Genomic DNA, 72,089 nt, shown 5'->3' with positions numbered 1-72,089 from the left:
AACTGCTTTTAGCATATCTCATGCATCATGTTTATGCCATAGGTTGATTGCATTAGTATTCACGAATATGTTGCATTGCATCGTTATTTGGTGATGTGAGTGAATGCTGAATGATCCAATAGTCTCAGACAGGAAGTCCAGGAGCCTTTGACTACGCCCTGGCAGGTATAGCGAAGTCCAGGAGCCTTTGACTACGCCCTGGCAGGTATAGCAAAGTCCAGGAGCCTTTGACTACGCCCTGGCAATGGTAAGTACAGAGGTGTTATATACACATATACATATATGACAGGAAGACCAGGTGCTCGATTCTACGCCCTGGCACAGAGTTACTGGGACTATGTGGTGACAGGTTTACTCTTGATGTGGCTTGTCTGTGATATGGTGCATTCCATGAGATCATATTTTACTGAGATGTTTTATTGTTCTACTCACTGGGCTATAGAGCTCATCCCACTCCCTTAACCCCAGTTTTGCAGGTTCAGTGTACAGTGTACAGGGACAGTCCAGCAGAGTACAGGAAAAGTAAAGAGATCTGTAATAGCTTAGAGTGGACATGTAATATTAAAGAGATGTACTAGTTGTTGCTTGACCTAGTGATGTATGTTTCATACATGATCTGTATATGTATATATGTTTTCCTGTATGTGACAACCAGGCTTAACAGGTATGAGTTAACCCATCTAGAGCAAGCTCTAGTCAGGGATACAGAGTACAGAGTACATGAGTACAGAGTACAGAGATAGTGCATGCACAGGTTAAGCCTTGGTTCAGAAAAGAGTTTTATTTTCACAGAAAATGTATGATCATGTATGAGGTTTACAGGTACACAGAGAGTATAGCAGGCTTGCTACGGGTTCTGGCGGCCTTAAGCCGACCTGAATCCTAGCGCCGGTGACGGTCCATTTTGGGGTCGTTACAAAAACACCTTTTACAAGAAAAGGTGAAAGGTAAATAGAGTTATTAACTCTTATACATACCTGTATGTGGACCAATGGCTACCCAAGACATAGGTGGATATTCATATTTCATTATATTCACTAATAACTATACTAGATATAGTTATATATATTTAATAAAATATAAATTTGAATCTTTTAAAAAGTTCGAGGAATTCAGAATTGAAGTTGAGAAATAAAGTGAAAGAAGTATTAAAGCACTTAGATTTAATCGAGGTGGGGAATTCTTGAGTCAAGAATTTCGTGATTATCTAAGAAAGAATGGGATTTTCTCACAATGGACTCCACCTAGAACACCTCAACATAATGGAGTTTCAGAGAGGAGAAACCATACTTTATTAGATATGGTACAATTCATGATGAGTCTTACATACTTACCTTTATCCTTTTGGGGTTACGCCTTATAAACTGTGATATACCTTTTTAATAGTGTTCCATCTAAATCTGTAGATAAGACCCCATATAAGATGTGGACTAGCAAAAGACCAGTCTTATCACATATAGGTTAGACCTTCTTATGAAAACTCATAACGACGCTTTACTCATGCTTGATGAGCCTAATAGCTATGAAGAAGCAATGTCTGATATTGATTCTTCATATTGGCTTGAAGCAATGAAATTCAAAATGGATTCTATGTACATTAACTAAGTATAGGCTTTGGTTGATGCACCTAAAGGGATAAAACCCATTAGGTGCAAGTGGATTTTTAAGAGAAAAACTGACGTGAAACATAATGTACAAACGCACAAGGCTATGCTAGTTGCTAAAGGTTATAGACAAAGGCAAGGTGTTGCCTTTGACGAAACCCTTTCACTAGTAGCTATATTTAAATCCATAATGATTTTACTTGCAATAGCAACATATATATCATAATTATGAAATTTGGCAAATGGATGTTAAAACAGTATTCCTAAATGAGAATCTTTTTGAGGATGTGTATATAACACAACTTGAAGGTTTTGAATCCAAGAAATTTCCTAATAAAGTATGCAAATTGCAAAGATCTATTTATGGATTTAAGCAAGCTTCACAGAGTTGGAACATTCATTTCAATGAAACAATCAAATAGTTTAATTTTGTCAAAAATATAGATGAACCTTGTGTGTATATGAAGGTTAGTAGGAGTGAATTTGTATAAGATTTAGTTGTCCAAAAATTTCTCCATGAAAAGATATGGGAGAAGCAGCTTATATTTTGGGAACTAAAATCTATATAGATAGATCTAAAAGGTTGCTAGGATTATCATAATCCACATACATTGATAAAGTATTAAAACGGTTTAGTATGGAGGAATCCAAGAGAGGATTCTTACCCTTGTCACATAGAGTTTGTCTTTTCAAAGACATGTCTTAATTAAGACATAAGTTAAAAGAGTAAGAATGGAAATAGTTCCATATGCTTCTGCAATAGGATCCATGATATATGTGATACTATACGCTAGACCAAATGTATCTTATGCTTTAAGAATAACAAGTAGATACCAAGAAGACCCAGGTGAAGGTCATTGGATTATTGTAGAAAAATATCCTCAAGTACTTAAAAAGAGCTAAGAATAATTTTTTGGTTTATGGAAAGACTAATGAACTCAAAGTATTCATTTAAAATCTTTAATAATAAAATATAAAATATAAATATTTTGGTTTGAAGGAGAGTCCTCCTTGAACAACCTTAAAACTAATAATAAAAGTAAAATTCTAAAATATAAATATTTTTGAATTCTAGCGAAAGTCCTTATCGGATCCTCATAAAATAATCATAATAATAAATTAATTAATTATAATTTCACGAACTTTTTATAAGAAACATAATAAATGAAGGTGATAAGGTTTATATTTTTTTTTCATATGCAATATGTACAAAATCATAATATTTTAGTAGAGCTCGTTTTATTGAAATAAGGGAATGCCTTGTTTAAGAGGAATATACTATGTCATTTTATTAAAACTATGTCGTTTTACTGCTTGTTGTTATTGTTTTATACTGAACATCTAAACTATGTCGTATTGCTGTTATGAACTGAGTTTTATATGCACATGATGTGCATATGATGTTGTCTAGTATAAAAGGAAGCGATGCTTCCAGAACGATGTGTAACGTCATTTTATTACATTTTTGAAATAAAGCTCTCGATCTTTTCTCTCTCTTTCTTGCTTCTGCACATGGTATCAGAGCCTGAACCCTAACCACGGCAGCGCATCGCCGGTTGAATGCTAGAGATCCTCAGTCCTTTTGAAAGATCTGGTCATGGCGAGCAGTAGCAAGGAACAAAAGGCGACTGGAGCTTCAGAAAAGTTGCAGATCGTGAATACGGGGATGGGAGACCCCCTGAGCCTTCAAACATCTGATCATCCAGGTATGAGCCTAGTCTCTGCACCTCTTATAGGACCTAATTTCAGATCTTGGAGTAGGGCTGTTAAAATAGCCCTAGGAGCCAAGATGAAATTGAAATTTGTCGAAGGCACTACTTCGACACCTAGTAAAGACACTGAGGGATATGAACAGTGGAAAAGATGTGACTTCATGGTCACATCTTGGATTCTCAACTCCATCTCTAAGGAGTTAGTTGATGGATTTATATACACTGCCTCTGCCAGAGATCTGCGAGAGATTTGGAGAGTGCAATGGTCCTATGATCTACGAGTTGCAAAGGAAAATATCCCTTATCTCTCAAGAAAATTAGTCTGTGTCAGTCTACTTCACTAAGCTGAAGAGACTGTGGGATGATGTAATACCCGGCTAGATCCTGGCATCGGAATCCCGACTTTCCGGCGGAATCTCCGTCGGAATCTGGAATTCAAAGATGCCAGAGCCTTCTAGAAGGGTAAAATGTGTTTTCTAAAATGTTTTCACATGATTCTAGGGTTTTAATGCAAAAGAAATTGAGTTTTCAAAAGAAAAGACCAAGGAGAGCATTTCCAGGTTCGGCCGCCGAACCTCAAGTTCGACCACCGAACATGGGATAGTTTAGGGGACACGTTAGGCTACCGAAGGTGGTGGAGCTGTGGAGACAGCTTAAGCCGCCGAAGGTGGTTGACCGGCCACCTATAAAAGGCCCTCAAATCGAAAATAGGCGAGTTTTCTCCCCATTCTCGAGCTAGGGTGAGTTCATGTCCTCCTTTGGTTGATTTCATGTTCTTTCTTCAAATCTTTCAAGTTTTAACAAGTTTTAGCTTGGGTTTTGAAGTTTTGAGCTTAAGATCAAGTTTTGGAGCTTGGATACCCAAGAAGCTAGATTTCTCCCATCTCCAAGTTAGGGATCACACCAACCCTCGATCTTCAAGAGGTAAGTGTAGATCCACACCCTTTTCTTTGTTTTGAGTAAGTTTTAAGGAGTTTTGATGCTTGTGTGTGGGTAGATGTGCATGTTAAGGTTTATGTGGGTTTTATGCCTAATGTATGTTTATGTGATGTTTGTGTTAGGAGGTTTAAGTTAGTTTATGCCCTATATGCATGAGGGAGTGTGTATGCATGTTTGGGAGAGAGCATGAGAGGTTTTGAGTTGTGTTGGAAGGTTTGGAGGCTGTTTGTGCATGAGAAGGCTGAGTTCTACCATTCTGGAAGAACTCAGGTTCGGCAGCCGAAGGGACTTTCGGCTGCCGAACCTGCCTGTGGAGGTAAGCTTTTGGCTGCCGAACCCTGCCCCCGAAAGTTGGACTTTCGGCTCTGGAGGGGAGTTTCGGCCGCCGAAGGTGCCGCCGAACATGCATGAGTTTCGTCTCTGGAAGGGACTTTCGGCCGCCGAAGGTGCCGCCGAAAGTGGCTGAGTTTCGGCTCTGGAGGGACTTTCGGCCGCTGAATCTGCCGCCGAAAGTGCCCTGTCCAGCCTTCCTTTGCATGATTTCTATGATTGTTCTATGAGGTTTTAGGGGGTTTTTGGGGAGTTGTTTAGAGTCTTGTTAGAGTGTGTTTGGTCCCTCATTTGAGTCCACCTGTGTAGGATCGGACCCGAGGAACCGAGGAGGCCAGGAGTGTTAGCTGTTGCAGAGTCAGTCCAGCGTCTGCCAGAGGTGAGTAGAACTAACTAATCAAATGTTTTAAGCATGTTCACGTATCATGAATACCATGTATATGTATTAGGTTGTTGCATTAGATTTCACGAAGATGTTGCATTGCATAAATTGCTGTTGATGTGGATGGACCAAGGCGACCCCAATAGCCCTAGATATGATATGTTAATGAAGTCCTGAGGAGCCCCTTCGATGGCCGGGCACCATGATATGTTAATGAAGTCCTGAGGAGCCCCTTCAAGGGCCGGACACCATGATATGTTACAGAAGTCCTGAGGAGCTCCTTCGAGGGCCGGGCACAAACAGAGGGAGTTTTGGAGGTCATGTCCATCCGTGATGTGAAATGTTTGTGCTGTGACGCATTCCATGATAGCATATGATTTATTAAACTATTTTTCCCTGTTCTGCTCACTGGGCTTTTTAGCTCACCCCTCTCCCTAACCCCCAGGTTTGTAGGTCTGAGGTAGTGCGAGAAGTCGTCAAGGGTTAATGTTATGTTTATTTAATAGATTAGCATGTTAGCGTGGACATGTAATGTAAATTGATATAATGTATTGTAAGATAATGTAATGTAATGACTTGAGGATTAGTTGTGTGCTTAGCCCTAATGTCTGGTTAATCCTCTCTTATACATGATTAGTATGTTATGTTTTTATTGATGTCATATGAGGAACCAGGCTTGACATATGTAATGTTGACCACACTAGGGCATTTGATGAGCGCTTTGGTGTGGGTTATATGTTTATAGTTGTAATACCCGGCTAGTTCAGGCATCAGAATTCTTACCATCCGGTGGAATTCCGGAATGTCAGAGGTTCTAGAAGGGTAAGAGTGAAGGTTTTCTAAACGGTTTTTAAGTGGTTCAAAGGGTTGATTCAGAAAAGAGTTAAGTTTTGAGGAGAAGTGGCCTAAGGAGTTTCTGTCATGTTCGGCCCCCGAATGGTAAGTTCGGCCGCCGAAAGTGCCCAATGTTCGGCCCCCGAAGTTTATGTTCGGCCCCCGAAAGTTGCATGGTTTTGCATGCAGTTTCGACAGCCGAAGCTGAGGTGGTCGGTTAGTTGTGCACACTCCTCAGTCCGTGGTTTGGCCAGGTGTTCACCTCCAGATCATGACCAGAGGTTTGGCCACGTCTCCCTTGACTCATCTGCACGCTTTAATCAGCTTATGCAGAGGGTTGGTCTTTTGCAAAGGGGTTGAACGTTTTTGAGAGAAAAGAAGAGTTGTGAGGGTTTGAAGCTTTGGAGGAGGAGTTGCTGAGTTGGCTGTTCCTCTTCTGTTTTCACGAGGTAAGGGAAGTCTTTAAACTTGTTTTAATGATTTATAACAGCTTTTAAAGAGGTTAAGGGGAGAGTTATGTATATAGGGTTAGTTTTGATGTTTTATTGGATATGTGTTATAGTTGCTGTTTTGTTGGGGTTAGTAGGTAGTTTTGGACCCCTTGGTTCATATACCTGAGTATATGTGAGTGAAGGAGGAGGTATGCATGTATGGAGTGGGGTTGGTGCTTGGCAGGCTTGTTCATGCACGAAGCTGAGTTCTGGATAAACTCAGGTTCGGCCGCCGAAGGGAGGATTCGGCCGCCGAACCCCTTGTGGAGGCAGTTTCGGCTGCCTAAGGTTGCTTCCGAAAGAATGGACTTTCGGCTCTGTCATGCACATTCGGCCGCCGAAGGTGCCGCCGAAGGTGCTCTGTCCAGCCTTCTTTTGCATGTTTATGTGATTGTTTTCAGAGGTTCAGAGGGGATTATAGGGGATTGTTTAAGAGTTGATAAGAGTATGTTTGACACCTCATTCGAGTCCATTTGTGTAGGCTTGGACCCGACAGTTCAGGGAGGTCGTCAGGATTAGCAGTTGCAGCGTCAGTCAGGTTTCTGCTTGAGGAGCAGAGGTGAGTAGAACTAAACTTAATCTTTTGTAAGAAAATGGAATGTATGAAGCATAGTTCATGCATCATGAATGTTATGATTTATTAGGGTGAGTTGCATTAGAATCACGAAGTTGTTGCATTGCCCTATTCAGTGATAGTGGGAATTGGACCAAGGCAACATCAATAGCCCTTAGAGGGAGTTTTGAGGTCATGTCTAATTCCAGATGATTGGACCCAGGCGACATCAATAGCCCGTCGAGGGAGTTTTGAAGTCATGTCCAATCAATGATGTGGAATGTATGAGATGTGTTGCATTTTCATAAAAGATGTGTATGAATGAACTATTTTCAGTGTTTCTACTCACTGGGCTTTAGAAGCTCATCCCTTTCCCTTAATCCCAGTTTTGCAGGTTCAGTATAGCAGGGAAAGTCAGCAACAGCAGAGTGGTGACTAGAAGACTGCATGTGTAATAGCCTAGTATGGACATGATGTAAATCAAAGAAATATATGGAAAAGCATGTAATAGCTAGTAAGTCAGTATGATATGGTTTAGAATGTGCTTTGCCTAGTGTTTGTTTATCCCTTGTATATGCATGTATCCTGTTTTCAGTTTCGTGAGGAAAACTGTGTCAAACCAGACTTACTCAATGTTGTGTTTCGAAAACCCAGTGAAGGATAACTGTGAGGGAAGATAGGGTTTCAGTCCCTTGACCCAAGACCAGTGCAAAGGAAAGATCAGGTTTGATTCCTGTGATCCACAGAGTAGACCACTAGAGAAAACCAGGTTTGACTCCTGTGACTCTATGGTAGCCAAGTTAACTTATGATATGCTGACCCTTACAGAGTGGGTTCTATGCTGCAGAGCGCATAGGGTATGGAGGTTACTTGGTAAAGCATCACTGGTGTATTATAGATAGCCCGAGGGCTAGTTCAGATTAGTATATCTGAGCATTTTGGTTCATATGATTGGACCTACAGAGAGTGTTTTGACAAGTTAAGTCTGGTTGTTTAAAAGCAAAGTTTTAACAGTTAATAGTCCAGTCGGATCATGTATGGGATTTTCACAGGTACACAGAGTTCAGGATAGGCTTACTACGGGTCTAGGCGGCCTTAAGCCGATCTGGATCCTAGTGCCGAGCGGTTCGGACCGTTACAAAGAGGGTACCGGTTTCCGGGCTGTTACAGATGGTATCAGAGCATAGGGCCTCTAGAGTACGATGTGCTGAGTCAGTATACTCAGGGATCAGAGATATCTCACATCGGAAAGAGGTTGGTCTAGAGGGTATAGAAAGGCAAAGCACAATAAGTTAAATCATGTCCACTAAGATAGGACGTTTGTTTTGTTTTGCATGCTGATGTGAAATGCCATGCTGGATGCTATGCATGTATATGTTCTATGTTCATGTGTCTTTCATATGAACTATATGTGTGCTAATGTTTGCTGGTGTATTATAGATAGCCCGAGGGCTAGTTCAGATTAGTATATCTGAGCATTTTGGTTCATATGATTGGACCTACAGAGAGTGTTTTGACAAGTTAAGTCTGGTTGTTTAAAAGCAAAGTTTTAACAGTTAATAGTCCAGTCGGATCATGTATGGGATTTTCACAGGTACACAGAGTTCAGGATAGGCTTACTACGGGTCTAGGCGGCCTTAAGCCGATCTGGATCCTAGTGCCGAGCGGTTCGGACCGTTACAAAGAGGGTACCGGTTTCCAGGCTGTTACAATAGTATGTTGTATGTTCAGGTCAAGCTTAGTATAGTAAATGTTTTAAAGTTTTTTTTATGGAATGTTTGATCATGTATGGGATTATACCAGTTCTACAGGATGTATGTTAGGCTTGCTACGAGTCCCAGCAGCCTTAAGCCGATCTGGATCCTAGCGCCGGTAGCGGTTCGGTTTTCGGGTCGTTATAGAGTGGTATCAGAGCCCTAGGTTCACATGGTCGGACCTAGAGTGTGTTGGGCTCATAGAGGTAGTAGAAGGGCAAGCACAATAGGAAAAATCATGTCCACTAGGATAGGATGTAGAGTCTTGTCTAAATGATGATGTGAAGTGCCATGATTTATGCATGTGCATTAATGTTATGCTATGTATGTGATGCAGGTTCATGTGTTTCCACATGAACCGTATGATGCTAATGTTTGTATGCTTGTGTGTTATTCTTCAGAGGAGCTAGGATGCGAGGCACTCGTCGATCTGTGGAATCGACTGGAGTTCCGTTTGAGAGGGAAGGTATGGGCACCTTTCCCCCTGCTCTGCCAAGAGCGCAGTCATGTAGAGTCGGTAGATGGGGAACATCAAGGGATCCTGGAAGGTCTTTTGATATGAGCAGAGAAGGAATGGATCTAAGGAGAATGTCTGCAGATGCGAGAGAAGTAGAGATGGATGTTCAGAGGAGAGATGGAGGTCTGGATGTAAGCATGTTTGAAGAAGGCATGGGAGAGTCTCAAGAAGATGCTCAGACTCAGGATTCCATAATCTCGGGTTTAGGAGGAATTGATCCCTCCACTCTGAGTACAGCCTCCACGAGAAGTAAAAAGTGGGGAAACACCACTAGAAAGGGGGACAGAGGCCTCTGAAGATCGAAGAAGAACAAGTTTTGGAATCGGTTGAAGTCCAGTCTGGGTTTTGGTAGTGGCTCAAGCTCTGGCTCAGGCAGTTCAAGGTGCTTGAGATGTGGAAGGCCGCACAAGGGAGTCTGTCTAATTAGGACGACAGCATATTTTAGATGCGGTCAGGAGGGACACATGGCATGTGAGTGTCCTACTGCGCCCTGGTTGGCACAGTCCCAGCGGGCAACTTCAGGTAGAGCGGCTCAGCCAGCAGCTCCAGCCATGTTGCAAGGCAGTGGTTGAGGCAGAGGGAGAGGGTCAGCCTTTTCTTCTGAAGGTTCCCCCGGAGAAGGTCCATCAGCTCTAGCTCGGATCTTCGCCCAGGCTCAGCAGGAGGCAAACACATCGAACACGGTGGTGTCAGGTACGCTCACTTTTGAATGTTCTGATGTGTATGTTTTGTGAACCCTGGTGTTTCTTTTTCTTTAGTTGGTCTAGGAGCCGTCAAGAGGTTGAGTTGATAACTTCTGGGCTAGAGTGTCCTCTTTGGGTCAGTGGACCCAAGTGTGATCCATCTGTGGCAGAGTCAGTCTACCGGTCTAGTTCAATGTCAGTTGAGGGTAGATGCCTTCCACCTGACCTTGAGGTCCTAGACTTGACTGTCTGGACGTCATTCTAGGGATGGATTGGGTTTTTCTACTCGTGGTACTACATGGGTCAGCAGAGACAAGGTAGTCAGGTTTAAAGTTCAGGATGGGTCAGAGGTAGTCTGTTGAGGGGATAGTGTAGGGATGCCTAGAGGTTTGATGCCAACCTGTCAGGCTCATAGGGTGCGTAGGAGGGGTTGTCAGAGGGTTCGAGCTCTTGTTGAGAGTTTAGCAGTCAGGTCAGGGAACCAGCCTCCGTGTCTGTTGTTGAGAGAGAGTTCTTAGATGTTTTCCCAGGCGAGCTGTCAGGTTTACCACCTGCTAGGGAGATAGAGTTTGGACATAGAAGTGATGTCAGGAATCAGGTTCATCTCTACTCTTCTCTACAGGATGGCACCTGCAGAGTTGTAGAAGTTGAAGGAGCAGTTGCAGAGTTATACCACTCTGTAATGACCCGGAAACCGGACCGCTACCGGCGCTAGGATCCAGATTGGCTTAAGGCCACTGGGACTCGTAGCAAGTCTAACATACATCCTGTAGAACTGGTATAATCCTATACATGATCAAACATTCCATAAAAAAAAACTTTAAAACATTTACTATACCAAGCTTGACCTGAACATACAACATACTATAAACATATAACCCATACCAGAGCCCTCATCAAATGCCCTAGTGTGGTCAACATTACATATGTCAAGCCTGGTTCCTCATATGACATCAATAAAAACATAACATACTAATCATGTATAAGAGAGGATTAACTAGACATTAGGGCCAAGCACACAACTAATCCTCAAGTCATTACATTACATTATATTACAATACATTATATCAATTTACATTACATATCCATGCTAACATGCTAATCTATTACATAAACATAATATTAACCCTTGACGACTTCCCACACTACCTCAGACCTGCAAACCTGGGGATTAGGGAGAGGGGTGAGCTAAAAATCCCAGTGAGCAGAACAGGGAAAAACAGTTTAATAATTCATATGCTATCATGGAATGCGTCACAGCACAAACATTTCACATCACGGATGGACATGACCTCCAAAACTCCCTATGTCTGTGCCCGGCCCTCGAAGGAGCTCCTCAGGACTTCTGTACCATATCATGGTGCCCGGCCCTCAAAAGGGCTCCTCAGGACTTCATTAACATATCATGGTACCCGGCCCTTGAAGGGGCTCCTCAGGACTTCATTAACATATCATATCTAGGGCTATTGGGGTCGCCTTGGTCCATCCACATCAACAGCAATTTATGCAATGCAACATCTTCATGAAATCTAATGCAACAACCTAATACATATACATGGTATTCATGATTCGTGAACATGCTTAAAACATTTGATTAGTTAGTTCTACTCACCTATGGCAGACGCTGGACTGACTCTGCAACAACTAACACTGCTGGCCTCCTCGGTTCCTCGGGTCAGATCCTACACAGGTGGACTCAAATGAGGGACCAAACACACTCTAACAAGACTCTAAACAACTCCCCAAAAACCCCCTAAAACCTCATAGAACAATCATAGAAATCATGCAAAGGAAGGCTGGACAGGGCACTTTCAGCAGCAGGTTCGGCGGCCGAAAGTCCCTCCAGAGCCGAAACTCAGCCACTTTCGGCGGCACCTTCGGCGGCCGAAAGTCCCTTCAAGAGACGAAACTCATGCATGTTCGGCGGCACCTTCGGCTGCCGAAACTCTCCTCCAGAGCTGAAAGTCCAACTTTCGGGGGCAGGGTTCGGCAGCCAAAAGCTTGCCTCCACAGGCAGGTTCGGCAGCCGAAAGTCCCTTCGGCTGCCGAACCTGAGTTCTTCCAGAATGGTAGAACTCAGCCTCCTCATGCACAAACAGCCTCCAAACCTTCCAACACAACTCAAAACCTCACATGCTCTCTCCCAAACATGCATACACACTCCCTCATGCATATAGGGCATAAACTAACTTAAACCTCCCAACACAAACATCACATAAACATACATTAGGCATAAAACCCACATAAACCTTAACATGCACATCTACCCACACACAAGCATCAAAACTCCTTAAAACTTACTTAAAACAAAGAAAAGGGTGTGGATCTACACTTACCTCTTGAAGATCGAGGGTTGGTGCGATCCCTAACTTAGAGATGGGAGAAATCTAGCTCCTTGGGTCTCCAAGCTCCAAAACTTGATCTTAAGCTCAAAACTTCAAAACCCGAGCTAAAACTTGTTAAAACTTGAAAGATTTGAAGAAAGAACATGAAATCAACCAAAGGAGGACATGAACTCACCCTAGCTCGAGAATGGGGAGAAAACTCGCCCATTTTCGATCTGAGGGCCTTTTATAGGTGGCCGGTCAACCACCTTCGGCGACCTAAGCTGTCTCTACAGCTCCACCACCTTCGGCAGTCTAACGTGCCCCCTAAACTATCCCATGTTCGGCAGCCGAACCTGGAAATGCTCTCATTGGTCTTTTCTTTTCAAAACTCAATTTCTTTTGCATTAAAACCATAAAATCATGTGAAAACATTTTAGAAAATACATTTTACCCTTCTAGAAGGCTCCGGCATCTTTGAATTCCAGATTCCGACGGAGATTCCGCCAAAAAGTCGGGATTCCGATGCCAGGATCTAGCCGGGTATTACAGATGAGCTTGGGTCTATAGAACCTCTTCCAACATGTACCTATGGAGCCTCTAAGGCCATAGCTGAAATAACGAACAGGAATAGGCTCATGCAATTCCTGATGGGTCTAAATGAGGCCTTCGGATCAGTGAGAGATCAGGTATTGGGGATGGACCCTTTACTAACTGTAAACAAGGCTTACCCAATGGTTGTAAAATTTGAGTCTCAAAGGGAGATTCTGGGGGCAATGAATGACAACTCAAAATCTCTTGCCCTATTGAATAAGGCTCAAGCTCAGAGTTTGTCCAGACCAAGAAGGTCTGAGGTTAAGAAGGGTCATTGCACCTTCTGGAACATGGATGGCCACACTCAGGAAGGGTGTTTTAGATTGATTGGGTATCCTGATTGGTTCAAGACTAAGAACAAGGTAGGAACCCAATCTTTCAAAGGCAATAGAAGCACCAAAGTTATGGCTGCTATTGAAGGGAACAAATCAGAAGAGGATAACCCTCTGGAATATCTAGACCCATCAAGTAAAATACATGAATTGACATCCATGCTGAGCTCTTTAAAACAAGAAGTTTCTCAGCTTGTAAAGGGGAAAGGGACTCTTGCCCCAAGCACTTCTTATGGATCTGAGGCACATTTCATAGACTTTGCAGGTAAGCCTACTCTCTATAACACTTGCAATGCTGAAATGCAAATTGACTCTGATTGGATCCTAGACACTGGAGCCACAAATCACATGTGTTCAGACAGCAGTCTGTTCACCACTTTGCACTCACTACACAAGCACATTTGTGTGTGCTTTCCAGATGGGAAAACAACTCAGGTTACCCAATCTGGAAAGCTAAATCTCTTTGGCAAATTGATTCTAGATGATGTTCTTTATATTCCACATTTTCAATACAATTTGATTTCTATTGGTATACTGTATGGTAATGTGGAAGGATTATTGCCTTATACAGGACCCACTGAGTAAGAAGGTGGTGGCCATAGGCAAGAAACAAAGAGGCCTCTTCAGGCTGAACCAAATGAGCTTTTCTCATTCATGTAAGAAATTGTTTGTTTGAAATCATGAACTCTAATGCTGATCTTCACAGCTTTGTAAATAGCACTATCTTCCAAATGGAGTTGAATAAAGAACATTCCATGCAATTTGAACAGAGACATAAACATGTGGTGACCATGAATGATATGCATGATAGACTAGGGCATGCATCAGTAGGTAAACTCAAACATGTTAAAGGCATAAATATCAGTAATGAGACCATGAAATGCTGTCATGTCTGTCCCCTAGCTAAACAAGCCAGATTACCTTTTTCCAGAAGTCACACCTTAGCCTCAAAACCTTTTGAATTAATTCACATTGACATATGGGGGCCATATAAGACCAGCTCTATCACTGGAGCTAAGTTCTTCCTCACCATTGTTGATGATTATAGTAGAGCTGTGTGGACTTTTATGATGCACTTAAAAGGTCAGGCTTTTAGTTTGACTAAACACTTTATACACATGGTGGAAAATCAATTTAATACCACCATCAAAGTCATTAGAAGTGACAATGGAAAGGAGTTTCTAAGCCATAATTATAGTTCTCTGCTTATGAGTAAGGGGATTAAGCACCAAAGGTCCTGTCCGTACACTCCACAACAAAATGGAGTTGTGGAGAGGAAACACAGATACATACTTGACACTGCTAGAGCCTTGAAAATGCAATCACGAGTCCCTATCCAATTCTGGTCAAAATGTATATTAATTGCTACTTACCTAATCAATAGAATGCCTATGGAGCATTTTAATTGGTCCACGCCTTATGAAAGGCTCTATGGGACCTCACCTGACTATTCTCACCTGAGAAAGTTTGGTTGCTTGTGTTTTGCTACTTCTGTGGGAACTCAGAAGGACAAATTTCAAGAAAGAGCCATTAAAGCTGTGATGATAGGTTATGCCAGCACACACAAAGCCTATAAGCTTTATAACATCAGTGATAAAACCTTCTTTATTAGTAGGGATGTCGTTTTCCATGAAAGCATATTTCCCTTCCAAAACACTAATCTGATTGAGAACTCTGTGGTTCCTATTTCTATGATTGAGAATGATTGCCCAGATGTTGATTTCTATCCATCTGGTCACACCAGTGATAACATACAGAAATATCCTTCAGTTAGAAGGACCCAAAGGCATAGGCAAGCGCCTGTTTGGATGCAGGACTATGTAAACTCCCAACAAGCATCCTTCATGATCAATAATCCCTTACATCAGTCTTACATTTGCAATATCAATAAGGTCACTGAACCTTGTACCTACACTCAAGTATCTAAGGATGCACATTGGGTTGAAGCCATGAAGCAAGAGCTTCAAGCCCTGGAAAATAATAACACCTGGGTGCTCACTAATTTACCTAAAGGAAAAAAGGCAATAGGCTGTAAATGGGTCTATAAAGTAAAATTTAAGCCAAATGGGGATGTAGAGAGATATAAGGCTCGGTTAGTGGCCAAGGGCTACAACCAAATTGAGGGGTTGGATTACAAAGATAGATTTTCACCTGTGGCCAAGCTTACAACTGTAAGAATTTTCATTGCTCTTGCTACTTCTAGACAATGGCCAATTTTTTAATTGGATATAAATAATGCTTTTTTACATGGATATCTTGATGAAGAGGTGTACATGACAACTCCCCAAGGTTATCACAGAGCCCAGCCAGGGCAAGTTTGCTTGCTTAAAAGGTCATTATATGGGCTTAAACAAGCCTCTAGACAGTGGAACATTGAATTTACCAATTTCCTCAAAAATTTGGGCTTTGTGCAGTCCCCACATGATCACTGCCTCTTTACCCAGCATACTGGTACTGTAACTTTGATACTGCTTGTGTATGTTGATGATATTATTTTAACTGGAAACTCCATTAATGCCATTACTGAGTGCAAGCTTGCTTTACATTCAAAATTTACTATCAAGGATTTGGGACCTATGAAATACTTTTTGGGCCTAGAGGTTGCTAGATCCTCTCAAGCAACTTTACTTAGTCAAGCTAAGTATATTTCAGACATATTGAAAGATGCAGGCATGTTTTCACTGTAAACCTGTCTCTTGTCCTTTGCCTCAAGGCTTGCATTTGTCTCCTGAATCAGGAGAACTTTTTGATAAACCTGATTTATATAGGAGAATTCTTGGCAAGCTTCTTTATGTCAATCTCACAAGGCCTGATATATGCTATGCTGTGCAACACTTGAGCCAATTTATGAGCATGCCCCGAAGACCTCATTGGGAGGCTACTTTACACGTGCTTCGATATCTTAAGGGCTCCTTACATCAGGGGCTTTGTTTTCCTGTAGATGCTGATCTATCTTTAAATGCCTACTGTGACTCTGATTGGGCAGCTTGTACTTATTCCAGAAAGTCACTCTCTGGATATTGCATATACTTGGGTCCTTACCTTGTTTCTTGGAAAACAAAGAAACAGCCTACTGTTTCAAAATCCTCAGCTGAAGCTGAGTATCTTGCAATGGCTAACACTGTGTGTGAACTTCTCTGGATTAGCTATATTTTGCAGAATTTGCAGGTTCACATTCAACTGCCCATTCCACTGCATTGTGATAGCAAAGCTGCCATGCATATTGCTACCAATCCAGTCTTCCATAAGCGCACGAAGCATATTGAGATAGACTGCCACCTGGTCAGAGATCAATTTCAACGGGGATTTATATTACCTCACCATCTCACTACTGAAGATCAGTTGGCCGACATATTCACCACGGTTTTACCAGCCTCTCGCCATGGCACTCTAACCCGCAAGTTGAATCTTTTGCCCTTACCAGCTTCAACTTAAGGAGGGGGTGTTAAAACTATGTCGTTTTACTGCTTGTTGTTATTGTTTTATACTGAACATCTAAACTATGTCGTATTACTGTTATGAACTGAGTTTTATATGCACGTGATGTGCATATGATGTTGTCTGGTATAAAAGGAAGCGATGCTTCCAGAACGATGAGTAACGTCATTTTATTACATTTTTGAAATAAAGCTCTCGATCTTTTCTCTCTCTTTCTTGCTTCTGCACAATAAATAACAATTGTACACATTTTTAATAATTTTTTAAATAAAATAAAATGCAATAATATAAATAAATCAAAATTTACTCGAATTATTTACACTTGTATTTAAGACATTTAGGTATCGCAATAAGTGGTTTAATTTATTTTCTAGTTAAATATAAGAAACCAATACCATAATTTAAACTTTATTATATATTCTTATAACTTATTTATTAGAACACAACTTTTAATCTACCTACCAATTTAAGGACGATGTAGAGTGTTGATACCTTCCCTACATGTATATGTGTAATACCCGGCTAGACTCCGGTATCGGAATTCCTACCGTCCGATGGAATCTCGGGTGTCGGAGACCTCTAGAAGGGGTAAAACCATGCTTTTATAAAATGTTTTAATGTGTTTTACGTTTTTAATCAAGAAAGAAATGAGTTTTTGCATGAAAATAGCCTTGGAGGAAAACTCAGGTTCGGCCGCCGAACCTCAAGTTTGGCCGCCGAACCTTATGTTCGGCCGCCGAACATGGCATGCATGCGGAGGCACGTTCGGCTCCCGAATGTGGCCTGGCCAGCCACCTATAAAGGGGTCCCTTAGCCGAAAACGGGCAAGCTTTTCCCCCATTTTCGGCCAAGGTGAGCTCTCCGCCGCCCCTCACCGATCTTGAGTTTCTTTCTTCAAATGTTTCATGATTTTCACTAGTTTTCACCTTGTTTTGAAGATTTTTGAGCAAAAGGACAAGTTTTGAGGTTGGAGACCCAAGGAACTAAATCTCTCCCAACTCCAAGTTAGATCGCCTCTACTCTCGATCTTCAAGAGGTAAGAGTCGATCTCTAGCTTATGATGTATTTTAAACAAGTTTTATACAAGTTTATGGAGTAGAAATGCATGTTTAGGTGGTTTTGAGTTTATAGGTTTAATGTGTGTTCTTGAGCAATGTGGGTATGTTGGTGTGTTGTAGTTGGGGTTTAGGCTACTTTGAAACCCCTATGAACTTGTATGCTTGATTGTGTATAATTGGGAGTGTTGTAGAATAGGTTTTTGCATGTTTGAAAGGTTTGGGAGGCGTTTGTGCATGTTGGAGCTGAGTTTCTGCCACTTTGGAGAAACTCAAGTTCGGCCGTCGAACCCGCTTATGGAGGCAGCCTTCGGCTGCCGAAGCCTGCCCCCGAAAGAGGACTTTCGTCTCTGGAGGGCAGTTTCGGCCGCTGAAAGTGTCGCCGAACATGCATGAGTTTCGTCTCTGTCTGGGAGTTTCGGCCGCCGAAGGTGCCGCCGAACCTGCCTGACTTTCGGCTCTTGAGGGACTTTCGGCCGCCGAACCTACCGCCGAAAGTGCCCTGTCCAGCCCTCCTTTGAATGTTTTTTCATGATTGTTTCATGATGTTCTAGGGGGTTTTTGGGGAGTAGTTGTAATACCCGGCTAGACTCCGGTATCGGAATTCCTACCGTCCGGTGGAATCTCGGATGTCGGAAACCTCTAGAAGGGTAAAAGTATGTTTTTATGATATGTTTTCATGTTTTTAGTAATTTTAAGTGTGTTTTTAAATGAGTTTTTGCATAAAAAGTCTTTGGAGGAAAACCCAGGTTCGGCCGCCGAAAGTCAAGTTCGGCCGCCGAACATGCATGCGTTTTGGAGGCACGTTAGGCCCCCGAAGACATGAGAAAAGGGGAGTCCAGGTTCGGCCGCCGAAACTGAAGTTCGGCCGCCGAACATGGTATGCATGCGGAGGCACTTTCGGCCCCCGAACGTGGCCTGGCCAGCCACCTATAAAAGGGGCACCTAGCCGAAATGGGCAAGCTTTCTCCCATTTTCGGCCACAGCTAGCTTCCGATCTCCCTCTCCCCAAATCTTGTGTTCTTTCTTCAAATCTCCACCATTTTTCTTGAGTTTTAACCTCACATTGCAAGTTTTGAGCTTTTAAAACAAGTTTTGGAGCTTTGGAAACTCAGGAGCTCATTTGCTTGGATCTCCGGGTTTAGGTCGTCTCTCTCTCGATCTTCTAGAGGTAAGAGCCGATCTTAAGCTCATAGTATGTTTTAAGTAAGTTTTATGAAGTTTTATGGGGTAGAAATGCATGTTTAAGTTAGTTGAGCTATGTTAGGTTTTATGTGATTTGTGAGCAATGTGGCATGTTTGAGTATGTTTGAAGTGTTGTAGTTCGGGTATATGTTTGTTTGAGGCCCCTAGGAGCTTGTATACATGTTTTGGTTGAGTGGTATGCATGATTTGAGCTTGGGAGGCGAAATGTGCATAGGAGAGCTGAGTTTCTGCCATTCGGGAGAAGCTCAGGTTCGGCCGCCGAAGGAACTTTCGGCCGCCGAACCCCCTTTGTGGAGGCAGCATTCGGCTGCCGAAGCTTGCCCCCAAAAGAGGACTTTCGGATCTGTCTGGGACTTTCGGCCGCCGAAGGTGCCGCCGAAAGTGCCTGACTTTCGGCTCTGGAGGGACTTTCGGCCGCCGAACCTGCCGCCGAAAGTGCCCTGTTCAGCCATTTCATGCATGTATTTCTATGATTATTTCATGATGTTTTAGGGGGTTTTTGGGGAGTATATTAGAATTATGTTTATGTATGTTTGGTCCCTCATTGGAGTCCACCTGTGTAGGTTCGGACCCGAGGAACCGAGGACCCCCGCAGTGAGCCAGCTGCTATAGAGTTTGTCTGAGCTAGCCAGAGGTGAGTGGAATAAACCTTAAGTTTAAATCAATGAAATATGAATTTTGAGCATGACCCATGCATCATGAATGCCATGTGATATTTTAGGTTGTTTGCATTAGATTCCACGAATATGTTGCATTGCATACTTGATGATGTTGTGGATGGGCATTGAATGATCCTTTAGTCCTTGATATGTTATGATGAGGCATGTTATGGTATGGTTGCCGGTTGTACCCATTCTACGTCCCGGCCAGAGTAAGAGAAAGACCAGGTTGTACCCATTCTACGTCCCTGGCATATTGGAATGTTATGTTATGTTATAGTAAGAGGAAGTCCGGTTGTACCCATTCTACGTCCCGGCATTTTGGAATGTAGAGGACTAGAGGTGACAATACCATCCTTATGTGATATGATTGTGATGTGTTGCATTTCATGTAAGCATGAAATTTTTTAAAATATGTTTTCTCTATTCTGCTCACTGGGCTTTGTAGCTCACCCCTCTCCCCTAACCCCAGATGTGCAGGTACAAGGTAGACCAGGAGGTTAGCCAGAGTTTTGAAGGATGTTTATGTAATAGTTAGGTTGTGGACATGACAATTGTACTATGATGTAATGTAAAAGATTATAGCATGTTATGTAATGAGATATATTGAGGTTATAGTTGTGCTTGACCCTATGAGTAAAGTTATCCCTTTTGATACATGATCTATAGATATGTTTATGATGTTTATGATAGTCCAAGCTCGATGTATGATGAGATACCCCATTGGAGCATTTGATGAGGGCTCCAGTGGTGGTTTATGTTTATGATTATGTAATGTACAGGTTGAGCTTGGATGATGTATGAGAATGTTTACAGATTCTTTTGAGTTTGTTTGATCATGTATGGGATTTACAGGTTTACAGGTTTTATGTCAGGCTTGCTACGGGTCCCGGCGGCCTTACGCAGACCTGGATCCTAGCGCCGGTAGCGGTCCGGATTTTCAGGCTGTTACAGAATGGTATCAGAGCAGCCTAGGTTCATATGGTCGGACCTAGAGTGTTGGGCTCATAGAGGTTATAGGAGGTCAAGCACAATAGGAAGGATCATGTCCACTAGGATAGGATGTAGAGTCCTGTCTTGTATGATGACGTGAAATGCCATGATTATATACATGTGCATTGATGCTATGATATGTATGCTATGTTTATGATGCAGGTTCATGTGTTTTCACATGAACCATACGATGCTAATGTTTGTGCCATGTGTGCTGTCTTTCAGAAAACAGGATGAGAGGAACTCGTCGATCCGCAAGATTGACTGGAGTGCCACCTCAGGACGAGGGCACTGATGCCCGTCCTCCAGCATTGCCTAGGGCAATGTCTAGTAGGTCTAGCAGAGAAAGAGCAGTGAGAGACCCTAGAAGGTCTTTGGATCTGGGTAGAAGCAGATCAGTAAGAGGAACAGTACAGGGCGGTATGTCAGAAGAGTTGGGGGATCAGATGGATGTGGATCAGAGGAGGGACAACAGTCTTGGAGTGAGTATGTCGGAAGAGGGAGTGGGAGAGTCCCAAGGAGGCACTCAGGCCTCGGGATTTGTTCAGCCACCTTACTACCCACCCTTTTCTCATAGCCCCGGGTATTCGATGGGAGGTACATCGGATTACCCCAGTTTTAACCCTTATCACTCTCAGATGCCATACCCACCATACTACCCACCATACTACCCACCATACTCACAGTACCCTATGTACCCACATCCACCATATTACCCAGGTACAGCACACCCTACCCCGGGGGATGCTGCACCTTCTCCACCACCAGCAGCACCCACTGTCCCAGAAACCCAAATACCTCAACCTAGCTCATCTGGAGGGGGCAAGGTTAAGATGGCCGACTCTTGGGAGGAGTTTGCCAACGAGTTTGCGGGATGGGCTTTCCCTGAAAGCTCCAGAGAGCTGAAGATGATTGAATTTGAACAGTTGAGGCAAACAGATGAAATGAGTGTAGATGAATACACTGACAAGTTTATGGAGTTGCTGCCTTTTGCTGGGCAGAACTTGGACACAGACCAGAAGAAGTCGAGGAGGTATATCATGAAGCTCCATTCCAGGTATTCCTCCTTGATACAGTCAGCAGATAGAGAGAGTTTCCACGCCATAGTGGATATAGCCAGGAGAATGGAGGCTAGTGCTATCATCGAGGGAAAAGTCAAGCAGTCAGTGGCACAGCCTTCTGGGTTCAAGACCCCAAGTGGGGGAAAGATAGACCCCTCTTCTCTGAGTTCAAGCAGTAAGAAGTGGAGTAACACCACCAGAAAATCAAAGAAGAATAAGTTTTGGAGCAAGATTAAATCAGGTCTGGGATTAGGAAGTGGTTCGAGCTCTGGTGCAGATAACGCTGTTTGTACAAAATGTGGTAGGCAACACTGGGGGGTGTGCCGGTTTGGGACAACAGCCTGCTATAGATGTGGGCGAGAGGGACATATGTCACGGGAGTGTCCTAAGGCAGTTCATACAGCACAGCCTCAGCAGACAGCATCAGGTAGTGTGGCGCAGCCAGTAGCTCCAGCTGCTACACAGGCCAGTGGCAGAGGCATAGGGAGAGGATCAGCCTCTTCTTCAGCAGGGTTCAGAAGTGAGGGTCCGTCAGCTCCAGCAAGGATCTTCACCATGACACAGCAGGAGGCTAACACATCCAACACCGTGGTGTCAGGTAATCTCGTCATTGGGTGTTCTGATGTGTATGCATTAATGGACCCGGGTGCATCTCATTCTTTTATTGCTCCGAGAGCCGTTCAGAGGTTAGGGTTGATGGTCTCTGAGTTAGAGTGTCCCCTATGGGTCAGTGGACCCAAGTGTGACCCGTCAATTGCAGAGTCAGTCTGCCAGTGTAGTCCAGTTTTTGTAGAGGGAAGATGCTTGTCCGCCGACCTTGTGGTTCTAGATTTGACAGACTTTGACGTCATTCTAGGGATGGATTGGCTATCTACCCATGGTGCTACCTTGGACTGCAGGGACAAGGTAGTTAAGTTCAGATGTCAGGATGGGTCAGAGGTTGTCTTCAGAGGAGACAAAAGGGGTACACCTAGAGGTCTGATATCAGCTCTTCAGGCTCGTAGGTTGCTTAGGAGGGGATGTCAGGGTTTTCTAGCTCATGTCAGAGAGCTAGACAGTCAGGTTAGAGAGCCCGCCTCAGTGCCAGTGGTCAGAGAATTCTTAGATGTTTTTCCAGACGAACTGCCAGGTTTACCACCTGCCAGGGAGATAGAGTTCGAGATTGAATTGATGCCTGGAACTAGACCGATCTCTATCCCTCCCTACAGGATGGCCCCAGCTGAGTTAAAAGAGTTGAAAGAACAGTTGCAAGAGCTGGTAGACAAGGGCTTCATCCGACCGAGTACCTCACCTTGGGGTGCTCTAGTGCTATTTGTGAGAAAGAAGGATGGATCCCTTAGACTTTGTATCGACTACAGGCAGTTGAACAAAGTCACTACCAAGAACAAGTACCCTTTGCCAAGGATCGACGATCTATTCGACCAGCTAGCAGGAGCGGGTTGTTTCTCCAAAATAGATCTGAGATCTGGGTACCATCAGCTGAGGATCAGAGATGAGGATGTACCAAAGACAGCTTTCAGGACCAGATATGGGCACTATGAGTTCCTTGTGATGCCATTTGGGCTAACCAACGCCCCTGCAGCATTCATGGACCTCATGAACAGAGTGTTTAGACAATACCTGGATCACTTTGTTATTGTCTTCATAGATGATATCTTAGTGTATTCCAGGAATGCAGAGGAGCATGCCCATCATCTGAGGATAGTTCTACAGACCTTGAGGGAACATGGCTTGTATGCCAAGTTCTCCAAGTGTGAATTCTAGTTGAGGAGCATCTCGTTCTTGGGGCATGTAGTGTCAGAGAATGGAATTGAAGTAGACCCCAAGAAGATAGAGGCTGTGACTAACTGGCCTAGACCCACCTCAGTGACAGAGATCAGAAGTTTCTTGGGTTTGGCTGGTTATTACAGGAGGTTCGTTCAGGGCTTCTCCAAAATTGCAGCTCCTCTGACCAGATTGACCAGGAAGAATCAGAAGTTTTTGTGGACCGACCAGTGCGAAGAGAGTTTTGAAGAGCTTAAGAAGAGGTTGACTTCAGCACCAGTTTTAGCTCTGCCATCTAGTGATGAGGATTTTACAGTCTTTTGTGATGCGTCCCGTGTGGGACTGGGTTGTGTACTGATGCAGAATGAGAGGGTGATTGCTTATGCTTCTAGGCAACTGAAGAAGCATGAGTTGAATTACCCCACACATGACCTTGAGATGGCAGCAGTAATCTTTGCACTCAAGATGTGGAGGCACTACCTCTATGGGGTAAAATGTGAGATCTTTACAGATCATAAGAGCCTGCAGTACATCCTGAGTCAAAGAGATTTGAATTTGAGACAGAGGAGATGGGTAGAGCTGCTGAGTGACTATGATTGCAAGATTCAGTATCATCCGGGTAAGGCGAATGTCGTGGCAGACGCCCTAAGCCGGAAGTCACTAGGCAGTCTATCCCACATCACGGCAGAGAGGAGACCAGTGGTGAAGGAGTTTTACAAGCTCATTGATGAAGGTCTACAGTTGGAGTTGTCTGGTACAGGTGCGTTAGTGGCCCAGATGAAAGTGACACCCGTGTTTCTGGAGCAGGTGGCTCAGAAACAGCATGAGGACCCAGAGTTAGTGAAGATTGCCAGGACTGTTCAGTCAGGCAAAGACAGTGAGTTCAGATTTGACAGTAAGGGGATCCTCCGCTATGGGAGTCGATTGTGTGTACCAGATGACATAGGGCTAAAAGGAGACATTATGAGAGAGGCTCATAATGCAAGATACAGCATTCACCCCGGAGCCACCAAGATGTACCAAGATCTGAAGAAAGTTTATTGGTGGCCAGCAATGAAGAAAGAAGTGGCACAGTTCGTGTCAGCCTGCGAAGTGTGTCAGAGGGTGAAGCTGGAACATCAGAAGCCGGCTGGAATGCTTAACCCGCTACCTATTCCAGAGTGGAAATGGGAGAATATAGCTATGGACTTCGTAGTGGGGTTACCGGCGACGTCCAACAGATTGGACTCCATATGGGTGATTGTGGACAGACTCACCAAATCTGCTCACTTCATTCCTGTCAGGAGTGGCTACTCTGTGGACAAGTTGGCGCAGGTATATGTGGATGAGATTGTCAAACTGCATGGGGTTCCGGTTTCAATAGTGTTAGACAGAGGGCCCCAGTTCACCTCCAGGTTTTGGCGGAGTCTGCAGAATGCCATGGGTACTAGGTTGGATTTCAGCACTGCCTTCCACCCCCAGACTGACGGACAGTCAGAAAGGACCATCCAGACTATCGAGGATATGCTTAGAATGTGTGTGCTGGACTTTGGCGGTTCTTGGAGGCAGCATCTACCTTTGGTGGAGTTTGCCTACAATAACAGCCATCATGTTAGCATCGGGATGGCTCCATATGAAGCTTTATATGGGAGGAAGTGCAGATCACCTGTTTGCTGGGAGGAAGTTGGAGAAAAGGCCTTGGCAGGGCCTGAACTAGTAGAGATCACCAGCAGGGTGATACCCATAATCAGAGAGAGAATCAAGACTGCTGCAAGCAGACAGAAGAGTTATGCAGACATCCGCAGAAGACAGGTAGAGTTTCAGGAGGGGGATCTGGTATTGCTTAACGTGTCTCCAATTAAAGGAGTGGTTCGCTTTGGGAAGAAAGGTAAACTAGCCCCGCGATACATCGGACCCTTTGAAATCTTGCAAAAGATTGGGAATGTGTCGTACAAGCTAGATTTGCCTGCTTCAATGGAAAGAATCCATCCGGTTTTCCATGTTTCAATGTTGAGGAAGTTTGTGTCAGATCCGGGCAAGGTTCTTAGTGAGCCTGATGTGGAGATCCAAGAGGATCTCACCTATGTTGAGCAGCCAGTACGGATCATAGACACCCAGATCAGAAAGCTAAGAAACAAGGAAATCCCGATGGTGAAAGTCCTTTGGAACCACCACAATATAGAAGAATGCACTTGGGAGACACGGGAGTCCATGCTCCAGCAGTGCCCCCATCTCTTTTAGAGGTTAGTATCCTTATGTGCTATGTGTTATGTATGTATGTTATGTTGTTTTGCTATGCATGCCCTAGTTGAGGAACATTCGGGGACGAATGTTCTTAAGGGGGGGAGAATGTAATACCCGGCTAGACTCCGGTATCGGAATTCCTACCGTCCGGTGGAATCTCGGATGTCGGAAACCTCTAGACGGGTAAAAGTATGTTTTTATGATATGTTTTCATGTTTTTAGTAATTTTAAGTGTGTTTTTAAATGAGTTTTTGCATAAAAAGTCTTTGGAGGAAAACCCAGGTTCGGCCGCCGAAAGTCAAGTTCGGCCGCCGAACATGCAAGCGTTTTGGAGGCACGTTAGGCCCCCGAAGACATGAGAAAAGGGGAGTCCAGGTTCGGCCGCCGAAACTGAAGTTCGGCCGCCGAACATGGTATGCATGCGGAGGCACTTTCGGCCCCCGAACGTGGCCTGGCCAGCCACCTATAAAAGGGGCACTTAGCCGAAATGGGCGAGCTTTCTCCCATTTTCGGCCACTCCCATTTTCGGCCACAGCTAGCTTCCGATCTCCCTCTCCCCAAATCTTGTGTTCTTTCTTCAAATCTCCTCCATTTTTCTTGAGTTTTAACCTCACATTGCAAGTTTTGAGCTTTTAAAACAAGTTTTGGAGCTTTGGAAACTCAGGAGCTCATTTGCTTGGATCTCCGGGTTTAGGTCGTCTCTCTCTCGATCTTCAAGAGGTAAGAGCCGATCTTAAGCTCATAGTATGTTTTAAGTAAGTTTTATGAAGTTTTATGGGGTAGAAATGCATGTTTAAGTTAGTTTAGCTATGTTAGGTTTTATGTGATTTGTGAGCAATGTGGCATGTTTGAGTATGTTTGAAGTGTTGTAGTTCGGGTATATGTTTGTTTGAGGCCCCTAGGAGCTTGTATGCATGTTTTGGTTGAGTGGTATGCATGATTTGAGCTTGGGAGGCGAAATGTGCATAGGAGAGCTGAGTTTCTGCCATTCGGGAGAAGCTCAGGTTCGGCCGCCGAAGGGACTTTCGGCCGCCGAACCCCCTTTGTGGAGGCAGCATTCGGCTGCCGAAGCTTGCCCCCAAAAGAGGACTTTCGGATCTGTCTGGGACTTTCGGCCGCCGAAGGTGCCGCCGAAAGTGCCTGACTTTCGGCTCTGGAAGGACTTTCGGCCGCCGAACCTGCCGCCGAAAGTGCCCTGTTCAGCCATTTCATGCATGTATTTCTATGATTATTTCATGATGTTTTAGGGGGTTTTTGGGGAGTATATTAGAATTATGTTTATGTATGTTTGGTCCCTCATTGGAGTCCACTTGTGTAGGTTCGGACCCGAGGAACCGAGGACCCCCGCAGTGAGCCAGCTGCTATAGAGTTTGTCTGAGCTAGCCAGAGGTGAGTGGAATAAACCTTAAGTTTAAATCAATGAAATATGAATTTTGAGCATGACCCATGCATCATGAATGCCATGTGATATTTTAGGTTGTTTGCATTAGATTCCACGAATATGTTGCATTGCATACTTGATGATGTTGTGGATGGGCATTGAATGATCCTTTAGTCCTTGATATGTTATGATGAGGCATGTTATGGTATGGTTGCCGGTTGTACCCATTCTACGTCCCGGCCAGAGTAAGAGAAAGACCAGGTTGTACCCATTCTACGTCCCTGGCATATTGGAATGTTATGTTATGTTATAGTAAGAGGAAGTCCGGTTGTACCCATTCTACGTCCCGGCATTTTGGAATGTAGAGGACTAGAGGTGACAATACCATCCTTATGTGATATGATTGTGATGTGTTGCATTTCATGTAAGCATGAAATTTTTTAAAATATGTTTTCTCTATTCTGCTCACTGGGCTTTGTAGCTCACCCCTCTCCCCTAACCCCAGATGTGCAGGTACAGGGTAGACCAGGAGGTTAGCCAGAGTTTTGAAGGATGTTTATGTAATAGTTAGGTTGTGGACATGACAATTGTACTATGATGTAATGTAAAAGATTATAGCATGTTATGTAATGAGATATATTGAGGTTATAGTTGTGCTTGACCCTATGAGTAAAGTTATCCCTTTTGATACATGATCTATAGATATGTTTATGATGTTTATGATAGTCCAAGCTCGATGTATGATGAGATACCCCATTGGAGCATTTGATGAGGGCTCCAGTGGTGGTTTATGTTTATGATTATGTAATGTACAGGTTGAGCTTGGATGATGTATGAGAATGTTTACAGATTCTTTTGAGTTTGTTTGATCATGTATGGGATTTACAGGTTTACAGGTTTTATGTCAGGCTTGCTACGGGTCCCGGCGGCCTTACGCCGACCTGGATCCTAGCGCCGGTAGCGGTCCGGATTTTCGGGCTGTTACAGAATGGTATCAGAGCAGCCTAGGTTCATATGGTCGGACCTAGAGTGTTGGGCTCATAGAGGTTATAGGAGGTCAAGCACAATAGGAAGGATCATGTCCACTAGGATAGGATGTAGAGTCCTGTCTTGTATGATGACGTGAAATGCCATGATTATATACATGTGCATTGATGCTATGATATGTATGCTATGTTTATGATGCAGGTTCATGTGTTTTCACATGAACCATACGATGCTAATGTTTGTGCCATGTGTGCTGTCTTTCAGAAAACAGGATGAGAGGAACTCGTCGATCCGCAAGATTGACTGGAGTGCCACCTCAGGACGAGGGCACTGATGCCCGTCCTCCAGCATTGCCTAGGGCAATGTCTAGTAGGTCTAGCAGAGAAAGAGCAGTGAGAGACCCTAGAAGGTCTTTGGATCTGGGTAGAAGCAGATCAGTAAGAGGAACAGTACAGGGCGGTATGTCAGAAGAGTTGGGGGATCAGATGGATGTGGATCAGAGGAGGGACAGCAGTCTTGGAGTGAGTATGTCGGAAGAGGGAGTGGGAGAGTCCCAAGGAGGCACTCAGGCCTCGGGATTTGTTCAGCCACCTTACTACCCACCCTTTTCTCATAGCCCCGGGTATTCGATGGGAGGTACATCGGATTACCCCAGTTTTAACCCTTATCACTCTCAGATGCCATACCCACCATACTACCCACCATACTCACAGTACCCTATGTACCCACCTCCACCATATTACCCATAATCAGAGAGAGAATGAAGACTGCTGCAAGCAGACAGAAAAGTTATGCAGACATCCGCAGAAGACAGGTAGAGTTTCAGGAGGGGAATCTGGTATTGCTTAAGGTGTCTCCAATGAAAGGAGTGGTTCGCTTTGGGAAGAAAGGTAAACTAGCCCCGCGATACATCGGACCCTTTGAAATCTTGCAAAAGATTGGGAATGTGTCGTGCAAGCTAGATTTGCCTGCTTCAATGGCAAGAATCCATCCGGTTTTCCATGTTTCTATGTTGAGGAAATTTGTGTCAGATCCGGGCAAGGTTCTTAGTGAGCCTGATGTGGAGATCCAAGAGGATCTCACCTATGTTGAGCAGCCAGTGCGGATCATAGACACCCAGATCAGAAAGCTAAGAAACAAGGAAATCCTGATGGTGAAAGTCCTATGGAACCACCACAATATGGAAGAGTGCACCTGGGAGACACGGGAGTCCATGCTCCAGCAATACCCTTATCTTTTCTAAGGTTAGTTTCTTATATGTTTCATGTGTTATATGTGTATGATATGATGTATGCCATGCTATGTGCTAGTTGAGGAACATTCGGGGACGAATGTTCTTAAGGGGGGGAGAATGTAATACCCGGCTAGACTCCGGTATCGGAATTCCTACCGTCCGGTGGAATCTCGGATGTCGGAGATCTCTAGAGGGGTAAAATCATGTTTTCATGAAATGTTTTAATGTTTTTGATGATTTTAAGAAGGAAGGAAATGAGTTTTTGAATAAAAACACCCTTGGAGGAAACTCAGGTTCGGCCGCCGAAACTCAAAGTTCGGCCGCCGAACAGGCATACACTGTAACGACCCGGAAACCGGTACCCCTCAGTCACAGTCCGAACCATCACTGGCACTAGGATCCAGATCGGCTTAAGGCCGCCGGGACCCGTAGCAAGCCGACTATACTCTCTGTGTACCTGATAAATCCCATACATGATACAAAATAACTCAACAATCCTGTAAAACTCTGTAGGCTTAACTATTGCTACTCAGATATATCAATCTGAAATGACCCTCAGGGCCTGTACCAGGGACTACTAGCTGCTGTGGTCCAGGGAGTAACACAATCTGTAACACATCCCACTGGTATCTCATCGAAGCCATACATTAAGCCTAACTCACACATTTCTCATCAAGAAACGTAAAACAGGATTGTGTACAAGGGATGAATCATACATAGCAGTGACACTAGGGAAAGCATAAGTCTATCCCGTATATGACAGTACATGTCTATCTATTACATTCCAACTAATCTTTCAATTACATCATGTCCACTAAGCTATTACAATATACATTCAAGCATAACTGTCCTCTGTACTCTTGCTGACTTTGACTTCCCATAGTTATCTCAGAACCTGCAAAACTGGGGTTAAGGGAGTGGGATGAGCTCTAGAGCCCAGTGAGGAGGAACAATAAAAACAGTTCATTAATTACATGCTCTCATGAAATGCATCACATCACAAACATATCATCTCAAGGATGAACTTGTCACCAATAGCCCTTTACTGTATACATATAGTAATATGTCCAACTTGCCAGGGGCGATTAGGCCTCGCCTGGACTTCTCTTACGTAACTCATATCATAACATGTCCAACTGTGCCAGGGGCGATTAGGCCTCGCCTGGACTGCTCTGAGCTCTGATCTGACAGCCCAGCTGTCTCACTCATAGTACCAGGAGCGACCTGGACTATCCAGGGGCGACCTGGTATGGCTATCTCATGCCATAACTCTGTATCTGTGCTCTATCAAGGGCTAAGGATCATCCAACATTCATCCATACAAATATCAGCTTATGCAATGCAGCATATTCGTGGAATCTAATGCAATACAACCTAATACATAACATGGCATTTTATGATGCATGGATCATGCTAGATTCGTGCCATTTCTGAATGTAAAATAGTACAGTTAATTCCACTCACCTGTAGCCACTGCTTGGCTACCTCTGGGCTACCTCTACCTCTGAAACAGCTACGACGACTGCTAAACACCTCGGTTCCTCGGGTCCAAGCCTACAATGGAGGACGCAAATGAGGCACCAAACATACTCTAGACAACTGAGAAACAACTCCCCAAAACCCCTCTAGACTACCTCAAAATATGCATGCAAAACAAGCAAAGGAAGGCTGGACAGGGCACCTTCGGCGGCACCTTCGGCGGCCGAATGTCTCCTCCAGAGACGAAAGTCAGGCATGTTCGGCGGCCTAACTTGGACTTTCGGCGGCCGAACCTGAGTTCATCCAGAACTCAGTTTCGTGCACAAGGACGCCTGCCAGTCCCTCCAGCACCTGCTCAGCTCTCAATACATGCAGTTAACCCCTCTAAAACATGCAGAATCACTTTAACAAGCATAAAGAAGCATCAAACAACTTAAACGCCAACAAAACAATACACATAACATGCTTACACCATTACACCATCAAAACTATACCTAACACCTATATAAACAACTCTCCCCTTAACCGCTTTACAAGCTGTTCATAAACCATGAAAACAAGTTAAAAGCTTCCCTTACCTCTTGAAACCAGATGCTGGGACAACCTAAACACTGAACTATGGCCACCACGACTTCACCTTCACCACACCTCCAACACTCTTCTTTTCTCTCAAAACCTTAGACACAACCAACCCTCTGCATAAGCTGATAACGTTTGCAGATGAGTCATGGGAGATGTGGCCTAACCTCTGGCAAAGATCTGGAGGCAACACCTGTCCAAACCACTGGCTGAGGCGTGTGCACAACTAACCGACCACCTCAGCTTCGGCTGCCGAAACTGCATGCAAAACCATGCAACTTTCGGGGGCCGAACATAACCTTCGGGGGCCGAACATTGGGCACTTTCGGCGGCCGAACTTACCTTCGGCAGCCGAACTTGGCCTTTGTCCCCAATGCCTTTTCTCTTCAAACCTCACTCCTTTTTCATTCTAACCCTTTAAAATACGTACAAATAATGTAGAAAACCTTCTCTTACCCGTCTAGAAACCTCTGACATCCTCGAATTCCACCGAACGGTAGAAATTCCGATGTCTGAATCTGCCGGGTATTACATACACTTTGGGAGTGCTTTAGGCCCCCGAAGGCCTAAGTGAGGAAAGTCCAGGTTCGGCCGCCGAACCTCAAGTTCGGCCGCCGAATGGCATGCATGCGGAGGCACTTTCGGCCCGCGAACGTGGCCTGACCAGCCACTATAAAAGGGTCCCTTAGCCGAAAACGGGCGAGCTTTTCCCCATTTTCGGCCAAGGTGAGTCCTTCCGCCATTCCTCACCATCCTTGAGTTCTTCCCTTCAAATCTTTCAAGATTTTCACAAGTTTTTACGTTGTTTTGAAGATTTTCGAGTTTAAAGCAAGTTTTGGAGCTTTGAGGTTCAAGAACTCAAAAATCTCCCACCTTCGAGTTTAGGACGTCTCTCTCTCGATCTTCAAGAGGTAAGAGCCGATCTTAAGCTCATTTTTATGTTTAAAGTAAGTTTTATGCAAGATCTATGGGGTAGAATGCATGTTTAGGTTTTAGTTATGTTTATGGGTATAAATGTATGTTCATGAACAATGTGGCTTGTATTGTGCGTTTGATGTGTTGTAGTTGGGGTTTAAGGTAGTTTGAGACCCCTAGGAGCTTGTATGCATGTTTTGGTTGAGCTAAATGCATGATGGTTTGAGTTTGGGAGGCAAATGTGCATAAGGAGCCAAGTTTCTGCCCTTTGGCAGAAACCAGGTTCGGCAGCCGAAGGAACTTTCGGCCGCCGAACATGGCTGGGGAGGCAGGCCTTTCGGCTGCTGAAGTTGCCCCCGAAAAGAGACTTTCGTCTCTGTCTGGGACTTTCGGCCGCCGAAGGTGCCGCCGAACCTGCCTGGGTTTCAGCTCTGGAGGGACTTTCGGCCGCCGAAGGTGCCGCCGAACCTGCCCTGTTCAGCCTTCCTTTGCATGTTTTTGCATGATTGTTTGAGGTGTTTTAGGGGGTTTTTGGAGGTTGTTTTTAGAGTTATGTTCTAGTATGTTGGTCCCTCATTTGAGTCCACCTGTGTAGGTTCGGACCCGAGGAACCGAGGACCCCAGCAGTGAGTCAGCTGCTTCAGTCAGTGTCTGAGCTAGCCGAGGTGAGTGGAATGACTCTTATGCTTTTAAATAAATAAATCAGTTTTGAGCATGTTCATGCATCACGGATGCCATGTGATATTTTAGGTTGTATGCATTAGAAATCACGAATATGTTGCATTGCATAATATGTTGTTGATGTGGATGAATGTTGAATGATCCGTTAGCCCTCATATGTTATGACATGATGATATGATATGGAAGTCCAGATGTGGCCTGCACTACGCCCCTGGCACTATGTAAGAGGAAGACCGGATGTGGCCTGCACTACGCCCCCGGCACTATGGAATATGTATGTTATGTTATGTTATGTATAAGAGAAAGACCAGGTGTGGCCTGCACTACGCCCCTGGCAGGATTGGATTATGTAGAGGGCTAATTGGTGACAAGTTCATCCTTGATATGATTAGTTGTGATGTGATGCATTTCATGATATCATATGTTTTAAATGCTTTACTATTCTGCTCACTGGGCTCTAGTAGCTCACCCCTCTCCCAAATTCCCCAGGTTTGCAGGTACGGGTTAGACAGAGAAGTCAAGAAGAGTAAAGAAGTCTTATGTATGTAATAGTTAGAAAGTGGACATGACAGATTGTATAATGATGTTTGGATATGTAATGTAACGATATAGAGGTTAGAAGTGTGCTTGACCATAGTATAATGTAATCCCTTTTGAAACATGATCTTAATGTTATTGATGTCCATGTTTAGCCAACTCAACTCTTGTTATGCCACCCATTGGGGGCTTTGATGAGATCCCACAGAGGGGTCAAGTTTATGATTATGTATATGTTCAGTGCATGCACAGGTTGAGTTTGGTGGATGATAGAATGTATGAAAGAAAAGTTTTAAATTTTTAGGTATAATTGTTGATCATGTATGGGATTAAACAGGTTTACAGGTTGCATGTCAGGCTTGCTACGGGTCCCGGCGGCCTTAAGCCGATCTGGATCCTAGCACCGGTAGCGGTCCGATTTTCGGGTCGTTACAGAATGGTATCAGAGCCCTAGGTTCATATGGTCGGACCTAGAGTGTCGGGCTCATAGATGTTATAGAAGGTCAAGCACAGTAGGAAAGGTCATGTCAACTAGGATAGGATATGGAGTCCTGTCTTACATGATGATGTGAAATGCTATGATATGAATGATATGCTATGATATGTGATGTGGGTTCATGTGTGCCCACATGAACCATATGATGTTAATGTTTATGTGATGTGTACTGTTTTTCAGAAAACAGGATGAGAGGAACTCGTCGATCAGCAAGATTGACTGGAGTACCACCTGAGGATGAGGGCACGAGCGCCCGTCCTCCAGCATTGCCTAGGGCAATGTCTAGTAGGTCTAACAGAGAAAGAGCAGTAAGAGACCCTAGAAGGTCTTTGGATCTGGCTAGAAGCAGATCAGTCAGAGGAACAGTTCAGGGAGGAGCGTCAGAGGACATGGGGGATGATATGGATGTAGAGCAGAGGAGGGATGGCAGTTTGGGAGTCAGTATGTCAGAAGAAGGAATGGGAGAATCCCAAGGAGGCACTCAGGCCTCGGGATTTGTTCAGCCACCTTACTACCCACCCTTCTCACAAAACCCTGGGTATTCGATGGGAGGCACATCGGACTACCACAGCTTCAGCCCTTATCCCACACAGATGCCATACCCACCTTATTATCCACCTTATTCACAATACCCAATGTATCCACCCCCACCTTACTATCCAAATCCAGCAAACCCTAACCCAGGGGATGCTGCACCTCCTCCTCCTCCAGCAGAACCAGCAGCCCCAGCTACCCAACCTCCTAGACCTAGCTCAGCCAGTGGGAGCAAGGTCAAGATGACCGACTACATGAAGTTGGGTGCTCCCCAGTATGAAAAAGGGGATGACCCGTTTGTGTATCTTGAGAGGGTCAAGGTGATCACAGATGAGATTGGGGCTGATGATAGTAGAGCCATTCAGATGGCTGGGTTCACACTTAAGTGCAAGAAGGCACGAGAGTGGTTCAAGAATTATGTTAACCCGAAAGTGGATAGCATGTCTTGGGAGGAATTTGCAAACGAGTTTGCGGGATGTGCTTTCCCAGATAGTTCAAGGGAGCTGAAGATGATAGAGTTTGAGCAGTTGAGGCAGACTGATGAGATGGGTGTAGAGGAGTTCACAGAAAAATTTTTGGAGTTGTTGCCATTTGCAGGGCAGAGCCTTGACTCAGACCAGAAAAGGTCAAGGAGGTATATCATGAAACTCCATTCCAGATATTCCTCCTTGATCTAGTCAGCAGATAGGGAGAGCTTCCATGCCATAGTGGATATGGCCCGGAAAATGGAGGCCAGTGCCATCGTTCAGGGGTCAGTTAAACAGTCAGTGGCACAGCCTTCTAGTTCTAAAACCCCAGGCTCTTCTTCAATGAGTGCAGCAACTTCAGGTAGCAAGAAGTGGGACAGAGGTCCCAGGAAGTCTAAGAAGAACAAGTTCTGGAACAAGGTTAAGTCCAGTCTGGGACTAGGGAGTGGCTCAAGCTCTGGTGCGGATAATGCAGTTTGTGCAAGGTGTGGTAAGCCACACAGAGGAGTATGTCGGTTTGGGACGACGGCCTGTTACAGATGTGGTCAGGAGGGGCATATGTCTCGAGAATGTCCAAGAGCAGCCCCGATGGCTCAGTCCCAGCAGACAGCTTCAGGCAGTGTAGTGCAGCCAGCAGCTCCAGCCATGACTCAGGCCAGTGGCAGAGGCAGAGGGAGAGGGGCAGCCTCTTCTTCAGTGGGTTTCAGAGGTGAAGGTCCATCAGCTCCAGCACGGATCTTCACGATGACTCAGCAGGAGGCAGATGCATCTAACACCGTGGTGGCAAGTAACTTAGTCATTGGTTGTTCAGATGTGTATGCCTTGATGGACCCTGGTGCATCTCATTCTTTTATTGCACCGAGAGCCGTCCAGAGGTTAGGATTGATGATCTCTGAGTTAGAGTGTCCTCTCTGGGTCAGTGGGCCCAAGTGTGATCCATCAGTGGCAGAGGCAGTCTGCCAGTGTAGTCCTGTGTTTGTTGAGGGAAGATGCTTGTCCGCCGACCTAGTGGTTCTAGATTTGACAGATTTTGATGTCATTCTAGGGATAGACTGGTTATCTACCCATGGTGCTACCTTGGACTGCAGGGACAAGGTAGTCAGGTTCAGAGGTCAGGATGGGTCTGAGGTTGTCTTCAGAGGAGACAGGAGGGGTACACCTAGAGGTCTGATATCAGCTCTTCAGGCTCGTAGGTTGCTTAGGAGGGGATGTCAGGGGTATTTGGCTCATGTGAGAGAGCTTAGCAGTCAGGTTAGAGAGCCCGCCTCGGTGCCAGTGGTTAGAGAGTTTCTAAACGTCTTCCCAGACGAGCTGCCAGGTTTACCACCTGCTAGGGAGATAGAGTTCGAGATAGAATTGATGCCTGGAACTAGACCGATCTCTATTCCTCCCTACAGGATGGCTCCAGCTGAGTTGAAGGAATTGAAAGAGCAGTTGCAAGAGCTGGTAGAAAAGGGCTTCATCCGACCGAGTACCTCACCTTGGGGTGCTCAAGTCTTGTTTGTGAGAAAGAAGGATGGATCCCTTAGACTTTGTATCGACTACAGGCAGTTGAACAAAGTCACTACCAAGAACAGGTACCCTCTGCCAAGGATCTATGATCTATTCGACCAGCTGGCAGGAGCGGGTTGTTTCTCCAAAATAGATCTGAGATCTGGGTACCATCAGCTGAGGATAAGAGAGGAAGATGTGCCAAAGATAGCTTTCAGGACCAGATATGGGTATTTTGAGTTCCTTGTTATGCCGTTCGGGTTAACCAACGCCCCTGCAGCATTCATGGATCTCATGAACAGAGTGTTTAGCCAATACCTGGATCACTTTGTTATTGTCTTTATAGTTGATATCTTAGTGTATTCTAGGAATGCAGAGGAGCATGCCCATCATCTGAGGTTAGTTCTGCAGACCTTGAGGGAACATGGCTTGTATGCCAAGTTCTCTAAGTGTGAGTTCTGGCTGAGGAGCATTTCGTTCTTGGGGCATGTAGTGTCAGAAAATGGGATAGAGGTGGACCCCAAGAAGATAGAAGCTGTGGCTAACTGGCCTAGACCCACTTCAGTGACAGAGATTCGAAGTTTCTTAGGTTTGGCAGGTTACTACAGGAGGTTCATTCAGGACTTCTTAAAAATTGCAGCTCCTCTAACTAGACTAACCAGGAAGAATCAGAAGTTTGTGTGGACTGACCAGTGCGAAGAGAGTTTTGAAGAGCTTAAGAAGAGGTTAACGTCAGCACCAGTGTTAGCTTTGCCAGCTAGCAATGAAGATTTCACAGTTTTCTGTGATGCATCCCGAGTGGGTTTGGGTTGTGTGTTAATGCAGAATGAAAGGGTGATTGCTTATGCTTCTAGACAGCTAAAGATGCATGAGTTGAATTACCCCACACATGACCTGGAGATGGCAGCAGTAATCTTTGCACTCAAGATGTGGAGGCATTACCTCTATGGGGTTAAATGTGAGATCTTCACCGATCATAAGAGCCTGCAGTACATCCTGAGTCAGAGGGATCTAAATCTGAGGCAGAGGAGATGGGTAGAACTGCTTAGTGACTATGATTGCAAGATCCAGTACCATCTGGGTAAGGCGAATGTTGTGGCAGACGCTTTAAACCGGAAATCACTTGGCAGTTTGTCCCATATTTCAACAGAGAGGAGGCCAGTAGTGAGGGAATTCTTCGAGCTCATGAATGAAGGTCTACAGTTGGAGTTGTCTGGTACAGGTGCTTTGGTAGCCCAGATGAGAGTGGCACCCGTGTTTCTGGAGCAGGTGGCTCAGAAACAGCATGAGGACCCAGAGTTAGTGAAGATTGCCAGGACTGTTCAGTCAGGCAAGTATAGCGAGTTCAGATTCGACAGCAAGGGGATCCTCCGCTATAGGAGCAGATTGTGTGTACCAGACGACGTAGGGCTAAAAGGAGACATTATGAGAGAGGCTCATAATGCCAAATACAACATTCACCCTGGAGCCACCAAGATGTATCAAGATCTGAAGAAGGTTTATTGGTGGCCAGCTATGAAGAGAGAAGTGGCACAGTTTGTGTCAGCCTGCGAAGTGTGTCAGAGGGTGAAGCTGGAACATCAGAAGCCGGCTGGAATGCTTAACCCGCTACCTATTCTAGAGTGGAAATGGGAGAATATAGCTATGGACTTCGTAGTAGGGTTACCGGCGGCGTCCAACAGATTGGACTCCATATGGGTGATTGTGGACAGACTCACCAAATCTGCTCACTTCATCCCTGTCAGGAGTGGCTATTCTGTGGACAAGTTGGCACAGGTGTATGTTGATGAGATCGTCAGGCTGCATGGGGTTCCTGTTTCAATAGTGTCCGATAGAGGACCCTAGTTCACCTCCAGGTTTTGACGGAGTCTGCAGAATGCCATGGGTACCAGGTTGGATTTTAGCACTGCTTTCCATACAGATGGACGGACAATCAGAAAGGGCCATCCAGACAATAGAGGATATGCTCAGAATGTGTGTGCTGGACTTTGGCGGTTCTTGGAGGCAGCATCTACCTTTGGTGGAGTTTGCCTACAATAACAGCCATCATGCTAGCATCGGATGGCTCCATATGAAGCTTTGTATGGGAGGAAGTGCAGATCACCTGTTTGCTGGGAAGAGGTTAGAGAAAAGGCCTTGGTAGGGCCTGAGCTAGTAGAGATCACCAGCAGGGTGGTACCCATAATCAGAGAAAGGATCAAGACTGCTGCAAGCAGACAGAAGAGTTATGCAGACATCCGCAGAAGGCAAGTAGAGTTTCAGGAGGGGGATCTGGTATTGCTCAAGGTGTCTCCTATGAAAGGAGCGGTTCGCTTTGGGAAGAAAGGTAAACTAGCCCCACGATACATCAGACCCTTTGAAATCTTGCAAAAGATAGGGAATGTGTCGTACAAGCTGGATTTACCTGCTTCAATGGAAAGAATCCATCTGGTTTTCCATGTTTCCATGTTGAGGAAGTTTGTGTCGGATCCGGGCAAGGTTCTTAGTGAGCCTGATGTGGAGATCCAAGAAGATCTCACTTATGTTGAGCAGCCAGTACGGATCATAGACACCCAGATCAGGAAGCTGAGAAACAAGGAAATCCCGATGGTGAAAGTCCTGTGGAACCACCACAATTTGGAAGAATGCACTTGGGAGACACGGGAGTCCATGCTCCAGCAGTACCCTTATCTCTTTTGAGGTTAGTTTTATGTGTGTTTTATGTGTATGATGTGTATTATGCCTTGCTTGTACTAGTTGAAGAACATTCGGGAATGAATGTTCTTAAGGGGGGGAGAATGTAATACCCGGCTAGACTCCGGTATCGGAATTCCTACCGTCCGGTAGAATCTCGGGTGTCGGAGACCTCTAGAAGGGGTAAAACCATGTTTTTATAAAATGTTTTAATGTGTTTTACGTTTTTAATCAAGAAAGAAATGAGTTTTTGCATGAAAATAGCCGTGGAGGAAAACTCAGGTTCGGCGGCCGAACCTTAAGTTCGGCCGCCGAACCTCAAGTTCGGCCGCCGAACATGCATGCCTTCGGGAGCGCTATTAGGCCCCCGAAAGCATAAGTGAGGGAAGTCCAGGTTCGGCCGCCGAACCTTATGTTCGGCCGCCGAACATGGCATGCATGCGGAGGCACGTTCAGCTCCCGAATGTGGCCTGGCCAGCCACCTATAAAGGGGTCCCTTAGCCGAAAACGGGCGAGCTTTTCCCCCATTTTCGGCCAAGGTGAGCTCTCCGCCGCCCCTCACCAATCTTGAGTTTCTTTCTTCAAATCTTTCACGATTTTCACTAGTTTTCACCTTGTTTTGAAGATTTTTGAGCAAAAGGACAAGTTTTGAGCTTGGAGACCCAAGGAGCTAAATCTCTCCCAACTCCAAGTTAGATCGCCTCTACTCTCGATCTTCAAGAGGTAAGAGTCGATCTCTAGCTTATGATGTGTTTTAAACAAGTTTTATACAAGTTTATGGAGTAGAAATGCATGTTTAGGTGGTTTTGAGTTTATAGGTTTAATGTGTGTTCTTGAGCAATGTGGGTATGTTGGTGTGTTGTAGTGGGGTTTAGGCTAGTTTGAGACCCCTATGAACTTGTATGCTTGATTGTGTATGATTGGGAGTGTTGTAGAATAGGTTTTTGCATGTTTGAAAGGTTTGGGAGGCGTTTGTGCATGTTGGAGCTGAGTTTCTGCCACTTTGGAGAAACTCAGGTTCGGCCGCCGAAGGAACTTTCGGCCGCCGAACCCGCTTGTGGAGGCAGCCTTCGGCTGCCGAAGCCTGCCCCCAAAAGAGGACTTTCGTCTCTGGAGGGCAGTTTCGGCCGCCGAAAGTGCTGCCGAACATGCATGAGTTTCGTCTCTGTCTGGGAGTTTCGGCCGCCGAAGGTGCCGCCGAACCTGCCTGACTTTCGGCTCTGGAGGGACTTTCGGCCGCCGAACCTACCGCCGAAAGTGCCCTGTCCAGCCCTCCTTTGCATGTTTTTCCATGATTGTTTCATGATGTTCTAAGGGGTTTTTGGGGAGTAGTTTAGAGTTATGTTCATGTATGTTTGGTCCCTCATTTGAGTCCACCTGTGTAGGTTCGGACCCGAGGAACCGAGGACCCCTGCAATGAGTCAGCTGCCCCAGTGTCTGGTCAGAGCTATCCAGAGGTGAGTGGAATAACTCATTACGTTTTAAAGCAAATAATGGACATTTTAGCATGATTCACGCATCATTAATGTCATGAGATACACTAGGTTGTTTGCATTAGAATTCACGAATATGTTGCATTGCATATTTTGTTGTTGATGTGGATGAACATTGGATGATCCATAGCCCTCGACCTATGATGTGACGATATGATATGTACGGTACGGAATGAAAGACCAGTGGGACCCATTCTACGTTCGCTGGCACTATGTAAGAGAAAGACCAGGACCCATTCTACGTTCTGGCACATTGGAATGTTATGTTATGCTATGTAAGGGAAAGACCAGGACCCATTCTACATTCTGGCACTATTGGATATGTAGAGGGCTACTGGTGACAAGTTCATCCTTGACATCATATGTTTGTGTTGTGATGCATTCCATGAAAGCATGAAATGTTAATATAATGTTTTTACTATTCTGCTCACTGGGCTCTAGTAGCTCACCCCTCTCCCTTAACCCCCAGGTTTGCAAGTACGGGCTAGATCAGGAAGTCAAGAAGAGTAAAGTCCCATGTTTATGTAATAGCTAGATGTGGACATGAGATATATGTTGATGTAATGTAAAAGTATTGGATAGTTATGTTATGTAATGAGGTTATTGAGGATTAGTATTGTGCTTGACCCTATGTGTATAGTTATCCCTTTTGTGTACATGATCCATGTTCTTTTTATAATGTTTATGTTAGACCAAGCTTAATGCATGATTATGATACCCCATTGGAGCATTTGATGAGGACTCCAGTGTGTGGTTTATGTTTATGTTATGTGTATGCACAGGTTAAGCTTGGTAAGAGAAAAGAAAAATTCAAAATTTTATGTATGTTGTTGATCATGTATGGGATTAAAGGTTGTATGTCAGGCTTGCTACGGGTCCCGGCGGCCTTAAGCCGACCTGGATCCTAGCGCCGGTAGCGGTCAGATTTTCGGGTCGTTACAATATGGATCTTGAACCTAGAATCTCTAAAAAAGAAATGGTCTTTTAAATTTTTAAAATAAAATAGTTTTCTCTAATTTTCCTCAAAATTAGGGTGACGATTCCTCGTTTTCCACTTGAGTGAGTTTTCTGCCTCGCGACTATAAAAACTTTTGCAACACTTTATTTTAAATTTTTTTTATATATGTTAAATATGCTTGTAAGATGTATGGTTTAAGCTATATATATTTTATTTACTGATGTTTAACTTTTTTATGTTAAATTTTTTTATCTCAATATTGTGTTAGTGCTGTTAAATTGTTAACATGCTATATTTTTTTAGTAGGTAACATGTTATATATTCAATGTAGAAAATATGAAAACATAAAATGAAATAAGTTAGACAAAAAAAATATTGAAATTGTGAATAATATTGTGTTTTATATGACATCGTGATATGAAAAATTTTAAACTGCCAAAAATTGAAAGTCCCCTATATGATATTAGTTTAACTCACCGTTTTCTAACACCTCATAAGGACACTAAATATCTAACAATTGTTCAGTTAAGAGCATGTTTCCTACTATTTGTATAGCCGATGATAGAAGCCTTTCGTTGTTTGGAAGACGTGAACATTCACTGTCCACCGACACAAACTATTCCACTTTTAAAATATAATAATAATCTCTACATATCGATTGATATCACTTTTGCTTATATATTCTCATCTATTCTCCGTGTTTGCTTACACTTTCTCATCTATTCTCATATGTTATCTTTCTATTTGTTTTCATTATTATCTATTCTTCTTTCTGCATACAGAATGGATTCCAGAGAAATTGTCTTCTTCCATAGGATTATCTTAGGAAATCTAAAATTGGTATATTTATAGAAATTAAATTCTATTTTCAAGTTTTATTTTTTTTTAATATTCTCTAAAGGGCTCATTGCATATTACTTTTGTATTATAAATCTTCAATATTTTGTATGTAATCTTTTGATATGCGCACAACCTAATTCATTTATTTCATTATATCTATGTCTATAGCGCATCCTAGTACATGTGATATTGAAATTAGGAAGAATATATATAGATCATGCCATCATATATATAGATGATTTAAAAGAACAAGTATCAAACGTCATAGTCACTATCAAGATAATCCATAATCATCATTCACCATTGTGTTATCTCGATGAAGGAAATAATAAAATGTTGGAGTGATATGGCATATAACCTTTATGGATTTTGAGCTTCTAAGTGATATTGCATGAGAGTCTCAATCTTAATATTCTCACTAAGGAATATGTCACAATTTAATGTTCCAAGATACAAAACTCCTCCTTCGATCGTGAATATTAATGTGGCCTCTACTTCTATTTCAACACAATATGATATCATTGATACGTCTAATAATAGAGAATAAGAAATTCATGAAGATAACGATGAGGGCAACTCAAGCAGAAGTGATGATGAAAATCTTGACAGTCAAGTTTATATTAACTATTAATTACATGCAGCTGATATCCATATGTGATATTATGTACTATCATGATATTATTGATTTTCTTTTATTATGTAAATTACAAAGTTAATAGATTATTATTGTGATATATAAAATTGTTGTTTTATGTTTATTATTTTTGTAATATAGTTGTGCTCTTACATGCATGCCTTTTGTTGCTTTTTAGTGAATTTGGAAGAATCCAACCTAAGCTAGATGATCCAAGGTTTCTTTATTCACTAAATGAGCATGATTTCAAATATAAAATAGTAAGTAGTTGATGCGGAATAATTAGGCTTAGATTTTATAGATGACTTGGATTGGGCTTAACTTTTGCTTACGACGTCCGTTGGATGCCCACAATAGTTTTCCAGAAAGGGAATTTCGAGATGGACGACTTTTAAAAATGCAACGAGCGCCAATGATGCGGAGCAATTAGCCTTGAATTTTATAGAAGACTTAGACCGGACTTAACTTCTGCTTACAACATCCGTTGGAGGCCCACAATTGCTTTCCAGAAAGGGAATTTTAAGACGTTTTAGAAATGTGACAAGGGACGCAAGCTTGTCGCAAAGTTCGAAACCCAAATTTCATCATTTTGGGAGTAAATTTTGTATTTTAATTATTTTGAATTTATTTGTATTTTTCTGCATTAGGATTTTTTGTTATTATAAATAGTCCTCTTCTTAGTTGTTGGTGACTTTTTAATTTTTGAGAATTCAATAAGAAATTTCGGCTTCTAGTCTTTCTAAATTTCATCTTAATCAAACAAAATTGTTTAAAACTCTTGATAGAGTATAAATCATCCTATTTCAGTTTATTATTCTGTTTCAGTAAGTATTCATTTATATTATGGATATAATTTGTTATTATTTATAGTTACATTCATTTATTTCATACATTAGAATATTTCAATACAATTTTTGAGAAATCATATTGGAAATTAAAGGAAGATGAAATTTGTTTATAGCAATGAGAAGTGAAATTCCTGGCTATATAAATTTATGCTTAGGCTGAATGCAAAAGTTATGAACAAAGGAAAATTTGAAGGTGGATGGTTTAAGTTCATTAATACCTATATGTTGATGAAAAGAGATGCAGTTGAGTTTATACTCACAGCAAATGAACCTACTTATCTCCCGTTTATATTATTATTTAAAAACGAAGATGATCGCTTGATCTTTCTTAAACATCATGAGTTTAAATATTTATCCAATGATATATAATCTTCCTTATTATATACTTTTCTATATGTTCCATTAGTTTTTATTTATGGTTGATATTATGGATTTTACATTTTGAATATGTTTTATTACTTTTTGCTTAGAGATGTTATTATAGATTTTACATTTTAAATAAAGTAATTTGATATTTACCAATTACTTTATGAGAAAATTTTATTTATATTAATTAATCTCTTGTTACATACTTGACTTTATATATAAGGTATATTGATCAGTTAAAGTAAAATGTAAATAACGTAAACAATACGAATTTATAGTTAAATATAAAAATAAAGTTGTATAATTACTTAAATCATAAATTTTTATGATAAAAAATAATAAGTTTGAATAATATAATACAAAATTTTATCACACATAATATATAAATATCAACTTAGATAAATCTGTATTCTAAAAATAAAAAATTAGTGATTTAACAACTCAAAACTATATGATATTTAAATCTTAAACTAACATTATTGAGCTATTCTATAAAAAGCATTACATTCTCTATAAAAGTAGGTTTTTAATATCATTTATCATTATTAAAACTCAATAAAAAAATTTATTGAGCCACCTAAATCATAAAACTACTGAAAAAATTTTATATCATGCCACAATTCAAACTTTTCTAAATAAAAATAGCCATGCATGTAGAAGAACACAAATAGCTATCAAAAAATTACAAAGTTTCATACTTCCTCTATCCACATTTCTACAAGCAATCCTATCTAAAATGACATCAATATCGTAGAAGAAAAATATGCTAGGTGGACAATGCCTTCATCCTTTATTATATTGGAGAAATGTACAAGCAAACTAAGAGCCAATTGATTGAGTTGAAGGATGAAATGAAGCTCCTCATGCAAAGAATGCAAAGATTATGGAGAAGATGATATGAAGTTTATCATGTTGCAAGAGTATCCACTGATGAATGTGTATGAGATTTTGAAGTGATTGAAATAGAGAAGAAGATTATTTGAAACATTGAGGTGATTAATATTTCAAGTACTTCTTCTGAGATATGAAGTTATTGTGAAATGAACATCTCTTTATGATAAAAATAAAGAGTTTGAATGTTGTTTTTTAATGCATCCAGAATGTCTAAGGATGTTTTTGCTTATGTGTTTTTGAATTCTCCATTACTATATTAATTCTTTTGTTGTGTTTTAATTAAAATGATGATGTTATTGGCATGAAATTTTATTTTTCAAACTAATTGAAATGATAATATTATGAAATGTTATTTTTTTATACTAATTAAATATTGAATGAAAATTTGTATTAGTAAATACTAATTTTTAATTAATATTTAATTTTTTAAAAATGCAAATCAATAAACATTTCAACAAGAAGAGCAATTGACAATTTACTAGTAGTAGAATTATCAAAAATATTTTTTTCGACTATAACTTATGCATCTGATGTTGATCCAATGGTGATATAAGATGTATCCTGTAACGACCCGAAAACTGGACTGATACCACTCTGTAACGACCTGGAAACCGGACAGCTACCGGTGCTAGGATTCAGATCGACTTAAGGTCGCCGGAACCCGTAGCAAGTCTACTATACATCCTGTGTACCTGATAAAATCTCATACATGATCATACATTTACAAAACTTAAACATTTCACGAACCAAGGCCTGACATGTGCATGCATCATAAACTGTATATATAAAACCCACACTAGAGCCCTCATCAAATGCTCTAGCATGGTACCATCACATGCCTCAAGCTTGGTTCAAACATAACTCATCATTAAAAACTTTTACATAAAGATCATGAACAACAGGGATTACAAAGGTAAAAACTAGCGCAAAGCACAATTCTAATCCATTATACATTACATGTCCACAACTATTCTATTACAAAAACTATACCGGCCATAAGCCAACTCTCCCGAGCTATCTTTGACCCTGCAAACCTGGGGTTAGGGGAAAGGAATAAGCTACAAGAGCCTAGTGAGCAGAACATAAAAACAGTTTAATAAACATATGCTCATATGGAATGCGTCACAGCACAAACAATTCACAAAAAGATGGACTTGTCACCAGTAACTCTCTACATAATCCAATGTGCCCGGCCCTCGACGGAGCTCCTCAGGACTTTCGCTTAAACATAACATAACATATCCATAAATGCCAGGGGCGTAGAATGGGCCTCGACCTGGACTTCCATATCATATCATATCATATCATATCGAGGGCTAGTGGGTCATCCAATATCCATCCACAACAACAGTAAATTATGCAACATCATATTCGTGAATTCTAATGCAGAACAATCTAATATATAAACATGGCATTCGTGATGCATGAACATACTTAAAAGTTTGATTACTTTAAAACAATAGATTAGTTTAGTTCTACTCACCTCTGGCTGATGCTTGCCTAACACTGTAGTAGCTGACTCACTGCTGGCCTCTACGGTCTCCCAGGTCCGATCCTACACAGATGGACTCCAATGAGAGACCAAACATAGCTATTACATGACTCTAAACAACTTCCCAAAAACCCCCTAAAACATAACAAAACATGCACATAAAACAAGCAAAGGAAGGCTGGACAGGGGACTTTCGGTGACAAGTTCGGCGGCCCAAGGTCCCTTCCAGATCCGAAAGTCAGGCACTTTCGGGGGCAGGTTCGGTGGCCGAAGGTCCTCCACAAATCCGAAAGTCAGGGACTTTCGGGGGCGGGTTCAGCGGCTGAAACCCCAACACAGGTCCGAAAGTCATGCTTTCGGGGGCAGATTAGGCAACCAAAAGGCTGCCTCCCATGCAGGTTCGGCGGCCGAACCTGGGTTCTCCAGCTAGGTAGAACCCGATTCTGCCCTATGCATTCAGCCTCCAAAGCTCTCAAAATCCTCACATCCAACCCCTCAAAACATGCATACTCACTCAAATATGCATAAGGGGCATAAAACTAGCCTAAACCCCAACAAACAACTATAAAAACAACACAAGAGCAAGCATTCATTAAAAACACAACTCAAACCCTATAGCATTAGATCTAACCATTTCATGCATTTCTAACCCTTAACCCTTTTTAAAACTTACTTAAAACATAGGAAAAGGCAAGGATCTACACTTACCCCTTGAAGATCTAAGGTAGGTGCGACCCAAGCTTGGAGTTGGGGAGAAACAGTCTCCGGAGGTCTTCAAACTTTAAAATCTTAGATTCAAACTTAAAACTTCAAAAACAAGAGAAAACTCATGAATATTTTGAAGGAAAAAAACAAAATCAACAATGGAAGGGCAAGAACTCACCTTTGCCCGAAAATGGAGAGAGAAACTCTCTCATTTTCGGACTGGAGGCCTCTTATAGATGGCTGGCCAGACCACCTTCGGGGGCCGAAAGGAGAGCTCCCATGGCGGCACCATGTTCGGCGGCCGAACCTGGGTTTTCCTTCCAAAACATTTTTCTTTCTTTTAAGATTTCTTTCACACAAAAACCAACAGTAAAATCATAAAATTCATTTTGTGAAAAACTTAATTTACCTTTCTAAGAGGTTTCGACATCCGAGATTCCGAATTTCAACGGGGATTCCGTCGAAAGGTTGGAATATCGATGCCGGAATCTAGTCGGGTATTACATATCCTTCCCATTTGAAGATGAGTTTCTATGTCTCTATTAGTAATATGCCTTACAGTTAATATGTTGGTTGTAGTTGAATATTATTGTTCGTGTATTTTAAATATTTAAATACAATTTTATAAAGGCAGTTATTTATCTTTAGAGTTAATTTAATTAAACCTCGAGTAAACATAAAGTCCATGAGACTATATTACTGTGCAAAGAAAATTATGATGCAGTTATAATTGTGAGATTCCTATTGCATTTAATTAATATCTCCAAATATTCCTGGTCGATGTTCTTATCATGATTGGACAATGATTAGAGCTGTTGAGACTCATACATATCATGTTTTTTCCTTTTAAAGGAAGCAACTAATCTCATAGGTAAAGATATGTGAGATATCTAGAACTAATATGTAGGTGCTTATCTTATGAATAAGTGTACTGAACTGACCCGTCTGAGAAATCCGTATGGAAAATAACATGTGTCAATGGATTACTCAAGTGATGGTTGTATAAGTGATTCTTTAACTTGAAATCAATAAATAATCTTATATAGAGACTTTTATGTTTTAATTCATCTTACATGTTGTTTCGTTCATGAGTAACAAATGAGAATGAATTGGATATATTAGGAACTGTTTGAAAGTATTTATGAGATTGAAATAAAATTCATCACCTTAGGTTAAATTAGAAAATGTTTCATTTGTTCCCTGCTAACATTAATTATGAAATCCTTACACAAGGTAGAATGAAATTAGCAAATGAGATTTGGAATTTCATTTAATAGGTCAATGGCTTCTAAATGAAAACTAATATGATTTAACATTGCATACACGTTCCATGCATCAAATGTTAAATTGGGACATTTGTGATGAAGGGATATTAATTACACTGGCAAACTATACACTCAAAAGTTAAGTCAAGCCACTTTTGACATTCTAAATATTTGAGTAGTCTTGATATATTGCTAGACAATGTTCTTGATCTTTAAATTAATTAATTAGTTAATTATATTTGTTGCCAACGTATTTAGAACCTAATAGATTACATACATAAAGAATTGCATGATAAAATAAAACGAGAAGTTAAATCAAGTAGGACTTAATTGCATATATATTGACATTAGAATAAAATTGTAATTTGAAATAATTACAATTTTGATCTAATTAATTAAATAGGAACTGAATTAAAATTGTATAAAATTTATATGACTTGCTTATTAAAGTTCTGGATTATAGTTGTAATTTATTTATTTAATTAGTTAAATAAATAAATAAATACTATTATATTGAAATTATAGAGTTTAAGTATAAAAAGGCATGTTATAAGAACTTGTGCTCAGTCTTGGTAGAAACTTTTTAAGAGTCTCCAGAATTTATAGAAAAATTAGAGAGTTAGCACTCATAACCTCTTCCATTCTCAATCCCTTATAATTGTTCTAAAGTTTTATAATATAGACTGGACACTTGAGCAGTTTGTGGTTTGTGATAATCCAACTAAAATGAACGATCTCGTGTTTCGTTATAATAAAAATAAAAGATATTTATTTTTCTTTAATTATATTGTTTTATTTATGTGATCCATATTAAAAAAAATTTTATTTTTATAGCGAGGTATCATAGTCTAATTTAAACTATTAAAGTGTAATAGTTGATTATATTTATTATTGGTTTAATTGAATAAATTTTGTGTGCTAAATATTTTTAATTTTTTGAGAAATATTTTCTAGATTTTACTATCACGAAAACTTTTTGATCTGAAACAAAATAGTTTTGTTTTCTTGATCAATTATAATTTTATTTTAGTAAGAAAAATTAGATAAAAAAGGATAAATTTGCAACGAAAAACAGTTGACGAGGCTAATAGGTGGACATGGAGGGCGTGAAACGCTCCTTCCATCGTCTCGTCCAATCATTGCCAAGTCCTGGTCGGACGTGGTCAACCACGTGCGGCGGAAGTTCAACGTCGCTTGGAAAGAATCACGATCGGACATCATTGCAGATGGCGGACGAAAGGAGTGCCCGGCTGTCTCGCTGGTAGCAGCTCCTTTCGAGAACGCTCGGCGACAGGCCGACAGTCCGACAACTGGCGTCACAGTGATGCACTGCAGCATCTCTGGCAGTTGAGATCGTCATCGGGCATCCTCGACATCGCGGGGAAGCTGGAACCGAGGCGCTGGTCGCTGGTGGAATCGAGAAGAGAAAACGTTCTCCTTGTCGATTCTCGTCGATGAAGAAGATGAAGGACTCTCTGGCGTTGTTTTCGGTCGGCAGCGGACGCGTAACTGTTATGCGATCTGCAGGTCGACGAACGACGGTGGGAGCTGAAGGTTATCGGCTGACACGACGTTGCAAGCTGAAGCTACTATTCTTTGCGGGAGATCGCGGTTTCCTTTGCGATGCCGTCGATCTTGTGCTCGATTGGCGGTGAACGGGGCACCGGCGGGGACACAAGTGTTGCGTGTCCCTCCAGTGGCTGGACTGGACGACGGGTGTGCTGAAACCTTCATGCGGCAGCTAGGGCTTCCCCAGGGAAGAAGATGTGTTTGCCAAATTACGATTGGGTCCCTGCAATTTTGAAAAATATTCAAAATAGTCCTTTTTGGGCAGAAAATAAATTTAAAATTTATTTTCAGTCTTTAAATTAAGGATAAACTGCAATTTAGTCCTTTTAATTTAGTAAAATGTAACATTTCATCCCTCTATTTTAAAAAACCTTCAATTTAGTCACTGTGATTTTTAAAAACCATGCCATTAGTCCCTTCCGTTAGATTTTCAATTAAATCATCGTTAGTTTTAGTTAAAAATACTAAAATATTCATTCTCTCTCCTTCCTCTTCTTCTTCTTCTCCTTTCCGATCTCCTTCTTCTCCTTCTTCTTCTTCTTCTTCTTCTTCTTCTTCTCCTTCCCGATCTCCTTCTTCTTCTTCTTCTTCTTCTTCTTCTCCTTCCCGATCTCCTCCTCCTCCTCCTCCTCCTCCTCCTCCTCCTCCTTCTTCTTCTTTTTCTTCTGTGTTTGATTTCATGCAAGCAGCTGTGCAAATAAGCTAATGAAAGCAACAACCTTAAGAGCAGCATTGGCATCCCGGATGGCAGCATTGGGTTTCTTCATATCAAGCCATATAACACCATCTACTCACACATTCATTCTAATACCTTCAGATATGGCCCCCATGGCTTTGAACTTTGCCTCCTGTGAGGCCTCGATGTTCTCCTCTGTGACTTCCACTGACGGGTCACCCATCTGCAAACAGCCAATGCCATACGAAAACGCAAATAATTATAAAATTCCACGAACCAAGCAAAATTAAACGCATAAACGATGTAAATTCCCAAACAAGACCTTCTGAGGGGGATCATTATCAGGCTCGACAGTCTCGCTCTCAATCTCTATATCCGATTCGATTATCTCATCCTCCTCTTCTTCCTCTTCAGGCTCTGCTTGTGGACCTTCCTTATCCTCAATTTCCTCGTCGCTCTCGTCCACGACATAGCTCTTTTGCAATACGCCAAAGTACACCGGATATTGACATGTGGAGAATTAAAAACACAAGCAGAAAACAATCGATTGGAAGAAGAGGAGTCATCAGTGGACGAAGCAGAGGATTTCGCAATGGGGTTCGCTTGGTGGTGGACCTGAATGACGAAGTGGCCATTTGGGAGGAAGCAGGTGAGGTTAGGAGTGAAGAAGCTGTTATGGGTATTTTAGTCTTTTAATTAAAATTAACGGTGATTTAACTGAAAATCTAACAGGAGGGACCATTGGTATAGTTTTTAAAAATCAATGACTAAATTGAAGGTTTTTTAAAATAGAGGGACGAAACGTTGTATTTCACTAAATCAGAGGACTAAATTGCAGTTTACCCTTAAATTAAATGGCTATTTAATTTAAAACATGTTTTATTAATTTGGGCCATTTAATTATTTTAAAAGTAATTAAAGTTAATTTTAGTGTATTTTCTAATTTTATTAGAAATATGAATAAAATTGTTTTATTCATTACATTAATTTTGAAAATTAATAACATTAAATTTAATTTTATAATTTATTATTAAAATTAATTTTCTAATATGATTAGAGGTATAAATAAATTTTTTTTATTCATAAATTATTTTTCCTTGACACTAAAATTAAAATATTTAATTATTTAATTTTTAATTTTAATACACAAAATCAATAATAAATATAAAATAAATTAATGGTTAATTTATATGCATTTTTATTTGCATGATAGATGGTAATGGACAAATTTTGAAAAATTTAATGTATTTGGGCGAATGATTGATCCATTTTTGGTAAATTTTAAATAGAACATGCGTGTTCTGCATTTTTTTATTATTTTGGATTGTAAAATTCTCTACTCATCTACCTTCCCTTAAAGTAACTCAAAGTTTCTTTTCCCAGTTATACAATTGTTATGTGACTAGGATATGTATTTAGAAATTTTTTGTAAACTTACGAAGAAAATGAGATGTTAAAAAATTACAAAGCGCATTGGATGTGGTGCATTTGACTTCTAAAGATCAAAGAACCTACCTGTGTTTTGAAACCATCAAGTTCCCTTTATGGCTCAAAGGGAATTATTTTTTAAAATGTCCATAATTATCCAATTAGAATAACATATTAGGGGTGTATGTTTATGTACGTGATATGTATACTTTACAACAATAATATCTATGCATGAGACCTTGATAGAAATCTTAGGATTAAAATTCCTAATTAAAATTTTAAGGACATGTTAAGAATATAATGGCTTACCACCCATTATTATAGCATAAAATTAGAGTTCAGTTTTTATTAATTTATTGGGCAAATCCAAGGTTAATTTCACATGAATATGTTTAGTGCTATGAAATATTAAATATTTCTGAACAATTGTCCTACTTAACTAAATTCCTTTATTTAGATGGGTAAACTCATGATCATGTAAGCTTAGGGTAAGAGTTAGGCATAACATATAAGATATGATAAAGACAAAGAGTTGTCATCTAACTGATCTAGAAGTCACATAGAGATGTGATTGATAAATGATGTTATCTATCTAATTTAATTTATAATAATTTGTTGGGAAAACCCAAGATTATTTAAATTAAATAAGATCCTAGCTGATAAGCGATTGTCGAAGCCGTAAAAAATAAACCTATTATCAATCAACAAATAAATTTGTAGATAGTGGCAATAGGGTCGAACCACAAGGAATTGACACCAAAGACTTTCCTAATAATGACTAGGTAAATAGCAAGTAAATAAAAGAGGGGGGTTTTTTATTTGATGATTAAAATTAAATAGCAAAAGAAAGCAATAATTTAAAGTTTGAGTAAATCAATAAGAGAAAAGCTTCTAGTTGAAGTATGGATCTATTTCAGATTGTTTAGAATTGATCATTGATTCTTTAATACTCCTATTTATCTCAATAAATTAGTTTAGGATGTGGAAGACGCTTCTCACAATCCAAATTCCTCCTTAGTTCTAGTTTGATTAGGAAACGTTCGCTAATCAAACACTAGTTAACAAGTTGCCAAGGAACGTCCTTGGGGCCTTTGGCATCGAACAACTGTTAACTGCATTAAGACTTAGAGAAACCTAATTCTAACCTTGCCAACCGCATGGCCAAGTTTAGATCATGCAACTTGATTAAATTTGTGTTCAAACAATATAAGCAATTACGGACCTAAATCATTCAAACAATTTGTTACTTAAGCAATTTAAAAGCAATGGGCCCTTATTGATTCTAAAAGCAAAGCAACAATTATGGAAAGATCAAATTGCATAAATATTGAAAATAAATAGAAGTTTAACAATGGAGATTTAAATCTCCCAATTCATCACAAAATCTAAAATTCACCAACTTCAACTAGAAAAGAAGGAAATTAGCCACTCATGGTGGACTAAATACACAAAAGATGAAAAGAAAGGAAAGAAAGAAGCTGCAGAGTTTCTGGCGAGGGGAGAAGATGCTGAGTAGCTGATCAGAAGATGCCCCTTGCTGGTTTGGAGGTTGCTCTTTTATAGCTGAAGAATTCCATCCTTCTAGGGTTTTGAAATCCCTTTTTAATTTGGCTTATGATTCCTCTTTTGATGTTGAATTTAATTGCAACTGGAATTCCTTAGGTGAGAAGCTCTTTCGTGGCTCTTGGTATTGTGTTGGTAGTGATTGAGTTGGATTTGGACTTCTGAAAATTCGAAATTTGGTTCCCTGCTGTTTTCCCGCCTCTGCTGTCAATTTCTGCTGTCAAGGTGATTTGGGCAGTTTCTGCGAGTGATTTGGGCAAATCACTTGCCCAATCTGCCCCAATCGTTCTCCGAGATTCAGTCCAGTTTCTGTCTCTGCGAGTGATTTGACCAGTTTCTACGAGTGATTTGGGCAAATCACTGACCCAATCACTTTTCCAGCTTTTTCTTCACTTTTTCTCCAACTTTCCAATTTCTTCCTTTTCTGTAAAAACATAACAAAAACACAAATTAAGCTAGAAAAATGTGTAAATAAACAGTAATAAATATCATAAAAATGTGGCTAAATTATGCTTGATCACTAGCCTACTAGGAGATTTACCGCTGGATTTTTTGAATTAATAGATAGGGCTATTAATTTGAATAAAATAGTGGGAGACTAATTAAAAGATTAAATACCTTATCTACTAATTAGAAAAATACATGAGACTAATAATTATTATTTCTGCATTTGTAGATCTTTTCCACCATGAGTAATAATCTATCCCTACATAGCATACTTGATACTAACAAATTAATTGGACCGAACTTCTTGGACTGGTATCACAATTTGAGAATTATTCTCAAGCAAGAAAATAGGTTGTATGTTCTCAATCAAGGCATACCTGATGTTCCTGATGAGAATGCTAGTGATGATGTTAAAGATAAGTACGATCGTCATATTGATGATGATATGCAAGCTACATGTGTGATGTTAGCTAGCATAACTCTTGAGCTTCAAAAGCAACATGAGAACATGGACGCTTGCACTATTATCTTTCACTTCAAAGAGCTGTTCCGCCCTCAGAGGAGGACAGAGAGGTGTAAGACCTCAAAAGAATTGTTCAGCTGGAAGATGACGAAAGATTCTTTAGTCCATGCCTATGGTTTGAAGATTATTAGGAACATATAGAAATTGGCTCGATTAGGTTTTGTCATAGACCATGAGTTAAGTGTTGACTTGGTCTTGCAATCACTACCATCTAGCTTAGCTCAGTTTATTATGAATTTTAAAATGCACAAGTTAGATACTGAACTACCTGAGTTGGTGAGTATGCTTGTAAATGCTGAGAAATCCCTTAAGAAGGAAAAAGTATCAGTTCTTCTGATTTAATTTTCTAAGGCTAAGAAAAAGCCCAAGAAGAAGCAGAATAAGAAGAAAGCAAATACAACATTAAAGCCCGCTAAGGTGTCAAGAAAGACAAAGGTATCTACCATCATTGTCTTAAATTAGGACATTGGAGAAGAAACTGCAAGGAGAAGAAACTGCAAGGAGTATCTTGCTACCGTGAAGGCAAGGAAGCTTGGTGAAGCTTCTATTTTAGGTATATTTATGATTAAAATTAAATTCTTCTACATTTAATTCCTGTACTTGGGTATTTGATATAAGATGTTCTTTTCACATTTGCAACAATATGCAGGCACAAAAGAGTACTAGAAAGTTGAGAAAAGGAGAGGTGGACCTACGAGTGGCAAGTGGAGCAAAGGGTTGCTGTATTAGCTGTACGAACTTATTATATATCTGTAATACCCGGCTAGACACCGGCATCGGAATTCCAACTTTTTGGCGGAATCTCCGTTGGAATCCGAAAATCCCGGATGTCAGAGCTCTCTAGAGGGGTAAAGGAAAGGTTTTTCAAATGTATTTACATGTTTTTATTGTAACAACCCGGCCCTCTCACCGGCACTGTTACCGTTCACGGCCCAGGGCTATCCCTCGCCTGGCCTCGTGCCACCTCGGGCTTTCCACTGGCGTCGTGAATAGCTTTTAACATCCATTCACCCTCAAGGGTTCCTGGCAGGATTTGTCCCCTTGGGTTCTCGCATCGTATCCTTCCCCAAGTGGATTTGGCCCAAATTTCCCTTTGGAAATTAGGTCGCCTCCCCCACTACTCGAACCCTTGACCTCCCACTTTAAGGGAATAGTCTGGTGAGAGTGAGTACCAATTGTTCCAAAATGTAATACCCGGCTAGACTCCGGTATCGGAATTCCTACCGTCCGGTGGAATCTCGGATGTCAGAGACCTCTAGAAGGGTAAAACCATGTTTTCTTAAAATGTTTTGATGTATTTTTATGGTTTTTAATGAAAATAAATCCAAGTTTGAGTGTAGAGGGCTTTGGAGACTTTGCCAGGTTCGGCCGCCGAAAGTCATGTTCGGCCGCCGAACATGGGGAGATTTTGGGAGCGCTTTTGGCCTCCGAAAGCCTTGTTTGAATAAGCCAAGGTTCGGCTGCCGAACCTCATGTTTGACCGCCGAACTTGCATGCGCTGTGGGGGCACGTTAGGCCGCCGAAAGGTGGTAAGGACAGCCCTATAAAAGGACCTCATGGCCGAAACGGACAAGCTTTTCTTCCCGTTTTCGGCCAAGGTGAGTTCTCCACCGCCCCTCCTCTGTTTTGAGCTTCTCCCTTCAAGTTTTCATGTTTTTCTTATGAGTTTTCATCTTGTTGTGAAGATTTTCGAGTTTAAAGCGAGTTTTGGAGCTTTGAGGTTCAAGAACTCAAATCTCTCCCATCTTCGAGCTAGGGTCGTCTTCCTCTCGATCTACAAGAGGTAAGGGCCGATCTTGAGCTCACTACATGTTTTTAACAAGTTTTAAGTTGATTCTTGAAGTAGAAATGCATGTGTAGGGTTTTATGAGTTTTTGGGTTTTTGTTGGATTATGGGAAATGTATGTTGGATTTGTGTTGTTTGATGTGTTGTAGATGGGGTTTTAGTTGGTTTGAAGCCCCTAGGAACTTGTATGCTTGAGTATGTGTGTTGTAGAATAAGTTTGTGCATGTTTATAAGATTTGGGAGGCATTGGAGGCAAGAAGAGCCAAGTTTCTGCCGCCGAACATGGCTGGGGAGGCAAGCCTTTCGGCTGCCGAAGCCTGCCCCCGAAAGGAGACTTTCGTCTCTGTTTGGGAGTTTCGGCCGCCGAAAGTGCCGCCGAACATGCATGAGTTTCACCTCTGTCTGGGAGTTTCGACCGCCGAAAGTGCCGCCGAACCTGCCTGACTTTCGGCTCTGGAGGGACTTTCGGCCGCCGAACCTGCTGCTGAAAGTGCCCTGTTCAGCCTTCCTTTGCATGTTTTTGCATGATTGTTTCATGTTGTTCTAGGGGGTTTTTGGGGAGTAGTTTAGAGTTATATTCATGTATGTTTGGTCCCTCATTTGAGTCCACCTGTGTAGGTTCGGACCTGAGGAACCGAGGACCCCAGCAGTGAGTCAGCTGCTTCAGTCTTTGTCAGAGCTAGCCAAGAGGTGAGTAGAATAAACCTTTACGATTTAAAGCAAATAAATTATAAAGTTTTTAGCATGTTCATGCATCATGAATGCCATGTGATGAATTAGGTTGTTTGCATTAGAATTCACGAATATGTTGCATTGCATTTATGATTTTGATGTGGATTGGTTATTGGATGATCCTTTAGTCCTCATATAGTATGATGATGTTACGGCATGATATGGTATGGAAGTCCAGGTTGTACCCATTCTACGTCCCTGGCACTATGTAAGAGAAAGTCCAGGTTGTACCCATTCTACGTCCCTGGCACATTGGAATGTTATGATATGTTATGTTAAGAGAAAGACCGGTTGTACCCATTCTACGTCCCGGCACTTTGGAATGTAGAGGACTATTGGTGACAATACCATCCAAGATGTGATTTGTTGTGATGTGTTGCATTACATGATGGCATGAGAATTTAAATGTTGTTTTTCATTATTCTGCTCACTGGGCTCTAGTAGCTCACCCCTTTTCCCTAATCCCCCAGGATTGCAGGTACGGGCTAGACTGAGAAGTCAAGAAGAGTAAAGTCTTGTGTTTGTAATAGATAGAAAGTGGACATGATAAATTGTAAGATGATGTAAAGTTTGAATAGTCATGTTATGTATAATAATATTGAGGATTAGAAGTTGTGCTTGACCCTATGGATGTTGTTATCCCTTTTAATACATGATCTTAGATGTTTATGATGTAGATGTAAACCAACTCAACACATGTTATGCCACCCATTGGGGGCATTGATGAGATCCCACGGAGGGGTCAAGTTTATGATTATGACTATGTTCAGTGCATGCACAGGTTGAGTTTGGTGTATGATAGAATGTATGAAAGAAAAGTTTTAATTTTTAAGTATGATTGTTGATCATGTATGGGATTAAACAGGTTTACAGGTTACATGTCAGGCTTGCTACGGGTCCCGGCAGTCTTAAGCCGATCTGGATCCTAGCGCCGGTAGTGGTCCGATTTTCGGGTCGTTACATTTATGGTTTTGATAAGAAAGAAATTGAGTTTTGAAAGAAAATACCAAGGAGGGAAGAACCCAGGTTCAGCCGCCGAACCTCAAGTTCGGCAGCCGAACCTCAAGTTCGGCAGCCGAACATGGGGCTGTTTAGGGGGCATGTTAAGCTTCCGAAAGTGGCTTCCTCTTGCTGCCGCCGAACCCTAAGTTCGGCCGCCGAACGTGGGGGAGTTACGGAAGCAGATTTGGCCGCCGAAGGAAGTTTGGCCAGCCACCTATAAAAGGCCCCTTGTCCGGAAAATGGGCGAGTTTTCTCTCTCTTTTCGGGCATAGGTGAGTTCATGCTCTTCTTTGGTTGTTTTTATGCTTTTTCTTCAAATCCCTCAAGTTTTCATGAGTTTTATCTTTGTTTTGAAGAGTTTTAAGCTTGGATCAAGGTTTTGGAGCTTGGAGACCATTGGAGCTCTTTTCCTCCACCTCTCCAAGTTTGGATCACACCCATCCTCAATCTTCAAGAGGTAAGTGTAGATCTCCATCTTTTACAATGTTTTAAGTAAGTTTTATGAAGGATTTTGGGGTAGAAATGCATGTTGAAGTTAGATGTAAAAAATGTTAGGGTTATGTGAGTTTAAGTATGTTGATGCATGCTTATGTGTTGTTTGTTGGGGGTTTAGCTAGTTTGACACCCCTATATGCTTATTGTATGAGTTGAGCATGTTTTGGAGGTGTTGGATGTGAGTGTGGGAGGTTTTGGAGGCAGATTGCAGGAGGCGGAAATGGGTTCTGCCTTGCTGGGGAACCCAGGTTCGGCCGCCGAAGGTAGTTTCGGCTTCTGAACCTGCCTGTGGAAGCAATCTTTGGCCACCTAACCTTGCCCCTGAAAATGGACTTTCAGCTCTGGAAGGGACTTTCGGCCGCCGAAGGTGCCGCCGAAAGTGCTCGACTTTCGTCTTTGGAGGAGACTTTCGGCCGCCGAACCTACCCCCGAAAGTGCCTGACTTTCGGATCTGTGGGAGCATTCGACTGCCGAACCTACCGCCGAAGGTACCCTGTCCAGCCTTCCTTTGCCTGTTTTGCATGATTGTTTTAAGGTATTTTAGGGGTTTTTTGGGGAGATGTTTAGAGTAATGTTAGAGTATGTTTGGTCCCTCATTTGAGTCCACCTGTGTAGGATCGGACCTGAGGAACCGAAGTATTCAGCAGTGAGTTAGCTGCTCTAGAGTTAGTAAAGCGTCAGCCAGAGGTGAGTAGAACAGAACTCCTTTTATTTGAAAGTAATTGGATGTTTAGCATGTTTCATGCATCATGAATGCCATGATATGTAATAGGTTGCTTTGCATTAGAATTCACGAATATGTTGCATTGCATAAATTGATGATGATGATGTGGATGGATATTGATTGATCCTCTAGCCCTCAATATGACACCTTATGACATGAGATAATGGGACATGATACGATATGATATGATATGAGATGGAAAGACCAGGTGTGGCCGTATCGCCCCTGGCACAGTTGGACCAGATATGATATGTTATATGTGAGAGAAGACCAGGTGTGGTCATATCGCCCCTGGCATAGTTGGACATGTTATGCTATGCTATGATATGCTTAAAAGGAAGTCTTGAGGAGCCCCGTTGAGGTCCGGACATCTACCGGATATGTACAGGGCTATTGGTGACAAGTCTATCCTTGATGTGTATTGTTTGTGTTGTGGTGCATTACATGAAAGCATATGTTTAAATAAACTGTTTTATTATTCTGCTCACTGGGCTTTTCAGCTCACCCCTCTCCCCTAACCCTCAGGTTTGCAGGGACAGAGATAGTTCAGGAGGTCAACAGGTTATGGCTATGGTCATGTTTATGTAATAGAATAGTAGTGGACATGATGTAATGTAAAGCTATGTAATGATGTAAAATGATGTAATGTAATGGATAGAGTTGTGCTTGGCCCTAGGGTATGGTTAATCCCTTTTTATACATGATCTAATATAATGTTTTATGATGATTATGTTTATCCAAGCTTAATGTATGGTATGTTACCCCATTGGAGCATTTGTTGAGGGCTCCAGTGAGAGGTTTATGTTTATGAATATGAGTACGTACAGGTTGAGCTTGATAAATGGAAAGAAAAAGTTTACAGTTTTTACGTATATGTATGATCATGTATGGGATTTAACAGGTATACAGGATGTATGTTTGGCTTGCTGCGGGTTCCGGTGACCTTAAGTCGATCTGAATCCTAGTGCCGGTAGCGGTCCGGTTTCTGGGTCGTTATAGATTGGTATCAGAGCCCTAGGTTTACATGGTCGGACCTATAGTGTGTCGGGCTCATAGAGTTCATAGAAAGGCAAGCACAATAGGAAAGATCATGTCCACTAGGATAAGATGTGGAGTCCTGTCTTGTTTGATGATGTGAAATACCATGATGATATGCATGTGCGTTAATGATATGCTATGTGTGATGTGGGTTCATGTGTTTCCACATGAACTATATGATGTTATGTTTAAGTGTATATGTTTGTTGTTTCTCAGAAGCAGGATGAGAGGAATTCGTCGATCTGCACGATTGATTAGAGCTCCACCAGAGAATGAGGGCCCATCCCCCTGCTCTACAAAGGGCAAGGTCTTGTAGAACAAGTAGAGAAGGAACATCAAGGGACCCTAGAAGGTCTTTTGATGCAAGCAGGAGGAGATCAGTTCAGGGTGGTATGTCAGCGGATGTGATGGGAACAGAGGAGGATGACCAGAGAAGAGATAGTAGTCTGGGCATGAGTATGTCAGCAGAGGGTATAGGAGTGTCCCAAGGAGGCGCTCAGGCCTCGGGTTTTGTTCACCCACCTAAGTACCAACCCTATCCTCAGGGGCCAGGGTATCCAATGGGAGGCACATCGGATTTCTCTAGCTACAACCCATACCCCACCTTTATGCCCTATCCTCCCTTTTACCCACCGTACCCACAGTACCCCATGTTTCCACCCTCATCCTTCTACCCAGGCACAGCAAACCCTAACCCAGGGAATGCTGCACCTCCTACTCCACCGGCAGAACCAATAGTCCCTGATGTCCAGATACCCAAACCTAGCTCATCAGTTGGGGGTAAAGTAAAGATGACGGACTACCTAAAGTTGGATGCCCCCAAGTTTGAAACAGGTGATGACCCTTTTGAGTATCTCAAAACGATAAAGATGATAACTGATGAGTTGGGAGCAAGTGACAGTAGAGCCATTCAGATGGCAGGGTTCATGTTGAAATGCAAGAAGGCAAGGGAATGGTTCAAAAACTATATGGACTCAAGGTTGGAGAGCTTATCCTGGGAGCAGTTTGCCAATGAGTTTGCAGGATGGGCTTTTCCAGATAGTTTCAGAGAGCTGAAGATGTTTGAGTTTGAGCAGCTAAGGCAGACGGAAGAGATGAGTGTAGATGAGTTTACAGACAAGTTTTTGGAGCTGTTACCGTTTGCAGGGCAAGCTTTCGACACAGACCTAAAGAAGTCTAGGAGGTATGTCATGAAGCTCTACTCCAGGTATTCCTCATTGATCCAATCAGCAAAGAGGGAGAGTTTCCATGCTATAGTGGATATGGCCCGGAAGATGGAGGCTAGTGCCATAATTCAGGGAACAGTTAAGCAGTTTGTGACACAGTCTTCGGGTTCCAAAATCCCGGGGACGAGTGATGTTACTCTCTCCCCTCTGAGCGAGTGTAACATCCTCAAATCCATAGCTAGAGTAGTGCCATCACAAGGAAGGGTTAGGCTATTTTACTACTAGAGTAAATGGTATTAGGGGAGGTGCTAGCTTAACTCTAAACTGCTAATAATTGAATCATAGAAAACTCAAATAAAGAAACGGACATATCTAGAAATGAAGTAGCCAGTGTGATTAGTGAGTCGGGAACGAGTCACTTTCGGGAGGTGCTTAGGGTTTCCCGACATGCTTGCTTTAGGTGCTTGTTTAAATCCGTCATGCTTGCTTAAGTGAAAAGGACTTCTAAAAGGCTAAATGTATAGTTTAGTAGGTCAATCTATGATTATTGAAAGTTTAAAAACTAAATTGAAATATGGTAAAGAGTTTAGTAGGTTAAAGAGTAAATATGGAAAGTTAAAACATAAAATTAAGTATATTTCCATGTGTCACCTAACTAAGGAAAGGAGAAATGATAAAGCAAAATGAAAAAGGGATTATCTTCTCCACCATTTCACTTTGCCGTAGCTCCCACCATTGAAAACCAAAGCTTTATTTTGTCTTCCTTCCACCAAAGCCAAACCAAATCTCACCCAATCAACTTCTTGCTTTAATTAAAATTCCTCCTAAGACCAAGAGTTAAAGGAACAGCCATATATTGAGGAGATTGAAGAAGAAAAGTTTAGGGTTTCATATGCACCAAATTTGAAAATCAAAGGTAAGCTTAGAAAAGTGTAGGAAATAACATCTTCTCATTTCTTCATGCATGAATTTGAATTATAAAGCTTTAATTTATAAGTTATTCAATCCTTTCCTAAGACATAAATCTACCTAGGTAAAGGAACATCAAAGGGAAAGGAGATAGCTAGAGAATAGAAGAGGAAAAGAAAGGAAGAAATTCAAGAAAGGTTTGGTGTTTCTTTACTTTTCTGTTTTCCTTGAATTTTCTCATGGACATATGAAGTTGGAGATTGATTTTACTTGCTGAAAATGTTGCTTTGATTGTATAAATATGTTATATGAATGTTAAAATAATGTTTGAAAGCATAGAGTAAAGAAACTTAACATGAGAGTTAAAACTGCAAATCTGGCAGAATAGGTTTTAACAGAGCAGCTTGTGTTAACAAGTTCATAACTTATCATGCATTTATTGAAATTAGGCCTAAGATATACCAAATGAAAGCGGAGACAAAGAGCTAAAACTTTGATGCATTGACCAAATTCGAAATCTGTAGGTAAGATGATGAAAAGTGCATGTGAACCTAAACTGGACACAGTGGTAGTGCATCCGGAACAGGTTGTATTTATTGTGTTAACAAGTTAATAACTTATCATGCATTTATTGAAATTAGGCCTAAGATATACCAAATGAAAGCGGAGACAAAGAGCTAAAACTTTGATGAATTGACCAAATTCGAAATGTTACATCTATACAAATCATAAAAGTCTGAAATATTTACCCACACAGAAGGAGCTAAACCCGAGACAGAGAAGATGGCTGGAGTTACTAAAAGATTATGATTGCATTATAGATTATCAGCCAGGCAAAGCTAATCTGGTAGCAGATACACTCAGCAGGAAATCCTTATTTGCATTAAGAGCAATGAATGCGCGGTTGACTATAGCAGATGATGGAGCTATCGTAGCAGAATTGAAAGTTAGACCCAACTTAATACAACAGATTAAAGAAGCACAGAAAGAAGATACAAAGATAGCTTTATGGACTAGACAAGTACAAGAGGGGAAGAAGCAGAAGCATGTGATAAGTGATGCTGGCTACTTGTACTATGGTAATAGAATATGTGTACCTAATGCAGGAGAGCTGAAACAGAGTATTCTTACAGAGGCACACAGCAGTCCATATGTTATGCATCCAGGTAGCACTAAGAAGTATCAAGATTTGAAGATGCACTATTGGTGGCCAGGTATGAAAAGAGATATAGCTGAATTGATAACAAAATGTTTGACATGTCAACGGGTGAAAGCAGAACATCAGGTTTCATCAGGGTTATTGCAGCCTATAGCTATACCAGAATGGAAATGGGATAGAATTACCATGGATTTTGTGACAGGATTGCCACTCACACCAAAGAAGAAAGATGCCATCTGGGTAATAGTTGACAAGTTAACTAAATCAGCGCATTTCTTACTAATCAGAATGGATTATACATTAGAAAAGTATGCAGAATTGTACATTATTGAAATTGTGAGACTACATGGTGTTCCTATCTCTATCATATCAGACAGAGATCCAAGATTCACATCTAGATTCTAGAAAAAACTACATGAAGCTTTAGGGACAAGATTGAATTTTAGTACAGCTTTTCATCCTCAGACAGATGGCCAGTCAGAGAGAGTGATTCAAGTTTTGGAAGATATGCTCAGAAGTTGTGTAATTGAATTTGAAGGAAGCTGGGAAAGATATCTCCCACTAGTAGAATTTGCTTACAACAACAGTTATTAGGCTAGTATTAAAATGGCTCCCTATGAAGCATTGTATGGCAGAAAATATAGAACCCCATTATGCTGGATAGAACTTGTAGGTCCAGACTTGATAAGACAGACCGAGGAGAAAGTGAAAATTATCAAAGAAAGATTGAAAGTTGCAACAGATAGGCAAAAATCCTATGCAGATTTGAAAAGAAAAGATATAGAATTTGTTGTTGGGGACAAAGTGTTTCTAAAAGTTTTTCCGTGGAAGAAAGTGCTAAGATTTGGCAAGAAAGGTAAGCTAAGCCCTCGGTTTATTCGTCCATATGAAATAGTTGAGCATGTGGGTCCAGTAGCCTACAGGCTAGCTTTACCTCCAGAGTTAGACAGAATACACAATGTCTTCCATATATCCATGTTAAGAAGATACAGATCGGACCCGTCACATGTCATTTCAGCAGAAACCATTGATGTACAAGCTGATTTAACTTATGAAGAAGAACCAGTGAAAATTTTAGCAAGGGAAATGAAAGAGTTAAGAAATAAGAAGATTCCCTTAGTGAAAGTGTTGTGGAGAAATCACAAGGCAGAAGAAGCTACATGGGAGAGTGAAGAAGTGATGAAGCAACAATATCCACAGCTGTTCAAAGCAAGTAAAATTTCGAGGACGAAATTCAGTAAGAGGAGAAGAGTTGTAACATCTTCAAATCCATAGCTAGAGTAGTTCCATCACAAGGAAGGGTTAGGCTATTTTACTACTAGAGTAAGTGGCATTAGGAGAGGTGCTAACTTAACTCTAAGCTGCTAATAATTGAATCATAGAAAACTCAAATAAAGAAACGGACATATCCAGAAATGAAGTAGCCAGTGTGATTAGTGAGTCGGGAACGAGTCACTTTCGGGAGGTGCTTAGGGTTTCCTGACGTGCTTGCTTGAGGTGCTTGTTTAAATTCGTCATGCTTGCTTAAATGAAAAGGACTTCTAAAAGGCTAAATGTATAGTTTAGTAGGTCAATCTATGATTATTGAAAGTTTAAAAACTAAATTGAACCATGGTAAAGAGTTTAGTAGGTTAAAGTGTAAATATGGAAAGTTAAAACATAAAATTAAGTATATTTCCATGTGTCACCTAACTAAGGAAAGGAGAAATGATAAAGTAAAATGAAAAAGGGATTATCTTCTCCACCATTTCACTTTGTTGTAGCTCCCACCATTGAAAACCAAAGCTTTATTTTGTCTTCCTTCCACCAAAGCCAAGCCAAATCTCACCCAATCAACTTCTTGCTTTAATTAAAATTCATCCTAAGACCAAGAGCTAAAGGAACAGCCATATATTGAAGAGATTGAAGAAGAAAAGTTTAGGGTTCCATATGCACCAAGTTTGAAAATCAAAGTTAAGCTTAGAAAAGTGTAGGAAATAACATCTTCTCATTTCTTTATGCATGAATTTGAATTATAAAGTTTTAATTTACAAGTTATTCAATCCTTTCCTAAGACATAAATCTACCTAGGTGAAGGAACATCAAAGGGAAAGGAGATAGCTAGAGAATAGAAGAGGAAAAGAAAGGAAGAAATTCAAGAAAGGTTTGGTGTTTCTTTGTTTTTCTGTTTTCCTTGAATTTTCTCATGGACATATGAAGTTGGAGATTGATTTTACTTCCTGGAAATGTTGCTTTGATTGTATAAATATGTTATATGAATGTTAAAATAATGTTTGAAAGGCTTAGAGTAAAGAAACTTAACATTAGAGCTAAAAGTGCAAATCTGGCAGAATAGGTTTTAACAGGGCAGCTTGTGTTAACAAGTTCATAACTTATCGTGCATTTATTGAAATTAGGCCTAAGATATATCAAATGAAAGCGGAGACAAAGAGCTAAAACTTTGATGCATTGACCAAATTCGAAATCTGTAGGTAAGATGATGAAACGTGCATGTGAACCTAAACTGGACACAGTGGTAGTGCATCCGGAACAGGTTGTATTTATTGTGTTAACAAGTTAATAACTTATCGTGCATTTATTGAAATTAGGCCTAAGATATACCAAATGAAACCGGAGACAAACAGCTAAAACTTTGATGAATTGACCAAATTCGAAATGTTACATCTATACACATCATAAAAGTCTGAAATATTTACCCACACAAAAGGAGCTAAACCCGAGATAGAGAAGATGGCTGGAGTTACTAAAAGATTATGATTGCATTATAGATTATCAGCCAGGCAAAGCTAATCTGGTAGCAGATGCACTCAGCAGGAAATCCTTATTTGCATTAAGAGCAATGAATGCGCGGTTGACTATAGCAGATGATGGAGCTATCGTAGCAGAATTGAAAGTTAGACCCAACTTAATACAACAGATTAAAGAAGCACAGAAAGAAGATACAGAGATAGCTTTATGGACTAGAAAAGTACAAGAGGGGAAGAAGCAAAAGCATGTGATAAGTGATGATGGCTACTTGTACTATGGTAATAGAATTTGTGTACCTAATGCTGGAGAGCTGAAACAGAGTATTCTTACAGAGGCACACAACAGTCCATATGTTATGCATCCAGGTAGCACTAAGATGTATCAAGATTTGAAGATGCACTATTGGTGGCCAGGTATGAAAAGAGATATAGCTGAATTGGTAACAAAATGTTTGACATGTCAACGGGTGAAAGCAGAACATCAGGTTTCATCAGGGTTATTGCAGCCTATCGCTATACCAGAATGGAAATGGGATAGAATTACCATGGATTTTGCGACAGGATTGCCACTCACACCAAGGAAGAAAGATGCCATCTGGGTAATAGTTGACAAGTTAACTAAATCAGCGCATTTCTTACCAATCAGAATGGATTATACATTAGAAAAGTATGCAGAATTGTACATTAATGAAATTGTGAGACTACATGGTGTTCCTATCTCTATCATATCAGACAGAGATCCAAGATTCACATCTAGATTCTAGAAAAAAACTACATGAAGCTTTAGGGACAAGATTGAATTTTAGTACAGCTTTTCATCCTCAGACAGATGGCCAGTCAGAGAGAGTGATTCAAGTTTTGGAAGATATGCTCAGAAGTTGTGTAATTGAATTTGAAGGAAGCTGGGAAAGATATCTCCCACTAGTAGAATTTGCTTACAACAACAGTTATCAGGCTAGTATTAAAATGGCTCCCTATGAAGCATTGTATGGCAGAAAATATAGAACCCCATTATGCTGGACAGAACTTAGTGAAGCTAAACTTGTAGGTCCAGACTTGATAAGACAGACCGAGGAGAAAGTGAAAATTATCAAAGAAAGATTGAAAGTTGCAACAGATAGGCAAAAATCCTATGCAGATTTGAAAAGAAAAGATATATAATTTGTTGTTGGGGACAAAGTGTTTCTAAAAGTTTTTCCGTGGAAGAAAGTGCTAAGATTTGGCAAGAAAGGTAAGCTAAGCCCTCGGTTTATTGGTCCATATGAAATAGTTGAGCGTGTGGATCCAGTAGCCTACAGGCTAGCTTTACCTCCAGAGTTAGACAGAATACACAATGTCTTCCATATATCCATGTTAAGAAGATACAGATCGGACCCGTCACATGTCATTTCAGCAGAAACCATTGATGTACAAGCTGATTTAACTTATAAAGAAGAACCAGTGAAAATTTTAGCAAGGGAAATGAAAGAGTTAAGAAATAAGAAGATTCCCTTAGTGAAAGTGTTGTGGAGAAATCACAAGGCAGAAGAAGCTACATGGGAGAGTGAAGAAGTGATGAAGCAACAATATCCACAGCTGTTCAAAGCAGGTAAAATTTCGAGGACGAAATTCAGTAAGAGGGGAAGAGTTGTAACATCCTCAAATCCATAGCTAGAGTAGTTCCATCACAAGGAAGGGTTAGGCTATTTTACTACTAGAGTAAGTGGCATTAGGAGAGGTGCTAACTTAACTCTAAGCTGCTAATAATTGAATCATAGAAAACTCAAATAAAGAAACGGACATATCCAGAAATGAAGTAGCCAGTGTGATTAGTGAGTCGGGAACGAGTCACTTTCGGGAGGTGCTTAGGGTTTCCCGACCTGCTTGCTTGAGGTGCTTGTTTAACTTCGTCATGCTTGTTTAAATGAAAAGGACTTCTAAAAGGCTAAATGTATAGTTTAGTAGGTCAATCTATGATTATTGAAAGTTTAAAAACTATATTTGAACCATGGTAAAGAGTTTAGTAGGTTAAAGTGTAAATATGAAAAGTTAAAACATAAAATTAAGTATATTTCCATGTGTCACCTAACTAAGGAAAGGAGAAGTGATAAAGCAAAATGAAAAAGGGATTATCTTCTCCACCATTTCACTTTGCCGTAGCTCCCACCGTTGAAAACCAAAGCTTTATTTTGTCTTCCTTCCACCAAAGCCAAGCCAAATCTCACCCAATCAACTTCTTGCTTTAATTAAAATTCATCCTAAGACCAAGAGCTAAAGGAACAGCCATATATTGAAGAGATTGAAGAAGAAAAGTTTAGGGTTCCATATGCACCAAGTTTGAAAATCAAAGGTAAGCTTAGAAAAGTGTAGGAAATAACATCTTCTCATTTCTTCATGCATGAATTTGAATTATAAAGCTTTAATTTACAAGTTATTCAATCCTTTCCTAAGACATAAATCTACCTAGGTGAAGGAACATCAAAGGGAAAGGAGATAGCTAGAGAATAGAAGAGGAAAAGAAAGGAAGAAATTCAAGAAAGGTTTGGTGTTTCTTTGCTTTTCTATTTTCCTTGAATTTTCTCATGGACATATGAAGTTGGAGATTGATTTTACTTGCTGGAAATGTTGCTTTGATTGTATAAATATGTTATATGAATGTTAAAATAATGCTTGAAAGGCTTAGAGTGAAGAAACTTAACATGAGAGCTAAAAGTGCAAATCTGGCAGAATAGGTTTTAACAGGGCAGCTTGTGTTAACAAGTTCATAACTTATCGTGCATTTATTGAAATTAAGCCTAAGATATACCAAATGAAAACGGAGACAAAGAGCTAAAACTTTGATGCATTGACCAAATTCGAAATCTGTAGGTAAGATGATGAAAAGTGCATGTGAACCTAAACTGGACACAGTGGTAGTGCATCCAGAACAGGTTGTATTCATTCTGTTAACAAGTTCATAACTTATCATGCATTTATTGAAATTAGGCCTAAGATATACCAAATGAAAGCGGAGACAAAGAGCTAAAACTTTGATGAATTGACCAAATTCGAAATGTTACATCTATACAGATCATAAAAGTCTGAAATATTTACCCACACAGAAGCTAAACCTGAGACAGAGAAGATGGCTGGAGTTACTAAAAGATTATGATTGCATTAGAGATTATTAGCTAGGCAAAGCTAATCTGGTAGCAGATGCAATCAGCAGGAAATCCTTATTTGCATTAAGAGCAATGAATGTGCGGTTGACTATAGCAGATGATGGAGCTATCGTAGCAGAATTGAAAGTTAGACCCAACTTACTACAACAGATTAAAGAAGCACTGAAAGAAGATACAGAGATAGCTTTATGGACTAGACAAGTACAAGAGAGGAAGAAGCAGAAGCATGTGATAAGTGATGATGGCTACTTGTACTATGGTAATAGAATATGTGTACCTAATGCTGGAGAGCTGAAACAGAGTATTCTTACAGAGGCACACAATAGTCCATATGTTATGCATCCAGGTAGCACTAAGATGTATCAAGATTTGAAGATGCACTATTGGTGGCCAGGTATGAAAAGAGATATAGCTGAATTGGTAACAAAATATTTGACATGTCAACGGGCGAAAGCATAACATCAGGTTTCATCAGGGTTATTGCAGCCTATCGCTATACCAGAATGGAAATTGGATAGAATTACCATGGATTTTGTGACAGGATTGCCACTCACACCAAGGAAGAAAGATGTCATCTGGGTAATAGTTGACAAGTTAACTAAATCAGCGCATTTCTTACCAATCAGAATGGATTATACATTAGAAAAGTATGCAGAATTGTACATTAATGAAATTGTGAGACTACATGGTGTTCCTATCTCTATCATATCAGACAGAGATCCAAGATTCACATCCAGATTCTGCAAAAAACTACATGAAACTTTAGGGACAAGATTGAATTTTAGTACAGCTTTTCATTCTCAGACAGATGGCCAGTCAGAGAGAGTGATTCAAGTTTTGGAAGATATGCTCAGAAGTTGTGTAATTGAATTTGAAGGAAGCTGGGAAAGATATCTCCCACTAGTAGAATTTGCTTACAACAACAGTTATCAGGCTAGTATTAAAATGGCTCCCTATGAAGCATTGTATGGCAGAAAATATAGAACCCCATTATGCTAGACAGAACTTAGTGAAGCTAAACTTGTAGGTCTAGACTTGATAAGACAGACCGAGGAGAAAGTGAAAATTATCAAAGAAAGATTGAAAGTTGCAACAGATAGGCAAAAATCCTATGCAGATTTGAAAAGAAAAGATATAGAATTTGTTGTTGGGGACAAAGTGTTTCTAAAAGTTTTTCCGTGGAAGAAAGTGCTAAGATTTGGCAAGAAAGGTAAGCTAAGCCCTCGGTTTATTGGTCCATATGAAATAGTTGAGCGTGTGGGTCCAGTAGCCTACAGGCTAGCTTTACCTCCAGAGTTAGACAGAATACACAATGTCTTCCATATATCCATGTTAAGAAGATACAGATCGGACCAGTCACATGTCATTTCAGCAGAAACCATTGATTTACAAGCTCATTCAACTTATGAAGAAGAACCAGTGAAAATTTTAGCAAGGGAAATGAAAGAGTTAAGAAATAAGAAGATTCCCTTAGTGAAAGTGTTGTGGAGAAATCACAAGGCAGAAGAAACTACATGGGAGAGTGAAGAAGTGATGAAGCAACAATATCCACAGCTGTTCAAAGCAGGTAAAATTTCGAGGACGAAATTCAGTAAGAGGGGAAGAGTTGTAACATCCTCAAATCCATAGCTAGAGTAGTGCCATCACAAGGAAGGGTTAGGCTATTTTACTACTAGAGTAAGTGGCATTAGGGGAGGTGCTAACTTAACTCTAAGCTGCTAATAATTGAATCATAGAAAACTCAAATAAAGAAACGGACATATCCAGAAATGAAGTAGCCAGTGTGATTTGTGAGTCGGGAACGAGTCACTTTCGGGAGGTGCTTAGGGTTTCCCGACGTGCTTGCTTGAGGTGCTTGTTTAAATTCGTCATGCTTGCTTAAGTGAAAAGGACTTCTAAAAGGCTAAATGTATAGTTTAGTAGGTCAATCTATGATTATTGAAAGTTTAAAAACTAAATTGAACCATGGTAAAGAGTTTAGTAGGTTAAAGTGTAAATATGGAAAGTTAAAACATAAAATTAACTATATTTCCATGTGTCATCTAACTAAGGAAAGGAGAAATGATAAAGCAAAATGAAAAAGGGATTATCTTCTCCACCATTTCACTTTGCCATAGCTCCCACCATTGAAAACCAAAACTTTATTTTGTCTTCCTTCCACCAAAACCAAGCCAAATCTCACCCAATCAACTTCTTGCTTTAATTAAAATTCATCCTAAGACCAAGAGCTAAAGGAACAGCCATATATTGAAGAGATTGAAGAAGAAAAGTTTAGGGTTCCATATGCACCAAGTTTGAAAATCAAAGGTAAGCTTAGAAAAGTGTAGGAAATAACATCTTCTCATTTCTTCATGCATGAATTTAAATTATAAAGCTTTAATTTACAAGTTATTCAATCCTTTCCTATGACATAAATCTACCTAGGTGAAGGAACATCAAAGGGAAAGGAGATAGCTAGAGAATAGAAGAGGAAAAGAAAGGAAGAAATTCAAGAAAGGTTTGGTGTTTCTTTGCTTTTCTGTTTTCCTTGAGTTTTCTCATGGACATATGAAGTTGGAGATTGATTTTACTTGCTGGAAATGTTGCTT

At 41.2% G+C, this 72,089-nt stretch overlaps 1 protein-coding gene across 1 annotated transcript; it reads left to right on the top strand.

The window, feature by feature from the left end:
* Nucleotides 1-37,846: 37,846 nt before the first annotated feature.
* LOC122722473 lies at nucleotides 37,847-64,951 on the top strand (the record flags this gene model as incomplete). The annotated part of the gene is made up of 3 exons (XM_043953183.1): nucleotides 37,847-38,073; nucleotides 63,883-63,922; nucleotides 64,467-64,951. Coding segments are annotated over 3 exons (690 nt in total), but the record flags the coding sequence as incomplete, so codon positions are not given.
* Nucleotides 64,952-72,089: the final 7,138 nt, after the last annotated feature.

Source organism: Manihot esculenta, chromosome 18 (genome assembly GCF_001659605.2).
Source record: "Manihot esculenta cultivar AM560-2 chromosome 18, M.esculenta_v8, whole genome shotgun sequence".
NCBI classification, from domain to species: Eukaryota; Viridiplantae; Streptophyta; class Magnoliopsida; order Malpighiales; family Euphorbiaceae; genus Manihot; species Manihot esculenta.
Note: the sequence above shows the minus strand (reverse complement) of the source record. Positions and strands in the feature narration are given on the sequence as shown.